Consider the following 72,089-nt stretch of genomic DNA (forward strand, 5'->3'; position numbering starts at 1 on the left):
AAAGCTATGGCAGCGTAAGAGCTATTAGGAGCATTTTTAATTGTTTGCTGTTGTTTATGAAGTTTGACGGCTTCACGCAGTGAACACTTATTTATAGTTTTAACTTTTACGATTTCTTTCTTCGCGCGCCAGTCGTTTCTTTCTCGTGCTAACCGGCGCCAACCATTGGACACACAAACTGAAGCCAAGTCCTTCTCCACCTGATCTTTCCGTCGCAGAGGAGGCCTTTCTCTGCTACCACCAGCTAGAACCGCATCGAATACTTTCAAAGCCGGAGCGCTTGTATCCATTCGGACGACAAGACCAAGCCAACGTAGCCGCTGGATCTTTATCATTATCACTCAAAGCGACGCTTCATCGGATGTTGTCATCGTCCACGCTTCTGCGCCATACGTTAGGACGGGCATGCTGAGAGCCTTGTAGAGTGTTAGTTTTGTTCGTCGAGAGAGGACTTTACTGCTCATTTGCCTACTTAGTCCAAAGTAGCACTTGTTGGCAAGAGAGATTCTGTGTTGGATTTCAAGGCTGACATTGGTATCGGATTTAATGCTGGTTTCTAAATATACGAAGTCCTTTACAACCTCAAATTATAACTGTCAACAGTGATGTGGGTGCCGATACGCGAGTGCGCCGACTGTTTGTTTGAAGACAGGAGGTACTTCGTTTTGTCCTCGTTCACCACCAGACTCATTCGCTTTGCCTCTTGATCCAGTTTGGAGGAAGCAGAACTAACAGCGCGGTTGTTAAGGCCAATGATGTCAATATCATCGGCATACGCTCTTGTAAATATTTGTAAAATATTGTACCTGAGTAATTAAGTTCTGCGTCTCGTACGATGCTCTCCAACATCAAGTTAAAGAAGTCACACGACAGCGAGTCACCCTGTCTGAAACCTCGTTTGGTATCACACGGCTCGGAGAGGTCCTTCCCAATTCTGACGGCGCTGCTGGTGTTGAGCAACGTCATCTTACATAGCCGTATTAGTTTTGTGGGAACACCAAATTCAGACATCGCGGCATACAGGTAACTCCTTTTCGTACTGTCGAATGCAGCTTTGAAATCGACGAAAATATGGTGTGTGTCGATTCTCCTTTCATGGGTCTTTTCCAAGATTTGACGTATTGTGAATATTTGGTCGATGGTAGACTTTCCAGGTCTGAAGCCATACTGATAAGGTCCAATCAGTTGGTTGCCGGTGGGCTTCAGCCTTTCACACAATACGCTCGCTAGAATCTTATAGGCGATATTTAGAAGACTAATTGGCATAGATTGCAAGATCGCCCTTCTTATGGATTGGGCAGAGCACACTTAAATTCCAATCGGCAGGCATGCTTTCATCCGACCATATTTTGCATAGGAGCTGAATGCTTGAATAGCTCAGCCTTCAGTCCGTCGGCGCCCGCGACTTTATTGTTCTTTAGCCGCGTTATCGTTATTCTCACTTCGTCATGGTCGGGTAGCGGAACATCAATTCATCGTCAACGATTGGCGTTTCGGGATCTTCACATGCTCTGTGACATGCGCAGCTATCACTGTTTAACAGGTTCGAGAAGTGTTCCCTCCATAATTTAAGATTGCTCTGGATGTCAGTCATCAGTTCGCCGTCTTTGTTTTTACAGGAAAACGCCCCGGTCTTAAAACCTTCTGTCAGCCGCCGAACTTTCTGGTAGAATTTTCGGGCGTTGTTCCTAGCACGATTTATATGTCGTGGCGGGGGCAGCGCTCATAGGAACGTTCCAAGCGCTCATAGAAGGAATCTTTGGTCGCATCGTCCTTCTCTTTCGTCGGGGCGTGGGCGTTAATTAGCGAGATGGTAAAACATCGCGCTTTGATGCGGATTATTGTGAGAAACTCGTCCACCGGAGTGAACGACAGTACTTGGCGACGAAGTCTCTTTCCCCACAACAAATCCGACACCAAATTTGCGCTCCTTTACATGGCATCTGTAGTAGTCGTCGCAAGGTCCTATGGTTTTCTTGCCTTGCCCCGTCCGTCGCATCTCTTGGATGGCAGTGATGCCAGCCTTTCCTCTCACGAGGACATCAACCAGCCTGGCAGAGGTACCTTCCCCATTAAGGGACCGTTCAAACTTTACTGAACAGATATGTCAACACAGATTGCCATTCTCAGCTATCAGACCCTAGTTATCGATATCGATAGTTCTCATGCAACTAAAAAAGCAGCCGATGTATACTAGCTAACCCCGCAAACGTTGTTTCTATTGAATATGATAAATTTTAAGTGTGCTTGAATGTTCTAACGATCGATAAAAGACCCAGACAAATCGAGGTGAAATATAAATCGAAAATAAAAATATTAAATTTGGGACTGAATGCCAGCTGTTGTTCTATGTCGACGACAATAAGCACCACTTATTCGCCATTGAGGATAGATTCCACGTGCAAATCGAGCAAATACGTAAAGCTTTGACAGTGTTTTGCTTTGCATCGTTGGGAAATGGTCTTCCCCAGCACGAGTATGGTGACGGCTCATTCTTCGGCTGATACGATAAAAATTAAATAAAACAAATAAAAAATAAAAATTCATTTCCTCAGTTCAATGTATTTCGTCAATTTAACTGACATATTGTGCTTCAAAAATTTTATAACTGAGATCTTCCAACTCATTAAAAAATTGTTTACCCAGAGGATAGAGCAGGATCTGCGGGATTGTCTCTTACTCTTCCTCATCTAGACAACTTCTACAAAAGTCATGTGTTTGCACATCCATCCTTTGGGCGTGTCTACCTATTATGCAGTGTCCCGTTATGACTGAGATCAATGTGATAGGACAATGTTTATTTTGACTTAGCAGAGATTCTGTGCGTTAAGTATGTAGAGTCGGCCACAGTTAACGGGCGATTTTGCTGGTGGCTTCATTACGTCATCTTTCGTTTGCTTTCCTGACAATTTCTTCAAGGATGAGTAGCTTAGATGCTTGTAAGGGTGTCCCTATGTACTCATCAGTCAATTTGGTGCCGAGTCTCGCTAGTTCATCGGCTCTACCCTCAATGTCGCGATGGCCAGGAACCCATGTTACCTTCAGGTGAAATGACTCAGCCATCTCGTTAAGAGATGTGCGGCAATTCATGGCTACCTTGGAGGTTGTCGATTGTTTTGTGAAGGATTTTATCGCCGCTTGGCTATCAGTGAAAATGTAGATATCATTTCCGCATATCGCATCACACTGTATCAGTGTCGCGGCTTTTATTATTGAAATCAGTTCTGCCTGAAAAACACTACAGTAGTCGGGGAGCCGAAAACTGAAGGAGATGCCCAGATGTTCGGAACATACACCTCCAAAATCTAACCCGCAAACGGACTGTATAAAAACAATACTTATACAATCAACCAAACCAACGAAGTATATTTAGAAAAACTTTGTTCTATACATTTCTATATGTTTACAAAAAAGTTGTAGATCTCTGCTATCTAAAACGAAAAGAAAGCGAAATTCAAATCTCAAATACTGCAAGGCAACAATTTCATAAAGGCGAGAGCACTCAAATACAGTACTTTTCCAGTACTTCCACTTCGATTCCTTATGCCACATTCTTGCAACAGAGTTGAATTTACGGTAGGCGAGTTTCAAAAATTAAATGGTACAATTGGTAAGTATTATGTGTGAAATATGTTTAACTGGAACAGGTATTATCATATATGTAGGTATACATGTACCTATATATATATTTGAATATGCCTAGCATGAACAATCCCTAATCCGAGGACGAGAGCACTTCACTAAGCGGAAAGATTAGAATCGTTTCTAGCAGAGCCGTTGGAGGTAATTGATTTATTGCCAGGTCGAATGGATGTGCCCCGACTCACAGCCTAACCGCTGTTGTCTTTAACAATCCCACAATCCGTTAACTAGGAAGGGTCCACGTATAGGTCGTTTGAAAAATGTTCCTTTATATAACTAGGCGGGTTAGTCCATCAGGCCCTGGATGCATTTCAATTAAGCGCGCCAGAGGCCACTTGCTAGGTGGAAATCTCTCGTCACACAACAAAACTAGGTTATCATTGATTCAAGTTGTGGCCCCTTCGAACGACTTTGTAGTCGGCTGAGATATTCCGAAGGCCAGCGACTCCAAAAGTATTGTTTTGAGCGTTCAACCATACGCTTACCAACTTATTCCAGAAGTAGGGAAATCAAGTAAGTTCTCATTAAGAATCTTATGAGTTTGTTCTCCAGTTTGTTCTCCATTTGAAAAAATGCTCTGGTGTAATTGCGTCGCAGTTTTCCGCATTTTCATTAACCGGGCAAAGAGAATGCGAATTAGGGCAGACTTTTATTTGAGATAAAAGTGTTGTCAATGAAATTCTAAGTGCGGTCTTGCAAAACACACTTAAGGTAAAATTTAGTGGATTTTACACCAGCTTCCCATGAACCACCGAAGTGTGGAGAGGCTGGTGGAATAAAATTGCAAGTTGTGTCTTCGCTAAAAAGTTATTCTTTGAGGTCTTCCGGTATTGATGCTGAGTAGCACTGAAGCATGATGCGTAGCAGACTGTAGGCAGCAGCGGAGTTTGTCCCATAATCTGAGTATATCTGCGTACATTTTCCTCTACGTGAAACGAAGCGCCGAAAAGCTACGATTAAAGGCTTGGTGGTGTCTTCGTGAAGAGTTGCCTGATCTCCCATCGGGCGCGTCCCAGGTGGTGGATAGGGAAGTTCTGGCATCACAATACATAGTGGCCTTCACAGTTGGGTTAGGTTCCAACATTCGTGTGATGACTCAAAGTTGGCATAGAATCAGGGGGCCATCCGTAAACCAAACTGGCTATGGAAGAGTCCCGAACAATAATTGAAAAAGGTAATGGAAAACGAAAGATTAACTACTCCAGGTGGAACCCACACAAGTGGCAATCCCCCACTTCGCCGGCAGGGGCATGCATTCTGGAGGCCCCGACTATTACCCAAGTCTCTCAGTTCTATGAGTGAGAGTGCATCCAGGAGGAGACGGGGATTGCTATTGCAATCTCCTCTTCTGCAGAGACTGCAAAATGTTTTCCAGTTTCGGAGGGCCTGAGTTGTGAGGCTACTTCGGTGGCGGCACGACCCCCCAAAGAAGCCGGGAAATCGAATTGCGTGTCAAGGAGGGAAAGAAGAAAGTGGCGGGCAGGGCTCCAGCGGGAAAAATCCTCATGCGGTTCTGTTGGCCCTTCTGCGTCCGTGTCTTCCAAAAGGCCTCGATCGGTGGAAGTGAAACTCTCAGAAGCCACCGAGTAGGATAGGCACTGGCAATCTCATATTGTCTCGCTCTCGACGTAAGCGGAGGAAGACGGTGGCTGACGGCAGCACACCCACCTCCCTGTCCTGAAGCTGATGCTGATATCCGCGCCACATCCTCAAAGATATGAGCGTGATCTCGGCGCCAGTCAATCTGGCGGGCGATGGTTCTGATGAGCAACGGCGGCGGTATCCAATATCCGAAATCCGACAACAAATCCAACTCAGCTGTCTGCCAGGCTAAAATTTCGTTAGTGGAGAATGGCGAGCTGGACCTTCGCCCGAGCACATCCAAGGGTGTTGCCAAGCCATCCTATAGGGAGAAGGCTGCTGGCCCATGATCTGTGGCTGTGATCGGAAAACTGGGGCCTGACCAACAGCTGACTGATGCAGAAATTAAATACTGCAAAGGCCGGCTGATGCGTTGGGTTGTTGCCTCCGGTCCTGAAGCCAACGTGAAGGGCTATGAGACAAAGGACGGCACCATAACGGTGCCGTGCGCGTTTCTGACCAACTTCGAGTGGATCAGGACCGCTGTCAATAACGAACGCTTCGCGGTCTACAGCGAGGGGACCGTGTCCTGCAGGCTGGATTCCGGATCCCGATCTGTCTACAGCAGCTGTTGTTGTTGTTGTAGCAGCCTAAACATTCCCCATACATATATGGGGAATGCTGCTGAAGTGACAGTCCGTGGCCGGATATAAATCCGAGTCGTTCCGTAACGTAAAACCGACTGTTGTGTTTGGTTGTTGTTGTTGTAGCAGCATAAACATTCCCCATACTTACCATACATACGGGGAATGCTGCTGGAGTGACAGTCCTTGGCCATACATAAGTCAGGGTCGTTTCGGTAACGTGGAGACGTCTACGCGGATGCCCTGTCCTGTCTGTGTGCCGAGAATCCGGGCATCAACACGAGGCTTTGGTGAATCCTCTCGCACATCAAGGGTAGCAACCGGGAAAGAAAGGAAGGGGCTTCTCTTGTGGTACGATTGAATGAGACCATTGTTGATGTCATGGGCTCTCGGTACAGGAACCGTCTGAGTCTCTTCTTTAGGACTGTCACCTTCTATGTTCCTCTATTCCTAATGAGTGGCTTAGGCTGTGGTGCCTGTAGTAACCGTCCCCTGACGGTGACACAGATTAACTCACAGAATTCCAAAGCCGCTACTACACTCTTCATTAGACACTCTACCTCATATAACAAGAGTGCAAGGGCCCTGGGTCTTTAAGGGCCACCTCCGTGGCTTTAGCGCGTTGAAAGGGGCACGGTATTATACGACAGGAGTTCGAGGAGACCTAGGACCGGTCTTATAGTATCATCCCATCTCACTGTGACGGATCTTGAGCAACTCTATTGCCAAGACCTAGTAGCTGCTGAAGTGTGTTATAAGGGTAGAAGCGGATGGTTGAGATTTGAGATTGCATCTGCTTATTTTCCTTACGATGCCCTGGAACAGCCACCAGATGGGAAGGCCATCAGTCTCGTAAGGTTCTGTGAGGGGCGCAGTCTGGGCCTCGTTCTCTGCAGCGATGCTAATGCCCAGCATACAATCTGAGGCAGCAGCAAATGCAATGAGCGGGGCTCCCGGCTGCTCCAGTTTATCGCTCCCTCTTGCCCAAAAATACACAACAAGCGCAGACGGCCTACGTTTGTTACTGCTAGATTGTGATTTGATCTCACCCTATTAAATTCAAAATTTGGGTAGTCAATCAGGAACTGGAGAGTCCTTGCCGAAGATTCATGCTCGGACCACAGGTATATTGAGTTTCAGTGTGGCGAGGAGGCACAAATGGCATTGCCCTCTAGAAACCCCAGAAAAACAGACTGGGCGTGACTGGTGCGTTGCCAGATCTGTGGAGAATGAACCCGCTATTGGATTTGCCATCAAATCTTTTGGCGGCTACAGGTCCCCCGGTCCAGATGGCATTTATCCTGCCATGCTGAAGGAAGGCATAGAGTCAGTGACAGCCGCCCTGAAGAAAATCTGTACTGCGTGCCTCGCACTGATTTATATACCACGTTCGTCGAGGATGGGAGGGTCGCTTTTATGCCTAAGTTTGGGAGAGATGACTATACTAGCACCAAAAGCTTTAGAATTATCAGCACGACCTCTTTCATGCTGAAAAGTCCGGAATGGCTAGAGGAGTTGCATATGCGTCAGAAGTCACTGAAGGTTAACCCACTCTCTCCATTTCAGAATGCCTATAAAAGCGTATAATCCTGCGAGTCGGCACTGCAAAATCTTGTTGCTAGGATAGAGCAAGCAATCGACAGAAGGGATCTTTTTTGGTATATAGAGGGAGCCTTTGATAATGCCACTTTCGACGGTATGTACAGCTCTGCCAGCAGACATGGAGTAGATAGGGTTCTGGTGAATTGGATTCGTTCAATGCTAGCCCAAATAATCGTCACGGTGGGGGCGGAGGAGGATCTGCTAGTGTCGCTCGGGGTTAATAGAGGCTGCCCCATTGCTCTGGGGCATGGTGATCGATCCTCTACTTACCACTTTAAATGGTGCTGGAGTCAACACACAAGCATATGCGGATGACGTTGCATGTTTGATAACAGGCTCTTCGCTTATGAACATATGTAGAAAAGTGCAGAAAACTCTGGATATGATTGACACTTGGTGCTGTGCTAATGGGCTATAGGCAAACCCCACCAAAACTGGTATTGTCCTCTTTACCAAAAAGAGGAAGCTTGGTGGACTCGTTCTGCCTAAACTACACGGAGTCACCATCCAGCTATCCAAAGAAATCAAAGCAAAGCACTGACAGCTTTCTAGCAGTGCAAAGGTGTATTTGGGAAAACGTGGGGTCTTTCTCCTAGCAAGGTCTAATGGATCAACTCGGCTATGATAAGACATGTTATCACCTATGCATCAGTGGTCTGGATGAGTAGACTCTCATTCGTGCGAGTCAGGAGGACATTATCGAGACTACAACTCACTGTGACCATCTGTCGCACCAGAGCTTGTCCGACTACTTCAAGCCCGGAATTGGATGCTCTGATTGGTCTACCACCACTTGATGCTTTCATCCAAGAAGAAGCGTTGAAGGCCATCTGCAACCAAATCAGGGGTAGTCGATTCCTGTAAATCCAGGCTAAACTATGTCGGTGGACATAATATCCTGAGGCCAACTTCTTAGGCCCAGAGCCCGTTCTGCCAGTCCCTTCTGCAGCCATCAATGCCAGATGGGTTACTTCAATCCACAAGCCAGCTTGCCAGGCTGAGAGAGGCTGCAGATGGACAAAACTGATGTTACCTGTCTTGTCTGACCGACTGTTGCAGCTGCTCCTGTCACTAAGCAGAGGGGGCAGTAGGAGGCTGGTTGGACTGATGAAGGGCCACTTTCTATAGACGAAGCTAACGCCTTTTAGTTTTGGGGGATTAAAGCTTGGTATCTTGGTTTTCTTAGTTAACAGTATCAGTTCAGTTTTGCTCGGGTTTACTCTTAAACCACAGTCTGTGGCTGAGATGTTGAGTAATACCAGAGCTCCTTCCCTAATCTCACTGACTGTGGTTGGAAACATTCCTGAAACCATGAGCACTATGTCGTCCGCGTACGCCACTACTTTAATTCCCTTTCGGTTGAATTTGGTAAGGCTGTTATTGACAACTAATAGCAGAGGGGATAATACCCCTCCCTGAGGGGTTCCCCTGTTGACAGAGCGTTTTTCCGTGCTGCTGCCTACCTCACCGATGATTATTCTAGTTTTAAGCATGTTCTCTATACATCCTATGTCTGTGCCTAACATATTAAGAACCTGAATTATGGATCTTGTGTTAACATTGTGAAACGCCCGCTCTATGTCGAGAAAATAGACTAGTGAGTATTCTTTCTATTCTATGCTCCTCTCAAGCGTACTTAAAACCTCATGAAGAGCTGTCTCTGTGGATTTTCCTTTGAGGTAGGCATGTTGGAATGATGAAACCGTTGTGTTTGTAATCTTATCTCATTATATTCATTCAACAATCATTCGAGAGTTTTGAGAATAAGGGGGTCTGAAATATTTTGCTGTATCATGACCGCGTCTACCAGCTTTGGGAAAAAAATCACCTTAATCCTCCTCCAGCTTTTTGGAATATGCCCTAGCATAAGGCTTTTTTGAAAAAGACCTCCAGCCAGGGAATTCGCGAGTGTTTCACGGCATGCCAGGGAATATCCCATCTGGACCGGCTGCTTTGTATGGTTCAAAGTTTTTCATCGCCCATAGAATTCTATCTAGGGATACGATGGGGATTGATTGTATTGTATGACAGGTTGGATGTTTGAACACTGTTACTATTATTCTCAATATATTCTGTGTTACCTGGGAAATTTGTATATATAAGATATTCTAGTATATCGGCCGAAGATTTTGTCCAGTCTTCGTTATCTTTCCTCAAGAAGGAAGGACAGGACTGTTCTTTGGATAAAAACTTACATAGTCTAGCCGTATTTTTGGTTGATTCGATCGAACTACAAAAATCTTTCCAATCCCATGTCTGAGCCTCTTTGATTGCTTTATTGTGTACTTGTGTTTGTAGAAGATGTTGAAGATTTCTCCTGTCATTTTTCTGAGTTGACTTAAATATTCATACCACCTGTTTTACCATATGTGGCGGGACAGGAGGCTTCAAGCCCTTTTGTCAACGAAGCTTCGAAAGCTCTTACTTTCTCATCTAAGTCTTTACTTCACGTTATGGTTTATTTATATGATGAAGTTTAGACTGGGTTACTCTACGGAATGTGTGCCAGTTTGCTCTTCTAGGGTTTCTATATGGGTTCGGTTTCTCAAGCTTCAGATTTATATCGAAAAGAATCGAACTGTGGTCCGAAAGGGATTTCTTGTCGGATACCCTCCAATTTGTGACTATTTGGGAGTTATTGTTTGTGCATAAGGTAACCACTAAGACCCCTTCCCAGACTGGAAAATTTACCGACCTCAGAAAAGTGAAGGTTGGGGTGGTCCCTACATTATAAATGTCGAGGTTAGTATTTAATAACAATTCAAAAAATGAGTCACCTCTTTCATTTGTCTCCGAACTGCCCCAGAACTCGTTTCTGGCGTTTGCGTCGCAGCCCATCAATAGTTTGTCCGTGTTGTTTAGTGCTGATAGGAACCGAGCCACTTCTTCTAGTGGCGCCGGTTTATCATGTGGCATGTATACTGATGCCAGGTATATTGCCGATTTCTGCCACTCCACCTTCCCCACAGTAAAATCAGGAGAACTTAAATGAGAACACAAAAAAGCGTTTAAGTGTTTTTTAGTGACTATGCATGATCGGGGCTTACCGTCTGATTTAGAGTAGAATATGTTGATATTGCGGTTGGCTTGCAACCCTTTAACTAACCACAAGATCTACTCAGATGCCTTCGGAGATGGGGTAGATTTAAAGAAAATGGAAAGGAAATCCAAGTGTAGTACAATGGACTTAATTGTGTCTGAGTGCTCCACTTGCTAGTTGTCCCGACAAAAAAAAATAAAATAAAAGGCTGGGTGGATAAACTTGTGACAGGCTCCAAGTGTACTGCTTTTGATACCATACACAGGAATATGTAAATCAACCCTTTTGATGTTTTAGCACTACGTCAATTGGGTCAGAAAAATCGACGCCGCTAAGCAGGAATATTTGCGCCAGAGTCAATCAAATAGCTGGAAGTTGTCACATGAGTTGTTCTGCCACTTTCGCGAGTTGTATCTTTCCTCCTACACGTAGAAATCTTTCTCCAGGGTTCAGTTTCTTGATCGGTCTGTAGCTCATGTGCTTGCCACAATTGCTTTATTTCGTCATGATATTCGTAGCGTTGTCATGATATTATAGGCTTTCACCTGGTGGTCTTCTTTCTATAACCAATACCGTTTTTAAGTAGCCACGCAGGGCCATGCCACAAGAAAGGATGCATGGATAGATTGTCTAGTAGTATGACTTTCGATGCACAATCTGTGGGGTTGTCTAATATAGAGATATATCGTCACTGGCTGACGTTTGTAAGACGCTGAACCTGTGCTACGCGGTTTGTTACAAACACTGTCCAACGAATCGACACAGCTCTAAACCACATTCAAATAGATAATATTGGGTAGTCGAAAAAGTTTTTCGTATTTCTAATCAAACTTCAACTCATTTGTTTTATATTTATAATGAACCAAATATGTACCATTTTGGTCGACCACATTTTGCCATTTTTCTTCTAGAGACGTTATTCCATCAGTGTAAAACTTTTGTGGTTTTTCCACGAAAAACTGCGACAAGTAATTTTCACAGGCTTCTCTTGTCATCAGTTATTGGCAGTAAAATATAGAATCAATCGTTCGAGCAGGCTGGAGCAGTTCATAGTGGATGATTCTTTCCAATCCCACCAAACACACAACATAACATTTCGAGGCGTCAATCCTGGCTTTGCGACCATTTGTTGAGCTTCACCACCCTTGCACCATGATCTTTTTCGCACATTATTGTCGTATTTGATCCACTTTTCGTCTCCTTTTACCATTCGCTTCAGAAATGGTTCGATTTCATTTCGTTTCAGCAAAGAATCGCAGCCTTTTTAAATGGTTCAAAACCGTTTGATGATGAATATTTAGTGCCTTGACGATGTCATGGCAGCTTATGTGACGGTCCCATAATTTCATCGAATTTTTCAACGATAGGTCGACCGGAGCGAGGTGCATCTTTCACATCGAAATTTCCAGAACGGAAGCGAGCGAACCATTGTTGGGCTACACGAACTGATACAGCATCGTCTTCGTAAACTTCACAAATTTCATTGGTGGCTTGCGCGGCATTCTTCCCTTTTTTATACAAAAATTTCAAAATATAGCGAATTTCTTCATTATTTTCACTAATTTTTGAACAGCTATAACTTTTTTTCAACTTCTCCGAATTTAATTTTTTTTGGTTAAATGAAGCTTAAAATGTCACCTTTCTAACACCATATGATATGACACGATGTGATTGGTAGCACTGGAGATAGATGACTCTAACGACATCTATTGTTAAAATACGAAAAGACTTTTTCGACTACCCAATATTTTCAAAAGACCTTTGCAAAGATTTCTTACTTTATATACCAGTTGGGCAAGTAAATGAAATACGCAGAGCTCTAGCTCTTACGGGAGCCAACCATGTCTTACTCTGGAGCAGTTCTACTACTATATCTCCGTGTTCCATAATTGTTCTCGAATAAACCATGGCTGCATAAGCAACTTCCGGTGCATCACCAAAACCATTTCAACAGTATGGCCTTGATTTTGGGGTGCTTATAACCCTACCAATTTTAATATTTTCTAAACAAGCAAGCGTGTTGCGTTACTCGAGAAACATCTTTTGAAACATGATTTAGTTATTATGGTTTTTGGGGCTAATCATCCAAGAGGGTAAAATAAATTTGAGGTATCGGGAAAGAAACAATGAACGAAAAATAATAACCCACTGGATGCCATTGTAATACTAAAGCTTTAATGAAATCTGCATCACTAAGTTATACTGCAGTAGAAAATTCTTTAATTTCTTCAGGGATTGACCGAAGAAAATCAGCGAAGTTTTTCATTTTTCAACTTACCGGGCGGGCATGTTAGTAGTGTCTCCGGTGTGAATCGTAAGCTCTCGTAGGCGCTTTCGTGTCGTGATAATTCGGCTACGGGTATCGAGCTCTGATGGCAAATTTGCCAAAACTTAATTTTCAAAATAATTCAAACAAAAGCAGCTGAGAGCTGCAAAGAGTGTTTTAAAATGAAAATTAATTTTACATCCATTAAAGCTACTTAAGGCATAAACACAATGCCGTCGCAAAACAAATGGGTGCCAAATCACTATAACCAGGCAGTTCTTAATCAGTACTTAAAAATAAAGCGAAAGTGAACGGACGAATTTCACAAAGCTCTTAGTAATTGATACGAAAGGGCACCAATATAAACGTTTTATTTATTTACTTAACTCTTGCGCAGTAAATAAACACATTTAAAGCTAATAATAAAAATTAAAGCTAATAATAAAATAAAATAAGGCGAGAGCATCAAGCACCAAATCACACCAAAGATAACAGTTGCCTTAACGCGCCAAAAGAACTTAGATTTTGCTCTCCGGCACCTGATAGAGATATCACTACTCTTTCCCTCCTCTGGAGTGCCCAGTGCGCGTCAACATCAACTCCACTTCCTCCCCACATATCAAAAACATCAACCGGTACATCCTCTGCCACTTTGTCAACACCACCAAGCCACCAGTTCGCTCGCTCCACTCTCCCGCTCAGAACGACATCAACAACCAGCCCAACAACAGCAGAAAACACAGCAGCTACAACATTAGTATGTTCTTTGTCCCATTTGATCTGTTCTTCGACAGCAACTTCAAAAACTTTCACAACATAGACATTCCCGCAAGTACAAAATATCAACACCATTACCATCAAAGAATCAAATAAGCAAGAAAACCTGAAACAACTAAAACGAACAGATGAACAGTAACAAAAAACATAAAAACCAAACTCGAAATACTATACAAAAAACTTTAAAGGGTACTGGCTGGACAAGTCAAATTCAAACAACCATTTTGAGTTGCTGCCTTGAGTAAGTAATACCTGTAGTAGAGTCACAATCACTAAATTTTTGGCAAGCAGGCATATCGATGCGGTCGGCCGGGTGCTTTTCAGGGGAAGGGCGAACCGTTGCCATAAGTTCTAGAGGTGAGAAACGATGTCTTTGCTCGTATACACAAACATACGAGTAAATCGACACGAAGAAAATGTCGATTTTTCTTTCCTGAGAACTGAGAAAGCGTACGTTAATCGTATATATATATATATATATATATATATATATGAATATATGTCTACATGTATGTATGTATGTACAAATGGAATATAATAGCATAAATATTGTTTTTTAGTATCTTTGATGCTTTGGCAATATTTCAAATTTAATGTATAATTACTATTTATGCAGGTATTTTTGAAGTGAAAACTTCTTTAGAATCGTTGGGAGTGATTTGAGAAAAAGTGAAACAAAAAAAGCGACACTCTTGGCTACGAACATTACATATAAACGTAGCGACGAACTAAATAACTTTTAGGCCAGCGCCGACAGCATGGCGCGATAGCCGAGCGGCTAGCAATGTGAGCTTCTGATCCAAAATTCTTGGTTCGAATCACAAGAAAAAAAATTTTTTTATACAGTTATTTTATTTTATTTTATGATATGTTTATGAGGAGCTTTTTTTCATGGCAGAAATACACTCGGTGTTTTGCCATTGCCTGCTGAGGGGTGAGCGCTATTAGAAAAATAGTTTTCCTTAATTTTGGTGTTTTCACCAAGATTCGAACTGACGTTCTCTCTATGAATTCTGAATAGTAGTCACGCACCAATCCATTCGGCTACGGCGTTTGTTTAATTTTACTGATGCAAAAATGAGGAAAAATATATGAATACAGTTTGCTTACTGTTTACACATTTTCCAAAGGTGACGGAGAACAAAAAAAAAGTCGATTTTCAAACAAATACGAGTGCATATGTGTAATTGTGTTAGAGTTTCGGTCACGCCCCAGCAAAACCTGCGTGCATATGTGTTTGTAACATTCAAAATAATGTAATTGTGTTAGAGTTTCGGTCACGCAGGTTTTGCTGGGGACGCTCATAATAGCAACCGCGTGTGTATTTTTATATTCGTAAATATTTTCATTTTTAAATATTTACCGCAATTATGCCGAAAAATTATACAGAAAAGTGTCGTGAGTATCGACAGAAAAAAAAATCAATAAATAGCATCACGGAATTCATTCACGAAAATTTAATAAAGTATACACCAGAAGTATCGCGGATACTTAGAAAAGATTACAATAAAGTTCCAATGATTTTAAGTGGCGATTTTAACGTAAATTTTGCATTGGACACAGCGGTTCCTTTAATTGACGTTCTCAATACAACATTCAATTTAAAAATGTGTAACAATCGCACTGAATCGACAACACGATCAAAAACAACCATTGACGCGGTATTTCAAAGATATGTTGACAACATCGAAACCAAAGCATTTGTATCATATTTTATCTATCATAAGCCACTCGTATCATTTGTTGAAATTGAAAACATTGAGGATGAATAATAATAAAATGAAGAAAATAAAATATGAACTTTATAGCAATATTATAATGAACATATAATTATCCCGCTCCTAATGCTGCTTTCGTCTTATTCTCTCTCAGTTTGTTTTACGGAAGGTTTCACTTCTATCGCGTCTAACCGTTAGACTGGCATTTTTTGAAGTGAAAACTTCTTTAGAATCGTTGGGAGTGATTTGAGAAAAAGTGAAACGAAAAAGCGACTCTCTTGGCTACGAAGCGTTATATTATATGTTAATATAAACGTAGCGACGAACTAAATAACTTTTATTTTTTCTTGTGATTCGAACCAAGGATTTTGGATCGGAAGCTCACATTGCTAGTCGCTCGGCTACCGCGCCATGCTGTCGACGCTGGCCTAAAAGTTATTTAGTTACGAAGCGTTATATTATATGTTGATATAAACGTAGCGACGAACTAAAAACTTTTAGGCCAGCGCCGACAGCATGGCGCGATAGCCGAGCGGCTAGCAATGTGAGCTTCCGATCCAAAATTCTTGGTTCGAATCACAAGAAAAAAAAAATTTTTTTTTTTTGAAATTTGCATTGTAGGACATTTCTGATTATTTATTGAAAACAGGTTTTTGGCTTTTCTATTTTTGGTTTAGATACTGAAAGTCAGTTTAAGTGAATCGGTATAAATATTTCGTACATTAATTTTTGTGAGCGTGTAATTCTCAAAAGGTTTATTAGAAAATGTATTGACAAGGTAATATAGTTTGTTGGTTGTGTATGGTTATCGCTTCTCGGCCTTATGGCTAAGATCAAAGTGTATCAGCTTAACATCTGATAGATCCTCCATCGGAGTACAACTAATGTTAAGCTGATTTTAATATATCTAGCGAACCGTCACTCTCGAAAAGAGTGCGGGAATTTTTTATGTATCACCCCGGGGGGGAAATGTCCCCCCGAGGAAAACGGTCTTGGGAAGAGACATAAATTTTTATATGAATACAAGTAGACGAAAATGGAAGAAATTTGTAAGTCTGTTTTTTCGGTCCGTTTGGGTATTTTTTTTGACAACATCGAAACCAAAGCATTTGTATCATATTTTAGCTATCATAAGCCACTCGTATCATTTGTTGAAATTGAAAACATTGAGGATGAATAATAATAAAATGAAGAAAATAAAATATGAACTTTATAGCAATATTATAATGAACCTATAATTATCCCGCCCCTAATGCTGCTTTCGTCCCATTCTCTCTCAGTTTGTTTTACGGAAGGTTTCACTTCTATCGCGTCTAACCGTTAGACTGGTATTTTTTTTTTTTTATTTATTTTTATTCACGTTTTTTTGTCATATGAAATATTTTATAGTATTTTCTTTTACTCTGCCATATTTTATTTTTTATCTTAATATTTATATGTCTCATATATAAAATAAATATTACATATTTTACATCTTAATGCATCTGAAAAACCTATGATCAAACGAACTGATATACATATTTGCACATGTCACCGTGTATACGTATGTTTTTTTTTTCGAGGAGGAAGCATCGAAAGCCTAACCCCGTCAGTGTGGGACTTTAACCCAAACTAAACCTCCTACCGTCAAAGTACCGATCCCCCTGGTACAACCGTTAAGTATTCGTCGGGAGGCGGTTTGAGCACTAAACTCAACGTCCGTTATTGTCCTGATGCAATACGTCGAAAGTAGCATCTTTTTTTTACCACCCACTGTTTAGGTCATCTGATGAGAGAGCCACCCCTGTCATAACAGTACTCCCCCACCCACCATGTCTCTTTCCATACCACAGAAAGGTAAGTTTCTATGTCTGGTATCGTCAGTTTACCTGCATCCAAATAAATTTATCTAGAAAGTGGTCCACCAGCACAACCGTAAGTTACTAAATCTACTACTACAGGAAAAGTTACTACATCTACTACTATGGAATTTCAGCGATATAGTGCTATGCTTTCGCTTTTTCGCCTTCTCTCCATTTGTCTCAAATCATTGAGTACGAACGCTGACAATTGTTTATACAATCCCATACTTCTTTAGATTGTAGCATGTGTGGAACAACATTGTCCGGTGTTATTGGTTCTGCTATTAGGTCCTCCAACAACTCTCGTTCTTTATTATATCTTTGGCAGTGAAAGAAAATATGCTCCGCATTTTCATTAGCCTTGGCACAAAATGAGCATATAACTCCATCATCATGGCCATACTTGTGGAGGTATTCTCTAAAACAATCATGTCCTGTCAGGAGCTGCGTCATATAAAAGTCGACATTACCGTGTTTTCTATCGACCCATGCCTGCACATCACTAATGAGTCGGTGTATCCATCTCCCTTTGGTTGTTATATTCCAGCGTCTTTGCCATTTAGATAGACTCTCGTATCTGATTTCTTTGCGCTCCTCAGCTATTAACGACCTGCCAAGGCTTCGGCTCTTGTCATATATTCTCTTACTTTCCAGAGCCATTATATTATATCTGGGAGAATTATGCCAGAAATTACCCCGATAGCTTCATGAAATACAGTGCGAAAAGCCTTTGCGACTCTAATAGCGCTCAGTCGAAACAGTGATTTTTTACTCATGCCGTATGTTTCGTATTCGCTTGTCCCCACACAGGTGCAGCATACATTATAATGGATTGGGTAAATTTTGCCAGTAGTAGCCTTCTGTTCTGGCTTGGCCCGCCTATGTTAGCGATTATTCGAGACAGCGCCGTGTTTACCCGTGCTGCTTTCTCACAAGCTTTTCAATGTGCACTTTTAAGTTTAAGCGTGCATTAATCATGACTCCCAAGTATTTCAGGTATGGTTGGGTGTTGATGTTATGCCCGTCTATGCTTAGTGTGATGTTCTCAATTTTTTTTCTACTTGCGATCAAAACTGCTTCAGTTTTTCGGCCCGCAAGCTGTAGGTTTGACGATGTAAGCCAGTTTTTTAGTTTGTGAACTGTCGCACTACATATAGTCTTGATTTGATGAAGCTCTTTTGCAACTATTGCTAATGTCATCCGCGTATCCGATTAATTCGACTGCTTTTGGTATAGGGATGCGGAGGATTCCATCGTAGAGCACATTCCACAATAGAGGGCCCAGCACAGGCCTTGAGGGACTCCCCCAGTTACCCTATATTGCTTAACTCCTTCGTCTGTATCATAGAGAAGTATTATATCTGACAGGTAGCTTTTTATCAAACGCAATAGATATGGTGGCGTGTCCAGGTTCCCTAAAGCTTGCATAATGTGGGACCAGCATGCAGAGTTGAAAGCATTTTCTACGTCCAACGTTATGACGGCGCAATACTCCTTGGTATCATGCATCCATCTTGTTCCTTCAGTGGCATTTTCCGCTATTGATGTAAGTTTTTTTATTGCATCAATTGTCGAGCGCCCCCTGCGGAAACCATATTGGTTGTCGGACAAGCCTACTTTTTCAATAAGGTGCTGCTCCAAACGATCAGCAATAAGCCGTTCTAAAATTTTGACCATCGTATCAATCATACAGAGGGGTCGATACGAGCTTGGTTGACCCGGCGTCTAATTAGGTTTCGGCAAAAGGACAAGTCGTTGCTGTTTCCAAATTTTTGGGAAGACACCATCTCGAAAACACTTTTGATACGTCTCCGTGAAGAGTTTTGTATCTTCTTTCAGTGTGAGTTTAAGAGCTCCGTTAGGTATTCCATCTAGTCCTGGAGCTTTAGCGTTTCCGTAACAGTAGGTATATCTGTAATAAATGATGCGTCTGCTGGTAGTCGGTATTCTTGCTCATCTTCTTGTCTTAGGAAAAGGGTTTCCACAACCTTTTTTAAGATAACAGGACAAGTCGGCGCTTTTCCGTTGCAACCACTTATCTTAGACATCACGAACTTATACGTTCCTCCCCACGGATTTTCATCAGCTTTGGCACACAGTTCTTTGAAGCAGGAAGCCTTGCTTTTTTTAATCGCATTTTTGAGGCCCTTGCGTTTTACTTTGAAAATTTCCCGCAGCCTTTCTTTTACACTTGTTCCTCTGCTTTTTTGGTATTGACGTCTAGCTTTGTGGCAAGCGCCTCTGAGTTCAGCTAGATCACTGTTCCACCAGTATGTCGGTTTCCGTACGTAAGTTTGTGTGTTCCTGTTTTCGATCTTCCACCCTTTTTTCTGGGCTTTTTTAGCAGGCTTGTTCTTTCCTTTACTTGGTTTCGGATTCATTATTTCGATCATTATGGCCAAGTGGTCGCTGTGGGTAGGTAGGTAGGTAGGTAGGGTGGTTGTCGTAAGACACACTTAGACCTTCGGCAGGTCCATTGTGATACCACTGGAGCTTATCCTTACTCTACGTGTTCCTTTTCAAACCATCCGGTGGCTTTAAAAAACGAGCAGAGCTTCGTTAGTTTTAGATGGGCTATATCCGCTACATCGGTTAGAAATGCTGTATCGAGGGTGCGCATCCTTCTCCTAGCTAGGCTTTCACACTCACATAAAAGGTGTCTGACTGTTTCTTCTTCTTCTGTATTTAGACAGCTTCTACAGAAATCGAAGTAAGGTAGTCCTAACCTTCTAGCGTGGCTGCCTATTAAGGGGGGAAGCTGGTCTAGAGCGCAAAAAATGGGCATATTTTATGAATTTATTTTGACTCAACAAAGGAATCAATCGAAAATCTGTGAAATAGGTTTAATAATATAGCTTTCATGGTACAAATACAAAATTTTTCGTCTGAATTAATTTCAAAATGGCCGCTGTCCAGCAGTTCTCCTAAGGCGCTTTTTTTTCTAGTGGGTCCATTGCCGAAGACGTAAACTCCTTAATTTTTGTCCTGGATCAAAAAATAAAATTTTTTTAGTTCTATATAACAACAGAAAGAGACGTACGTAGGATTTTTTCGATATTTTGTTTCTTCGCGAAATGGTGCACGTTTGAACAAAAAGTTACAATTTTCACTATAAAGAACGACATAAAATTGTTGATTAAAAAAAAACTATGTAATGTAAATAAAAAATCCTACGTACGTCTCCGGAGAAAGGTATTTCGAATGTATTGTCAAAATTTCGTAAGAATCGGTGAAGATTTGTTCGAGTTATGTCTTCGGCCAGTTTAAAAAAAGTGATTTCGAGAAAAACGCGTTTAAAGTTGTAAGTATTGTAAAATCATACCTGCGAGGCACTGCCGTCGAATGAAAAATTTGGGCATTTAGACATTTTTGCTGGCATCCCTCATTTGGTATATTATTTCTAAGACCCTAAAGCACCTTTTAAGACAAAAAAAAATTTTTCGATTTTTTCAAAATTCTAGACCAGCTTCCCCCCTTAAACAATGACCTGTTAATACACCTATCATTTTTCTTATAGATTCCCTGTTGAATCTTAGCAAGATCTTCGATCGACCGCTGTTCCAGTTCGGCCATGTCTGTCTGCTTAGTTCACATGTTTTGAGGTTTTGCCAGATTGTATTTACCTTTTTGATGGTTTCCCTGTCTATAAGTAATTTACAAGTGGCTATAGGCATGGGTATCAGCGCCTTATCCGGTTCGAGATCGAGCGTTGTACCGGCTCTTGCAAGTTCATCCGCCTTACAATTTCCTGGAATGTTCCTGGCCTGGTACCCAGATAAGGTGCACCTTGTAGCACTTAGATACGTCATCTAGTAGTTTAAAACATTCTAGAGCTGTTTTTGACGAGTGCGTTTTTGATTCCAGCGCTTTTATTGCTGCTTGACTGTCCGAGTAAATGAAGACTTCCTTTGTGGATAATACTCTCGTTTTTATTTCTTTAAGCCCCTCTTTTATGGCAGTGACTTCCGCCTGAAATACACTGCAATGATCAGGTAAGTGAAATGATTGGCATACTCCGAGTTTGTCGGAGTAGACCCCTCCTCCTACTTTGTTATCCAGTTTTGAGCCATCTGTGTAGATGTTTAAGTCTTTTATCTTAACAATGAGCCCGTTATCCCATTCCTCTTTGGAAGGAAATACTGTGTCAAAGGATTTATTAAAATTGATGTCCTTGGTCCTACAGAAATCCGTTGTGTTGGGAATACAGGGGAATTGTTCTAAAATTGAGGAGTGTCCTCTTTGGTTCGTTCTGAGTAGGCCGATTTCTCTTAGTCTGAGAGTTGCTTTGGCAGCTGTTTGCTTACCGTACTGCTCTATTGGTAAAATGTTAAGCATAATATTTAGTGCATCTGTGGGTGTGGTTCTGAGGGCCCCGCAGATGCAAAGACTGGCCATTCTTTGTACGTGTGCCATGGTTCTTTTAATGTACAATTTATCTAAAGCTGGCCACCATACTAATATGCCGTATGTTAGGATAGGTCTGACAATTGCCGTGTAAAGCCAGTATACGATAGATGGGGAGAGACCCCAACTTAGTCCTATCAGCTGTTTACAAGAGTATAGTGCTATTGTCGCCCTTTTTACTCTATCTTCGACATTTGCCTTCCATGTTAGCTTTCGGTCTAGTATTAGACCTAAGTAGCGGGCCTCATCACTAAATGACAGTGCCGTTCCACCTAGAGTCGGAGGAGTTATATTTGGCATTTTGTGTTTCCTGGTAAATAGGATGAGTTCAGTTTTATTGGGGTTGACGCTTAGCCCATTTGCTTTTGACCAGTTTTCAACCATATTTAGTAAATCCTGCATGACTTCTATGAGTGTATTGGGGAATTTCCCCCTTACTACCATTGCAACATCGTCCGCATATGCTACTGAGTAAAGCCATGCCAAGTGATCCTCGAAAATTTCACTAAGTCAGGGATTTTAGGGCAAGATGTCTCGTTATGTAGTCAAAGTCATGTTAGCGCTATTCTATAAATATTTCGCGCAAATTCCAATTTTAGCAATTGTTATTAACAATCAAAGTTTTAAGCAAGATTAAATTGAAAAATTAATTACTCCAAAACTACAATAGATAATGACGTGAAATTTTGCATACCATTCAAGTATTGTCTGTACTATTTGTCAATTGTTAATAACTTTTTTTATTGTGACAAATAGATAAATAAATAATAACTTTTTGTAATCAGTTGCATTTTTTCATGTTTTCTTCACGCTGTTAAACAATCGGACTTACGCATGATTGTGCGAAAAACGCTTACCTTCAATAATCTGAAAAAAGAATTTTGTACTTTTACTCCATTTCCGAGATATTGACTGTTTTGTAACTTAATGCGCTCGACGGTGGCATTGCTGCCATCGGCTGATCGGTCGCGCGGCGGCTTGAGGGACCGCGCAAACTGAAGCAGCGTGCACGTTTGAACATGCTCGCACAGGATTTATTGCCTATTGACTGAATTCGCCACTGCTTTGTGTCAGTTCGATTGACCCGATTTACATCTGGAAGGGAGACACTGGAAATTCTCTTTTGAAGTTTCATTCGCGTTCACACGGGCAAAAATGTTTCCGCGACATTTTGACATTTAACACTTTAGCATCGTCTGGTTCGGATGTATTCTAGCACGCGCTTACATGTAAAGCAGAGAGCGTTCGACAACAGTTTCTTAAATATATGAATGAAAAATGCAATCTGGAAAAAATTAAATTAAAAATACTTCATATGTAAATAATTAACTTAAAATTAACTTGAGTAACTAGAAATGCGAGGAAAATTAGAATTCAACATAAACATGCCCCATAATATATTTTAAATTATACCTACTTTACTAGCAAAAATAATCGTACATTTCCCAAGCAGTGTTCGGATGTTTGTCATCTTTGTTATCTTCCGTTTGCTTGAAAACCAACACATAACTCAGAACCTTCTCCCACAAAAGAAGAAAACGAATGAAGCAACTATAAAAAATTGGAAAGATTGGAAATACGAATAAGAAGAGCAAAGCGTGTCGCCGAGTACGGGAGACAAAATCCCTTCTCTCTTCCCCGACCGTCCTTCGCCCCCGAACAAAATGTTTCCCTTCCAGATGTCTCCAGATGACTGGTGACAAAGCATATTTGCATATTTCAATATTATTATAAATATGGTTCGACCGAGCGAATGCTGTAATCCGTTTATGAAAAAAGGCCATAATTGTGTCCGACGCAATTTATTTTTGGTGACATCTAAGTGGAATGATAAATTTGAAAAATATATTGGTGAATATGTTTGTAAAATGTGTCGCAAAGAATTATATTAGGGTGCGAAAACCACTATGATCGCACTAGGTGAACATTGTCAGAATACGAGGTGAGCTGTAATATTTATTCAATATTCTTCGAGTAATTATTTAAGTACACGGTGCAACACTGAAAATACACCTGACAAATTACACACTGTAGGTTGTTTATATGGTCGAATAATGCATAAAAATATTTTTGTTATTTTTGTTGTACCCTCCAATTTTTATTTATTTATAAAAAACCGTTTTTTTCAGACTTTGCGCGGTAATCTACGGATATCTCGGTCATTTTTCCACCGATTTTCAATATTTTATATGTTTTGAAAATGATATTGTCAGACCTTTCAAATGATGTACAACAAGTAATTACTCAAACTAGTTAGTTCTTATTTTTATTTGATTAAACCTGGAGAAAGTGTTTTTTTATCATTTTTTTAACTTTAACAATTTTTTATTGCATAATTTTACTAAAAAATTAAAGATGTTTGTTAATATTCTTTGAGTGCATTTATTAACGAAGAAATTAATGTATTACTTTCAATAATCGGACAAAAATTGCGTAAACTATGCTAGTTTTCCGTAAATAGAAAAAAATGTCTGGAATATCTATCCATTTGTGGAACCATAGTTTTTGTCTTTAGATGCTTTCCATTTAAATTCAACCGGGCTATTCGGGTCATGTTCTTCGATTTCGATGTAACTTAAATATGTTGCTCTCTGGTCAAAATAATGAGACACGTATTTTTTTGTTCGCCCGAAAAAATTTTTTTTCAAGAGTTATCGGCAATTTTGTTTTTCGCCTCAAACTCGATTTTTTTTAATTATATAAGAAAAATTTTTTTTTAAATGCCCATAACTTAGTCAAAAATGAACCGATTTTAATAATTTTGGGTTCAAAATGATCGTAATTACATACACAAGCGACTTCATGTAGAAACAATTGCAAAAAAGTAGTTAAAATTTTTTTATTTAGCAAAAAAGAAAAAAAATTGAAATTTTTTCGAAATTCAATATTTCAAAAAGTGTATTTTTTTTTTTTTTATAACTTTTTCCAAATCAAAAGGACATCTCAAACTTTAATTGAGCTGCATGCCTAGTAGCTAAAATGAGTTGTTTTTGAGTAATGAATTTTTGAGTAAACACCCTGTTTCGCAGTTTTTGTTTTTTGCAAAAGAAAAAATTTTCAACTACTTTTTGCAACTATTTCTCCATGAAATCGCTTATGTAAGTAATTACGATTATTTTGAACCCAGAATCATTCAAATCGGCTTATTTTTGACTAAGCTATGAGCAATTAAAAAAAAATTTCTTATATAGATTCTTTCCATTTCAATTCAAAAGGGCTTTTCGGGACATGTTCTTCGATTTCGATGTAACTCAAATATGTTGCTCTCTGGTCAAAATAATGAGACACATATTTTTTTTTTCGCCCAAAAAAATTTTTTTCTAGCTTTATCGGCAATTTTGTTTTTCGGCTCAAAATCGATTTTTTTAATAATATAAGATTTTTTTTTTTTTAAATGCTCATAACTTAGTCAAAAATGAACCGATTTTAATAATTTTGGGTTCAAAATGATCGTCATTACTTACACGAGCGATTTCATATAGAAATAGTTGCAAAAAAGTAGTTGAAAATTTTTTATTTTGCGAAAAACAAAAAGTGCGAAACAGGGTGTTTACTCAAAAATTCATTACTCAAAAACAACTCATTTTAGCTACTAGGCATGCAGCTCAATTAAAGTTTGAGATGTCCTTTTGATTTGGAAAAAGTTATAAAAAAAAAAAAATACACTTTTTGAAATATTGAATTTCGAAAAAATTTCAATTTTTTTTCTTTTTTGCTAAATAAAAAAATTTTAACTACTTTTTTGCAATTGTTTCTACATGAAGTCGCTTGTGTATGTAATTACGATCATTTTGAACCCAAAATTATTAAAATCGGTTCATTTTTGACTAAGTTATGGGCATTTAAAAAAAAAATTTTCTTATATAATTAAAAAAAATCGAGTTTGAGGCGAAAAACAAAATTGCCGATAACTCTTGAAAAAAAATTTTTTCGGGCGAACAAAAAAATACGTGTCTCATTATTTTGACCAGAGAGCAACATATTTAAGTTACATCGAAATCGAAGAACATGACCCGAATAGCCCGGTTGAATTTAAATGGAAAGCATCTTTAGTGATTATTTACTTGGAAAAATCACTGCATTCTAATGAATAATCGCCAATTTTTCGATTGATGTTCCGTGTTAAAGCATTGAAACAATTTTTCAACATCTTTACAATAAGCAAGGTTTTGTCATCGCCATCAATTTCAAAATTGTTATTGAAAATAGTCCGCTCAGAGTTTTTCCTTGTTAATGCTATTTTGAAATCATTTTCTACAAGATTCCATTGTTTTAATCGTGATGCCAAAACCTGAGCATGTCTGTATGAGAGTTCTAGATCACGTACTAAATCGTTCATATCTGAATTCGAAACAAAATGCCGCTATTTTGATTCTAATGCAGCTGTGATAAAAGGTTCATCACTATGTGAACTATTAGATGAACTGTTATCACCGCTTCTTGAATCATCTACTTTTTTACTTCAGTTAGCTTGTTTTCATTTTCTCTTAAAGATGGTTTCGTAGCAGTTAGCACTTCGGGATACTTTATACTGTTACGTGTTTTGAAGCGCTGACCTTGGAGGTTGGTTTGGCAAAAGTAGCAGTCTTCTGGTCTGTGAATGACTTGATGATGCCAAACCATTGGGCTCGAAAATGGCAAACGATCTTGAAAACACTGACTAGATTTCCACTTTTTTTAGTGATATGGAGCACGTGGAACATATATATTCTGGTTCATACCAGCGACTTTCACTATAATTGCGCTCAAAGTGAAGATTGTATGCTTCAACCACGATAGTATTTGTTTTTAATTTACGGTGATGTTGTTTATCAACAAATAAATAATCATTAATTATCCAAGTAAATAATCATTAAAGACAAAAACTATGGTTCCACAAATGGATAGATATTCAAGGCATTTTTTTCTATTTACGGAAAACTAGCATAGTTTACGCAATTTTTGTCCGATTATTGAAAGTAATACATTAATTTCTTCGTTAATAAATGCACTCAAAGAATATTAACAAACATCTTTAATTTTTTAGTAAAATTATGCAATAAAAAATTGTTAAAGTTAAAAAAATGATAAAAAAACACTTTCTCCAGGTTTAATCAAATAAAAATCAGAACTAAATAGTTTGAATAATTACTTGTTGTACATCATTTGAAAGGTCTGACAATATCATTTTCAAAACATATAAAATATTGAAAATCGGTGGAAAAATGACCGAGATATCCGTAGATTACCGCGCAAAGTCTGAAAAAACGGTTTTTTATAAATAAATAAGAATTGGAGGGTACAACAAAAATAACAAAAATATTTTTATGCATTATTCGACCATATAAACAACCTACAGTGTGTAATATGTCAGGTGTATTTCGTTTTTTTTTTTTTTTGTAGCACTGTGGTATTATCGCTTACATCATCACATTGGAAATTAATATGTCACATACTGTAAATAAACTATTGTAGTCTGCTGTTGCAAACAAGATTTGAATTTCGATTGAAAATTATTTCTTTTCAGAGTGAATGGATGTTTGCTTGTATAATGTGCAATTTCAATTTTTAATGTGAAAGTTAATAAAACATTTAAAATTACTGACTCCGCTAGAGTAAATCGCCACGTTTCTTTTTTCAGTCCTACTCAAAGTGCAGAAAATGAGATGTCGGATAGCTCTATAGATTCTTTTGACGATTCGGAGGATGAAAATTTCGAAATAAAGAACATTGATCATTCTTTGAAATTCGATAAAGTGAACCAAATTCTGCAAGACCTAGGCGAATCACCAATTAAAAAAAAGGTATTCTGATTTATGCGATAAGGAACTCAAAGAAATTGTTGCAATTGTTGTTCATTATTTCCGGAAAAGGAACAGAAAATGCAGAATTAAAAAATCAGAAAAAACAGAAAATCGATACTCAGCTTTTGTGAAAAATATTAAAGACGCTTTGCTTGAAAAGAACAGTGTTGACGACGGCAGTGTGACGCGGCTAAATTCCCTTTTAGCAAGCCCTGGTGCAGTACAAAAGACTCCGTTCGTTTAAATTTTAGAAAGGCTGAAAACTTTATTTAACATCAATAAGTTTACAATTAATAAGTGAAAATATTGTATGTGTCTTACAATTGTTTTTATGCGCGTCCATGCGCTTTCGTCAACGGCTAGAATTGAAAAGAAAGCTTGCTTCTCTTTGACAGTTAAGCTTGCTTCTCTTCGCCAGCTGTTGATTGGCGAGTGAGAAAACAGAGAGGTGAAAAATGCGAAACGGGTTGCCAAAGTAACCTTTCGCAACACCCCCCTTCGTAAATCTTATGCGGTTTTATGCATAACGTTTACCCCACGTTTTTCAACCTCGACGTCCAATTTCGCCAACTTTACTATCGGTCGTGTACATAATCCATTTACTGTATTGACTACTGCGCTACGAGCTTGGCCATCTTTACCAAAATTCATATCTATTACTACTCCTTTCGGCCACGAATTTCTCTTGGAGTTTTCGTCTACGATGACCACCACGTCGTTCAATTTGATTGGGTTTGCTGGTGGCTGATACCACTTTGCACGTCTGGTAAGACAGGGGAGGTACTCCTTAACCCAGCCTCTCCAAAATTGGTCAGCCAACTGGCTAGAAATTTTAAAGTTTTGCCGTAGAGCCGATCCAGAGTTGGTATTATCTGTTAGTTCTCGAATACCACTAGAGTGTCCCGTCAGAAAGTGGTTTGGCGTAAGAGCTTCATCTTCGGCTGAATCAAGCGGCACGTACGTCAGTGGCCTTGAATTTAAAATGTTTTCGATGTCGGCTAGAACGGCTCTTAACACCTCCTCTCGCATACCGGAATCAGGTAGAATGTCCATTAGAATCGATTTCGTAGAACGTATCATGCGCTCCCATGACCCTCCCATATGTGGTGAAGCGGGGGGAATAAAAATCCATTCAATTGCAGGGTATTTCCTTTCTATATCATCCGACGATATTCTTTCAATTTCTTTTACTAGAAGTACACTAGCACCGCGAAAATTGGTGCCGTTGTCCGATATAATTCGCTTCGGTACTCCACGGCGACTCACAAATTGTTTAAAAATCAGCAAAAACGACTCGGTAGATAAAGTAGGTGAGATTTCAATGTGAACTGCGCGGGTGGTAAGGCATGTGAATAAAGCACCCCACCGCTTTTCACGCCTGCGGCCAATTACAACGTCCATTGGTCCGAAATAGTCAACCCCTGTAAAGGTGAATGGCCTGGTAAAAGGTGACACACGTTCCATTGGCAGATCTCCCATTTGAGGAGGTTGTGGAGAAGCCCTACGGTTCCGGCAGGTTTGACATTTTGCAGCGCATTCTTTTACCAGCGTTCTTAAGGCGGAGATGCAGAACCTTTGCCTCATCTCGTTGACGACGATCTCGTTGTGATGGTGGTGAAATTTCCTGTGATAGAAGTCGACGAGTAGTCGCGTTACGTCGTGCTTGCGTGGCAGGATTATTGGACGCTTGACATTAATGGCAACACCCTCAGCAGCATCAATTCTACCTTTTACTCGCAGCAGACCAATCTGGTCTAAGTATGGGGAGAACTTGAAAAGAAAAGATTTTCGATTAATTTCCTCACCATTACGCAGACGACAAATCTCTTCATGGAACACCTCGCTTTGACAATTAAGCATAATTGCAAGCTCTGCTGTCTCTATGTTGTCTGGGTTGAGTAGCTTTTGAAGAAACTGAGAACGTGGCTTTCCCTTCGTAACCAGTCGTAGAAAACGTAAAACAAATCGATGCGCACTGCGAAGCTTCTCCCATGTACTAAATCTTTTTACATCCGGGGTTATTTCTGCGTTCGTACCCAATGAGTTGTTAGCAAAATCCATATGCTGTAGAACCCCAACTGTCTCTTCGTCATCATCTGGAAATTGTATAATTGGCCAGCTTGACTCTCGTTCTAGTAGGAATTTAGGTCCACTGAACCAGCGTTGGTTGTCGTCGAATTCTCGGTTGTTGCTCCATTTAGTGCCTTCGTCCGCAATATTCTCACCAGATGGCAGCCACCTCCATTCCCTAATAGCAGAACTCTCGAGGATCTCTCCGATTCTCAGCGCCACGAATTGATGGTATTTTCTTGTGCTCGATCGCAGCCAAAAAAAAACACATTTTTGGAGTCTGTCCAGAATACTCTGCGATTTACTGTAATGGACAGTTCATAGCTAAGAACATTTGCCAGCCTAAGTCCCAAAACAGCAGCTAACAGCTCCAGCCTGGGTATGGAAGTGAGCTTCAATGGCGCAACGCGAGTTTTCGAAGCCAAAAGTGAACAAGATATTTGCGAACCTACTTCTGACCGGATGTAGGCCACCGCAGCGTAGGCTTTTATGCTTGCATCTACAAAAATGTGCAACTGATTATTTTGGTTTTCGCTGGCGAGTGAAAGGCAACGGGGAATTTTAATGCCGTTGATCGCAGGAATGCGTTTTACCCAACGAAACCAGTTGCACCGTTCTTCTTCTTTAATCGGTTCATCCCAACCTACTCCGGAGCGCCAGACATCTTGTAAAATAATTTTTGCCTGTACAATGACAAAACCGAGCAAACCCATAGGATCGAAAATCGTCATTATTGTGCGCAAAATTTGTCGCTTCGACACGATCGTATTTTCATTAAAAACTTCCTTTGGAAAATTTTCAATATATGTTAACTCATCCGAAACTGGCAGCCACCACATCCCTAGTACCTTCTCTATAACGGCTTCTGGCTCTTCAAAACATTTGGCGGCTGGAACGTCGTCAGCATCTAATGAAAATAGTACGTGTTTGGAATTAGATTTCCAGTTTCTCATTTGGAATCCGCCCTCCTGATGAACCCAACGAACTTTAGTTGCTAAACGAGCCAATTCATTTTCAGAGTCTGCACTCTGAAGCCAATCGTCAACAAATGTGTTACTAACGATGGCCCGTTCGGCGTCGGGATGAAGATCAGCAAATCGGTGAGCGTTACGATTTTTTATGTAGTTCGCCAAGGAAGGCGAGCACGAAGCGCCGAATGTCATAACCCTCATCACGTAGATATCATAGTCGCGAGACGAGCCATCGTTTCGCCAAAGAAATTTTTGCGCCACTTGATCTTCTTTTATAATTTTAATCTGGTGGAACATTTCGCGTATATCTCCACAAACTGCGAAACGTCGTTCGCGAAATCGGAGCAGTACCCCCAGTAGAGACTTAAGTAGATCGGGCCCTTTCAGCAACATATCATTGAGCCCGACACCCTTTACCCTTGCTGCAGCATCCCAAACCAATCGAGTTTTCTTTTTATTGGCATTTAGAACAGTAAATATAGGGAGATACCAAGACCTAGCGCTATATTTTATTTCGTTTTTGTTCAACTTACGTACGTACCCTTTTTTCTCATAATCATGTATTTTGTTTATAAGAAATTGACGAATTGACGAATCATGCTTCATTTTACTTTCTAAGCACGAGAGTCGCCGGATTGCCATAGGCAGCGAATCGGGAAGCTCGACAGCTTCGTGCTTCCAAAGTAACCCGGTTTCCCATCTCTTTTCAGCGGAGATAAAGCGCGTGGTCTTTTCCATGTTTTGAAGAGCGCGTTCATCATCTTTAGATATCAACGGCTTAATTGGTGCATATGATCCGATGGCATCAATAGAAAAATATGTTTTCAGTTGCTGGTCCATACGATTGTCTCTGGTTGTATCACATTCGCAGGTACGCAATATTCTCGGTTGTTCAGCGCAGTTAGTTTTATCGCGCCCATATACACTCCATCCTAGTCGGCACTTTGCGGCAATAAGGTTGGATCCCCTGTCTTCTCTTATTTCGATAGGGATTCCTATTTTAGCGTTGTCCAAACCTATCAATATTCGCGCCCTTGCTTTATTATACGGTCGAATCGGCAGACCCTTAATGTGTGCGTGCTTACTAATCGTAGAGCTGAACAGTGACTGCTGAGGAAGTAGTAGATTAGCAACGGTTCGAACGTTTCGAAGCCTGTATTTTTGAGAGGGTAATGTAATCGGTGAAACATGAAGATTGACAAATTTGGAATTTGCCTCATTTTGAGTAATTTCTCCCGTCCAACGCAAGCATAACGATTCAACTGGCCCATCTAAATCAAGCTCGTTCGCCAATTGAGACTCAATTAGCGTACAGGAGGCTCCTTCGTCGATAAGGGCGAACGTACGTATTGATTTGGTACCGCTATGTAAAATAACCTCCACATACCTGAAAAGCGGTCTTTGCGTTTCTTTATCAGCTGCTGTGCCCAACTCGTGGTATAATGTTGCTTGTTGTTGTTTACCAATCGCCAACGAAGTTCCATTGTGAAGCAGTGGATGGTGAGCCATTCTACAATCATCTACGCCACAGCACCTTTTCGAATTACATCGACGAATGAAATGACTTTTGAAGCAGCGTAAACAGAGTTTATTTTCCCGTACAAATTTCCGTCTGTCACTTTGCGATAGGGCACGAAACTCATAGCAATCGGACAGCGTATGGCTCGCACCGCATTTCAGGCAATTCATCGACTTTTTACTCTGCTCGTTATTTTTCGCAACCACATCGTGAATCATTATTCTGCCCTTTAGTGATTCGCGATTTCCCTTTTTTGCTTCGACGTTGCTATTACACGATGCTATCGCCGATATCTGGATGGAAGTGACCTGGCTAGCGCACATGGCTAGACCGAAAAGCCAATCATCGAATGCAGCAATGTCAGCGCGTCTCAGGGACATACATTGCTGGCCCCAACTCAACCTTTGGTTACATGGTAGTTTAGCTACCAGCTCGTTTAATAGCACTGGATCATTTAGATAATCGTTTAGACCTACCGACTGCATTGTAGCGCGATAATTTTGTACCGCTAATGAAAATGTTACTAAGGTTTCTAATTTGTCTGGCTTTACAGATGGTTCCTCCCTTAACCTACGCAGCATTACTTGGTGAATTACGTCTGGTCTACCATACAACATGCGGAGTGTATTAATGGCCAATCCAACCGTAGACGGCACCATAAGCCTACCACGAACTGCCTCTAATGCTTGGCCCTTCAAGCATTTCTGCAACCTAATAAGGTTTTCTTGGTCCGTGAATCCGCACCGTATGGTAGACTGCTCGTAGTTAGTAATAAATACGGGCCAGTCTTCAGGCCTACCTGTAAAGGTTGGCAGATCTTTCGAAAGCACTTGACGACTAGCTATATGTGCCGCAGTCAAATTTAGGTCGGCTGTCGTAGAGTAACTATACGGATTAGTAACGGTCGGATACCCTCCATAAGGCATATTTAAGTTAGGGTTAACATTTGGGTGTGAAAATCCTGAAGCAACCGATGTTGGCAAACTGTGAAAATTGTGCATTGATGTATATGCAGATAAGGGTTGAGACGAAGATATAGCCGAGACTGTATTGCTGTTTGAGGTTAAGTTGGGCAGCATGGTCGTCATGCCGTTCGTAGTCGAAGTATACGGAAATGTCATCGCGTTAGCAAGGTTAGGGACGACATTGAACGCGGTCGATGGAATGTGTGTTCCCGTTATACCTGCAGTTTGGTTGCATTGCAGTTCTATAGGTTGTGGAACGCCACATGCGTATGGCTGTGCTGTACTGTAGAAGTGTGTAGTCCTAATCCCGGAGGTGCCTGAAGTGCAGAGGGGTGCAAATGGTGCAGTTTGACGAACAGGTGTAGATGCGTGTCGATCTGGCGCGGTGTCGGCAGTAGGCGTTTCGGTGCCAATTGTCACAGCATGGCCAGTTTTGTCAGCCTCATCTAATAATCCCTCGACTGCGCTTATTGTATCAGCATCCGCGTTTCCCCTTGGCGATGCAGCTTTAGAAACATCCTCCATTTTTACAGCTTATTAAACGAAAATCTCTTTAAAGCCAATTTTTTCAGAATGTTGACGACGGCAGTGTGACGCGGCTAAATTCCCTTTTAGCAAGCCCTGGTGCAGTACAAAAGACTCCGTTCGTTTAAATTTTAGAAAGGCTGAAAACTTTATTTAACATCAATAAGTTTACAATTAATAAGTGAAAATATTGTATGTGTCTTACAATTGTTTTTATGCGCGTCCATGCGCTTTCGTCAACGGCTAGAATTGAAAAGAAAGCTTGCTTCTCTTTGACAGTTAAGCTTGCTTCTATTCGCCAGCTGTTGATTGGCGAGTGAAAAAACAGAGAGGTGAAAAATGCGAAACAGGTTGCCAAAGTAACCTTTCGCAACAAACAGTATCAACCATAAAACAATCGATTTTGATTTTTGCTCTCGACTTGAGCATGATGCTCATGAAGGAGCTGTAGCGATAAAAAATACGCGGCAATATCACCATTTTCAACCTACAATTGGAAAAAAAGTTCAAAATCGAATTTTTTTAAAAGACGATTCTTTGTTTGAAAATACTATCAGCAAATAAAAGTAAGAAAAGTAAATACAACTGTCATATTATGGTAAAAATGTAGTATAGTTGGAATCTTTCGGACTTCTAATACAATATAATTATTTTAAAGAAATTAGTTGTACGCTGCTTCAGTTTGCGCGGTCCCTCAAGCCGCCGCGCGACCGATCAGCCGATGGCAGCAATGTCACCGTCGAGCGCATTAAGTTACAAAACAGTCAATATCTCGGAAATGGAGTAAAAGTACAAAATTCTTTTTTCAGATTATTGAAGGTAAGCGTTTTTCGCACAATCATGCGTAAGTCCGATTGTTTAACAGCGTGAAGAAAACATGAAAAAATGCAACTGATTACAAAAAGTTATTATTTATTTATCTATTTATCACAATAAAAAAAGTTATTAACAATTGAAAAATAGTACAGACAATACTTGAATGGTATGCAAAATTTCACGTCATTATCTATTGTAGTTTTGGAGTAATTAATTTTTCAATTTAATCTTGCTTAAAACTTTGATTGTTAATAACAATTGCTAAAATTGGAATTTGCGCGAAATATTTATAGAATAGCGTTAACATGACTTTGACTACACAACGAGACATCTTGCCCTAAAATCCCTGACTTAGTGAAATTTTCGAGGATCACTTGACATGGCTTTACTCTACTACGTGTTGTCCTCTCTCCTCTAGGCTCTTTAGCAATGAGTTTAGTGCCAGCACCCATAGGAGAGGGGACAGCACACCGCCTTGAGGTGTTCCTCTGCTAACTTTTTTCTTGATCTCTGAGGCCCCTAGGGTTGCGATCACAAATCTGCTCAAGAGCATGTTTTTGATGAACTCAACCAGAGCGCCAGAGATCCCGAAATCCGTCAGTGCCTTTATTATGGTATCCGGTAGGATGTTGTTGAATGCGCCCTCGATATCTAGGAAGGCTACCAGTGTGAATTCTTTATTATACATTGACTTCTCGATTTCTGTAACAGTACGCATGTTGTGAGATGCTGAGCTTATTAGGGCTGATGTTAGCCCTAATATGCTCTTCTAAAATTCTTTCTAATGTTTTTAGCAGAAAGGAGGATAGGCTTATTGGCCTGAAATCCTTAGGTGTCGTGTGTGAACTTTTTCCCGCTTTAGGGATAAAGACCACTTTTACCTCTTCCCATGTTGATGGGACACTTTTCAGTTTCAGAGCGGCCTTAAATATGACCGTCAACCACTCCATGATGTAGTTGAGTGAATGTTGTATTTGGGCCGGGAATAATCCATCTGGGCCCGGTGATTTAAATGGTTTGAACGTGTTCACTGCCCGGTTTCAGTGATTATTTCTTCAATGTCAGAGTTTGGTCTTTCTGTACCATTGTTGATTAACACGTTAGATGATTCGTAGTTGGGAAAGTGTGTGTCCACTAGCAACTTCAGAGTTTCGTCACTCGAAGTAGTCCAACTCCTGTCCGGTTTTTGGAGGTATCCGGTGGGATTGTGTTTTCTTGAGAGGATTTTGCGCAGTCTGGAAGCCTCTGTGGTTCCTTCGATTTCTCCACAGAACGTTCTCCAACCAGACCTTTTCGCTTTTCTAACTTCTTTTTTGTAAATTTTTAGTTTACTGTAGTAGCAGTCCCAGTCTTTACTCTCTCGTGTCGCTTTCGCTCTATTAAACTGCCTTCTGCTGTCGTTTCTTAGTGTAGACAGGTCTTCTGACCACCAGGGCGGCTTTTTCTTCCCCTTATACCTAATTAAAGGGCAAGCCTTGTTTAGCGCAGCTCTACAGACCTCCGTAAGGGTTTGTACGTGTTCGTTCAATGATTCTCTGTCTTCAATAGTAATATTTTGGGAATTTGGAAGTCTTTCCTTAAGTTCCCGTTTATATATATGCCAGTTGGTCTTTTTCAAGTTCCTGTTGGCGGGTGGAGCCCGTGGGTTGTTTCTCCCAAATTTTATTTCTATGTAGCGATGATCGGAGTAAGAGTGTTCATTCAGAACCCTCCACTGCGTCATCTTTCCGTAGAGGGTTTGATATGCTAGCGTAATATCAAGAACTTCTTGTCTATTGCGCGTAATAAATGTAGGTTCGTTGCCTTTGTTACACACTAAAAGCTTACTACATATAATATAATTAAAGAGAGACTCACCTCGTTCGTTTGTATTCGAGCTCCCCTATATGGTATGGTGGGCATTGGCATCACCTCCTAGTACTAGTTTGCGGTTGTGAGCTTTGCAGTCTTCCACAAGGCTTCTTATTAGCGGCGACAGCAGTGGACCTGTGTCGTCTCCGGCAAAATAGAACGAGGTTAGCCAGGTGTTGCTTCCGCTCACTTCCCAGCTAACCGTCGTAGTATCTGCGTTACTGAAATTTTGAATCATAAATATATTAAGATGAACTTTTGCCATTATGCATGCTCTTTTAGTACCTTCACCATTGGTCTTGTATACTTTATACCCTGATGTCCTCAGACCGCAGATTTCGCCATTCCGAACCCAGGGTTCCTGGATGAGGACTACATCCGGCTGATCTTCTGCCAGACGATCCAGGAGGGCAAGGCAGGCTTCTTTACCTGAGTGTAGGTTTATCTGTAGAAGATGCATCAGCTGTTAACGTTATGTCTGGGTCTTCTTTGCTTTCGCATAAAAGTTCCCTTTCAGAATACTTACGCTGTTTTACGGAATACTTACCCTCCCGTTCGAAGTACAACCTCCCTAAGCCCATTTCTGAGCCTGAAGAGGCGTATTCTTCTTCGGTGGGCTGGTCGTCTTCGCTCATTGGCTCGGTTTCGCTCATGGGTTCCAGCTCCCTCATGGGTTTTTCGCTTTCCTTCGTGGCGAGGAACTCAATTGCATCCGTGTCGGTTTTATAAATGTGGAGCTTCACCTTTACAAAACCGTATCTCAGTTGCCCGTCGCATTTCGCTAACGGTTCAATTGAGTTCTCTGTGAGGAGCAGGGGAGCCTGCATGGTGGCGTGCTTCTGCTCTTTCGATTCATCCGCGCTGTTTTGGTTGGTAATAGTTTTGACGTACCTCCACTCCTGCGTTGGGATATCCGGATTGCAGACCCGGATGAGCTTCATAATCTCTACCGGGTCTTCGACGGTTGAAGGTAACCAAACCCTTGCTCGCGGCCTGGACGGAATATCCTTCCTGTTCACGACCACTAGCTCGGCATTTGGGTACACTTCTCCGACTTTGGAGATAGCCTCTTTGTACAGCTGAACCGATCTCTCATCGTCGCACGCTATTATTTTTATCTGGCCTTGGTGCCAGCCTAAGTCTTCGCACGCAGGCGGGGGGCCGGGGTTCTCCAGAATAACCTTCAGTGCCACTTTCGTTAGCTCGGCCTCGATCCATTTTCATTGGGCCCAGGGGATCATACCTTCAGGATGGTTCTCGTCCAGGACCCCTATGATAAAGCGGTCTTTTACAACCTCCGCAAATTATCTTCTGGGCTGTGGGTATAAATGTCGCAAATCTGCCATTTTGTCCTTAAAGCTAGAGATCTGCTTATAAAAGCTATGCCAATAACGGAGCCACGACCATTCTTTTCGAAAGAGTTATTTCTTCCAGTATTTAAAACACAACGTCAAGTAAGGAGAAGGCTTTGAGCAGTGCTTTCCCTCGTTGGTTTGTACGCTTACTTCCCCATTCTAAGTCCCATGCATTGAAGTCTCCAGCTATTAAGTTTGGCGTTGTTGTCAAGGCTTCTCTGACCAGTTCGGCAAGAATCTTTTCAAATGCAGCTGAGGTACGCTCGGCGGTATATAACAGCTATATATATGTACACCAGAAATTTGTGCCCTAGTGTAGCTGGTTTTGTCTGCAAGTTGCCCCTCTTGGATAGTCTTATCTCCTAGTACCCATATGGCTGCCTTCCTTGTTGCATCCGAAACCCACGTTCCCGCGTCTGGCTTGTTGTATTGTTGACATATTACCGCCACGTCTGCGTCCTGTTCGTACATCGTTTGCATTAGAAGATCTTGCGCTTCCCTGCAGTGATTTAAATTTATCTGGATCACTCTCATTTTCTTTTTGTTTTGCATGCTGTCTGGTAAATTGGGCAATTTTTGCTACCCATTTGGTGCTTGAAGTTAAAACTTCCGGCTTTATTGCACACAATACAAAAAGGTTCCCTTTCACAGGTTTTTGCGAAGTGACCTTTCCTACCACATTTCATACAGCACTCACTACTGTCTTCAAAATTTGTACATTTAGTTGAAGTATGTCCATATTCTAGGCATCTATAACACTTCGTAAGGCTCAGTTTTTCTCGAATTCTGCAGACAACCCATCCAACCTTAATTTTTTCTGCGCTCAATAAGTAGCCTGTTTCTAGCGCTGGAAGGCTTATAGCGGCTGTTTGGGTACCTGCATATGCCGGTCTTAAATTTTTAATTGAGCCTTCGCTGAAGTTACTTAGTTCCTTGACTTGTGAGCGGATGACATCGACTATATAATCCTTCGTAGTTATTTCGTCTAGGTCCCGTATTTCTAGTGACTGCTCGTGTGTTAGCGCTTTTATTTCCGCCTGATCTCCCAGTAACTTAGCAATGCCTTCTTTGTATTCTCGGGCACGCCCTGTCTGTGCCCTTATAAGTTGCAGCAATATCTCCCCTCTGGCTGTCTTTCTGATTCATGTCACTTTTTCACCAAGCTGCTGGAGACCATCATCTTTTTTGACCGCCCTCAATATGTCGCTATATGACATGTTGCCAGTTTTTGTGATAACTATGGTATCAGGTCTCGGAGTGGGATTCATCTTCTTCTTGTTTTTGTTTTTGCTCTTTCTTGACCTTCCCCCAGTTCTCCACTCTTGGAGTTTCCACTCTCGCAGTTTTAGTTGGGCTCTTATCTTTGTCGCAGGGCGTAATAACGTCAGCTTTTCTGGCCAGTTCTTGTGATATTCCGCTGCTTTTTGGGGGCGTTTTTCACCGTGTAGAGTTATCCTCACGTGGCCTCTTTGGTGTTGCTTCGACCATTTTTCTGGTCATCAGATTCTGGCTAGCTTTCTTTCTTAGCTCTGCATTTTCCACTTTAGCACATGCGCGCAGCTTCGTAATAGTGCTAAGAAGGTCCTGCATACTATTATTTATGGAGCGCTGAGGATGTCGCATCAATTCAGAGAGTTTGTTAATGCTCTCTCCTAGTTTATAAAGGTAGTCTCGTTCGGCTTGGGCAGGTGTCACTACAGGTCTATTTTCGTTTAACGCGGGTGGAGATGACTTTGATCTTACATCACGCACCATAGGTGGTGTCTTCTCTGGGGTTCGTGCGAGCTTTGATGCCCGTTGAAAGGGATTTATAGCTGGGCTATCTATTTTCCTTGTAGTATTATCTGATACGTTAGCCAAGTGCACCACCATCGTATCATTGCAGTCGTTGGATATCGACAGCCGGGAGACTGTTTGCTCACTCCTCAAAACCGCCGGCACTGGGCTTTTTACACCCTGCACCGTAACTTTAACATCTTTTCTACTTCCATCCATGTTTTATTATTCAGGGACCCTACCCATATCATTTTAGACCTACTGACAGGTGCTTATTCAGCCGCTCCTAATATAGAGGCAGACGCTGCCTAAGAAGCCGCTCAATTTGAGTCAGACGCTTTGGGATTTTATTTCTGGGCGACACTTATTTCTGGGCGGTATCGACTCGTATCACAGAGATTTCACCGAGAAGAATAGCCTTTTCAACTGTGCCCTCCATTTCTGCCGCTTTTGGTCGGGGACTGCTTATTTAGTATTCGCAGCTAACTTACATATCTATACGTCGTTCAGCTATCCGCCACCTTGCTGACCCCCACAGTAGCCTAAGCTCAGCCCCATACATACGTGTATACGTATGCGTATTTGTACATTTGCAGATGGTGTACATTGATGTTGACTATACAAATTAATTAATATAATAAAAGAAAATACACGATACATGAGCTGGTCCGTGGTCTACACGGGTTGTATTTAAATATTTATTATTTTCAATAGAAATCCCTAGTGTTTTCCTCCTGCAACCGCGTGGAGGTAGAGTTGTGTCTTTGGGAATTGGCTGTCATTTCATGCGATTGTATTATATGATACTATTTTATATTATATTACAATATATTGTATTATATTATTCTATATAAGATTTTGAATTCCCTACGAAAAAATATATGTATGTCAAACGTAATGGTTTAAATGAAATATGCGCTTGTTTGAAGGAAAACAGTAAACTCGTACAAAAGCATAACGTAAAACTATTAGAGAAGCAATCGATGCTATTAATACATATTCATACATACATATGTATGTACATAAGTATGCATGCGCCTTGAAATAACTTTGATCCTCGACAGACGCAGTTCAATGAAGAAACTACATAAATTGTTACGGGCTTAATATTTATGTTTTCAAAATGTCATATTTTAATATGAACAATCAGAGCCATTTAAACATCTTACATTTTGAATAGACTATTAAGATGCAATGCAAATCAATAAGGGCATAAGATAATGTTTACGTAAATTCACTTTGAGATGAACGTCCGTTATTACCTAACTAAGATACAAACAAAAATTATCATTGGAATTACTTGAATTTTAATAATAATGGAAAAGAGCAACAAGTGAGATCACTTGCATATTATTGTGTATCTATGTATCTGCATACATACGTAAAAGTAAGTAATAAGTAAGTAAGTAAGTAAGTAAGTGAAAGCCAAAAATGTGACATTCATTATCCGAATAGGAGACAAATATTCTTATCTAATGAAAATGAAAGGGGTTCCATCTCTGCATTTCTGCGGAAAAGGGGTTAAGCCCGGCAAAAGTGTATCAGGAGGATGTCTTACAAGGCGTGGTGGAGCAGTTGAGCAGTACTCTCTTCAATGGAGAGTGTTGGATCTTCCAGCCCCTAAGGAAAAAACCACCCAGCAGTGGCTATAAAACAATATTCCTGGATTCATAGCCCTAGAAGATTGGCCGTCTGGAACTCCATATCTGAATCCATTGAACTACAGTTTGTAGTCAGAATTGGAGAACATGGCCTGTCAAAGACCTCAGAGATATTTGGAGAGTCTCAAACAATCTGTGGCTCAAGCACCGACGACAATATCCATCGAAACCATGCGTGCTGCAATAGCTGAATAGCCTAATCGTTCGAATGATTGTGTAAAAGCAAATGATGACCATTTCGAATGGAAATTAAAACTTTTTTTCTTTAATATTCACAAGAATAAATAAAACTCATTTCATTAAAGAAAGTATTATAATTTCGTATCTATAACGGAATTAACTTGTGACAGAACTTATGGCAGGACTGAATATATTTGATTAATTTTGTTCGCGCCCCTCCTTCATAATTCATTGTCGCCGCACCTATGTATGTATACTTCCAATTGTCCTTACAGCTATCGAATTTACATTCACGCTCTTTCATCACTGCAGTTGTTGTTGTCGTCGCTAACGTCGCTATTGTCTTCGTTGGAGCTCCCGTTTACTTACTTCCACTATCTTCGTACCTTCCTGTATGCATTGTTTTTGCCCAATACCTAAAAGCATTAGCATAAGTTTGTCGATTTTTTTTTGCTTATTGTATTTTTACCTGCTATTAAAGAAAATCATACGATATATGACCTTCACATTGTAATAGATGAAATAGCAGGAATAGCGTCTTGGCATGCTTAATTTAGTAATAAAATCACTCTATTGTCAGAGCTCACTAAATAAACGTGAAATTTTTAAGCGCTTGTTTTTTTTTAATATTTAAAATCGTGAAAAAGGCTTCACGATTCCCCATGGTCCTTCGAGCCGGATCTTGACGGTTAGATTTCGGCATTTAATAATTTTAAGCGTGTTTTCTTGCTTCGAATAAAATTTGTATAATAGATCCTGAGAATATCCTAGTAGATGGGTGCGCCACGCAGCACCGGCCAATGTGAGTGAATCAAAACGAGAAGCAGCTTGAGTAAAAATTCATCAGCGTGAAAATCTCTCTCTTATTTGAATAGAATAGAGTAAAGAAATATGCTGCACAGTCACGTGCTTTCTTTATTAATAGAAATTCAATACTGCCCTACATTTAGTATACTTAGGGCTATTTATAATACTAGGATACGGCGACAGATTTGCAGTGGAAAACTGTTTATCAGTCCTTATCCATTGCTTATGTTATTTACTAATACTTATCTATTGTTAAGGTTGTTTATCAGTCCTTATGCATTGCTTATAATATTTACTAATACCTATCTATTGTTTGTTTGGGGAAAATTCCGTTTCGGTTGCTGCCTGATACGTTTGTATCGATAATGCATTCGCTGCATGTTATAACGTGTTATGTGGCGATATCAGGAGAGGCGTAGTAAACATTCCTTAACTCGTTCGTTGCACCTCGGCGTTATTGAAAGCGACGCTTTTTCGTCACAATCACAAGATCTCGGTGGCCAATTGTGATCACCTCTTCGAGAGATAACACGGTCCGGAAACTTTTCCCGTAAAAGATCAATGGTTTCGTTGCTTGTGTGGCACACAGCATGGTCTAGCTGAAAATAAACGTTGTCCAGATGAATACCAGCAAATTCCGGCCATACAAAATCGTTAATCATCTCTCGATAGTGCAATCCATTCATTCATAACACCTGTTATTGGAAAACCATTTACTTACATCGAAGCAAAAACCGCAATACTGGACCAATTAGAAGAACTGCACAGAGTTCAACCTCTTAGTTACATGAGCAGCACTGAATTGAATTTGAAGAGGTCGAGCCAAGGAGCACCAGGAGATTTGGTGGCTCCTAAAACACTCAGGCTAAAAAGCCCATTGTATTTAAAGCTCTGGAAAGGGGGTAGATAGTCAAGGAGGGAGGGAGAAAAGTATCAGAGAAAGAGATAGGAAAGAATAGAGACAGAGATAGAGATAGTTAGCCCTGTAAGAATTTTCCAGATTCTTTGGCGAATCTGTAAATATCCTCCAGTTTTAGAGAACGAATATCACTCATTCCCATGACATCGGAACCCAATACCCGTAGTCGCGCTCTAGCAAAGGCAGGACACTCACAGAGAAAGTGCTCAGTGCTATCCGCCTCCTCCAAGCAGGACAGGCATACCGGGTCCTCGATGATTCCAATGGTGGTCATATGTTGACCCTATGGGTTGTGTCCTGTAATGATGCCGACCATCAACCGAATGTCTTTCCTTCTAAGTTTTAGTAGAAAGTTTGACAGTTTTCTGTTCGGACTTGTCACAAAACACTTTGCAGTTCTGCAGCGTTCTAGACCGGACCATCGCTCTTTATGTAGATTGCCTACATAGTCGTTGATCCAATTCTTGATTCCTGCGGGACTGATTCCGATTATTGGCTCTGGCCCCTGTGGGGGCACCGCTGATCCACGGTTGGCCAATTCGTCGGCAATTTCGTTTCCTTGAACACCGGAGTGTCCTGGAACCCATATAAGTACAAGCCTGTTTTGTCTTGCGACAGAATTAAGCTTCTTCTTACATTCTTGAACAATCTTCGAGGTTTGCTTCGCGTTCTCCAGGGCCTTCAATGCAGCCTGACTGTCACTGAAGACTCCAATCTGTTTCCCGCTCCATCTCCTCTCGATTATCCATTCGGCTACTTTTAGGATGGCAAAAACTTCTGTTTGAAAAACAGTTGCCATTCCCCCCATAGCATAGTGATACTTATAACTATCGTTTAAGTACCATCCGGCTCCAGACCCTATTTCAGTCTTGGACCCATCGGTAAAGAAAATATCCGTCAAACCTCCCTGCATGCATTCTGGATTGCTCCATTGCTCACGCAATGGAAATCTGACATCAAATTTCCTTCCGAATGAAACTGTGGGTATCAGGTCATCTTTAGGTGCCAAAAACAGTGGATACTGCTCCGACAGCAACTTAAAGATTTCTCTGTGTCCCGTAGTTCCATCTTCGTGCCAGAAACCATATTTATGGAGTCTACACATTGCTTTTATTGCTTCCTGTTGTATCTTAAGATCCAGGGGGAGCAAATTAAGCATAGCATTTAGGGCATCACCAGAGGTTGTACTCATGGCACCCGTGATGCATAAACATACACTTCTTTGCAGCCTGTATAGTTCCCGGATTGTGGACTTAACCATGCTCCGTCGCCACCAGACCACAGAAGCGTAAGTGATGATTGGTCTGATAAGTGCCGCGTATATCCATAGGACCACAGCAGGTTTCAGACCCCAAGTTTTGCCAAAGGCTCTACGGCATTGCTGAAAAATCTTCAATGCACGATTCACCTTCAGTGAAACGTGTGTCTCCCAGGTCAGCTTCTTATCCAAGATTACTCCTAGATATTTAACTTCGTTGGAAAGACCAAGTGTCACACCTTTCAGTGTTGGAAGACTGAGTCCATCCAATTTCCGTTTTCTCGGAAAAAAGACTATGGTTGTTTTGTTCGGATTAACGGAAAGAACTTGTCTCATGCACCAGTCATCGATTTTGTCAAGAATCCTCTGCCTCCTTAAGAATTTATCCGATGTTAGTGCACAGACGTCGTCCGCATATGCTTGCACGTGAAAGCCGAGTTCCTGCATCTTCACTAATAGAGAGTCTACTACGAAGCACCACAGCAGCGGAGAAAGGACACCCCCTTGGGGACATCGTTGCTTGGCCCTGACTGTGATTTGTTCGTCACTGCTCCCACCAGCGGTTAACAGCCTCTCAGAGAGTATGGAATATATCCATTTTATAATGGCTTGATTAACTCCGTGTCGTTCGGCAGAAGAACATATCGAGCCGAAAGTGGCATTATCAAAAGCCCCCTCAATGTCCACGAACACGCCCATTGTGTATTCGTCAGCTTCCAGCCCAGCTTCAATCTTGCTAACAAGATCGTGTAAGGCTGATTCACATGATTTTCCACTCTGGTAAGCGTGTTGATTTCTACTAAGTGGACTTCTCGGCAATACCCCCACTCGAATATGTTTCTCCACCACTCGTTCCAGACTTTTCAACATGAACGATGTCAAACTGATTGGTCTAAAACTTTTTGCTAGAGAATAGTCATCTTTTCCTGGTTTTGGAATAAATACTACTCTTACGCGTCGCCATTGGGATGGTATATAACCAAATGCAAGACAGGCTGTGAAGATCCTTTTCAGGGCCTCAATCAGCCTGTCTCCTCCTTTTTTAAGCATTACTGGATATATTCCGTCAGGTCCAGGGGACTTAAAGTTCTCAAAGGAAGATATGGAAAACCTTATCGATTCCCTTGTCACTATCCGACTAGCAATATACCAGCTGTACCTAGAGGTTCCACCGTTGCCACCGTCATTGTTCATGCCACTCTCAGCTTTAGAGAGAGTTCTACTACCCGGAAAATGGGTTTCGAGTAGAGCATTAAACGTTTCCGATTTGGAAATGGTGTATGAACCATCAGGTTTTCGAATGGAATCCAGCCTTACTGAGCGGTCTAAATGAAGGACCTTACAAAGTCTCGCTGTTTCCCTCATTTCTTCGACGTTACTACAGAAATTTCTATAGGATTCAAGTTTGGCTTGCCGTACTTTTTTCTTATATTCTCTCTGTGTAAGTCGATGATTGGCCCAGTCCTCTTCTGTTTTGGTCTTCAAGGCCTTATTAAGAAGTTTCCTGGACCGTACACGAAGCTTCGACAGTTCAGAGTTCCACCAAGGAACTGCTTTCCCCTGTCTGCTTTGCCTGAGTGGACACAGTTCCTCAAAGCAATTGATTAAAGTACCTTCTAATTTCTTAGTAGCATCTTCAATAATTTCTGCTGATTTGAGTTTTTTCAGGTTTGGTAATCGCTCTGTTACAAGCTCACCATACCTGTCCCAGTCCACATTTCGAGGATTCCTACCGGAAGGTATTGATATTGTGTCAGTTCCCAGTCGGAATTCGATAAGACGATGATCAGAAAGAGAGTCCTCTTCCAAAACTCGCCATCGGTTGATTTGATTTCCAACTGACCTATTGGTAAGTGTTAAATCAATCACCTCTTGTCTCCTTCTGGTCACAAAAGTTGGTTTGTTACCAGTGTTTTGGATGACCAAATCGGATGACAGGATAAAATCCAGTAACTTGAGACCTCTGGGGTTGCATTTGCTGCTTCCCCACACAATGTTCTGTGAATTTGCATCACAGCCCACTATAAGCCCCAGATTATTGGATTCTGCGTACTTGACCACTTCTCTTAGCTCCCTCGAAGGAGGTGGCTGTAAAGAGTCGTAGGGTAGGTAGGCCGAAACTATGATAGCTTCGACACTGTTCCCACTTTTCAAGTACTTTATTTTTGCAGCAACGATATCTCCAGAGCATAGCTCTTTTAACATCGTGTGTTCGATCAACCTCGGCATGATAATACATGCTCGCGGTCTCACATGCCCTTCACAATGAAGTATTTGTCCCCACGACATAGCACTTAGACCACAGATACGCTTGTGACATACCCATGGTTCTTGTATAAGTATTATGTGTGGGTTTGTTTGCAGTTTTGCATGCCTACGGCACAAGAGAGCCGTAGACGCTTTGCTATGCTGCAGATTAATCTGTGTAAATATTACTTCAGTCATGAGACTGAGTATTTTTACGCTTTGTCCTCCACCTTATCCTGGACGCGGAACTGGATCCGCCCCAGATGTAGGTGAGGACGGCACCCGTACTTCGACTTAAGCACCTTGAGGGACCCAAGATCGATACCCAGTACCAGGTGGGAACCCGCCTCCGAAGTGGTAGCGGATTTCTGCCTGGTGCACGAGTATACTCTCCAGAGAGTCGTGTCAAGATCTTTATTTTGAACACGGATGCGTTTGAGGAGTTCTGCTGAATTACAGGAAGGACCCGGAATCCAGACACTCGCTCGTACCAGCCTTTCTTTGCTACTCTCAACAAGTACATATAAACTTGCTGTTTTCGCAGGCTGGAATCTTTGCTATAGCTTTTTCCAGCCATTCTCGGGAAAAAGCATTGGAACAGTGCACCTTTACGATGCCGTCCACCACGCTTTTCCCCTCGAACGTCGGCGCGTCTTTCGACTCACCGATAGCTTTCCAAAGGTAGCTGTCAAGATAGTCTTGTTGCCCTTTGGACAGTAGACCATCTTGTTTGTCGGTATGTATCTCCACCGTCATTGCCTTTGCTGCCATTCTCGCGAATGATTCGCCAGACGTTGACGGAAGAGTGTCATTCGACATTTGAGGTCCCTTAGCCTCTGCCTTGTCAGGCAAAGGTTTGTCTGCCTTGGATTTGGTCGAGGATGCAGGCATTTTCGAATTCCGTCTCTCGACTTTCCTCTTCTTTGCCTTTCTCCTCTTCCCGGTCGTTGGCACAGACCCCGTTTCGTTTCCGGAAGAGCGCAGCGCTACAGAGGAATCCTCTGTTCTGCCACGCTTTCCCGTTTCCGTTACAGGTGTCGAAGTTGACGGAGCTTGAGTCCTTGCCTTAGCTAGTGCTTCGGCTTGCCTCGCCTTCTGTCTCCTTCGTTTGATCTGCCTTGCGGTTAGACCAACACCTGCGTTCGAATCTCTAATAACTTCGGTCTTTTTACCGGTACTTACCTGATTCGCACCAGGTTTAACCGTTGTCAATGACTTACTCGGTACCAGAGATCCGTCTGAGTCTACTGAGAGATTGTCCGCCATCTCCACATCCTCCACAACTTGTTCAGTTGCTTCAGATCGTTTCGACGGCGGTGTATCGCTCACACTCGCTCGGCTCTCCATTGGCATAGCCAATGTGCCATGTTTCACCACTAGTAGTTTGCTTCCTCCGGAACCCTGGGTGTCAGTTCCGGTCATGGGGGAATGTGGGGTTCGGGCCTGCACATCCGATGCCCGAGCCGTCGATTGCTCGACGGGAGGATTTCCCAGAAGTGGGATACCTCGTGCAGAGAGATCCTTGTTAAGCCTCCACATTGTAAGGAAAATACATTTTATACCTCCTGCCAGGTTGTCGGTACGGTACTCTCCACATAGTACTTGGGTGGCCACCAATTCCGCCGTTCCGCGGTTGAGTGGATACCCAATTCCTATATGGAGCTGCCCTCTTAGTTCGTGGTAAGTTAATCTCCATAGAATGGGGTTAACTCGCCACTTAAGCCTCATCCCCGCGGCAAGGAGACCGACATGACCAGGTAGCACACATCGCATCAGTTTGCCAAAATTTCAGTTAAGGAAATTCAGCGCGGAGCAGTCGCAGTGGTTGGAATTCTACATTGTCCTTAACACCCTTGTGCACAACAATAAAGACTTGACAGAGGTTGAAAATTTTCAGTACCTCAGGCCGCACCGCACTTCAAGCAACTGGCCGTCCAACCATAGGTGTCAGCAATGTAACGTTAGTCACCATACACGGCTACACAGAAAGAATGAAAGCGATGCTATACCGAATATTCCTAACAACAACACCAGTGGTGCGGAAAGCGAGAATTGTAACCAAGTCACCATGAAAGCAGAGCAGATTTACGGCGATGCCATTCTTGATACAGCCCGTATTTACTTGTACAATTCATCGGGATCATCACTTATGGTTCCTGCACTTTTGGATTCAGGATCACAGCTGAATTTCATTACAGAACATATCCCGCAACATCTCCGTCTACCACGGACCAAACAAAGCATTGAAGTTACAGACATGGGTGCCACCACGACAAAAACACATCAACTTTGTTATGTAGCTATGAAGTCAATTCACACCGAATATACTTCAAGCTTGGAAGCTGCGATAATTCTTACAATTACATCAAATAAACCAAACAGCCGCATCATCTCCAAGGGGTTTCAAATTCCAAACAACATCAAGCTTGCTGACGAAAGATTTAGCGAACCAGGTGGTATCGACTGTCTGATCGGTGCCGGAATATTTTTCAATCTACTGCTTGTGCACCAGATTAAATATGACATCAGATATTTCATCCTTCAAGAGACGAAACTAGGGTGGATCGTTTCCGGAACAGCTCCGTCGGACTCATCGCATACTACAAATTCATCATCATCGCTCACATCGTTGCCCACACATGTATAAAGCGTTCATAGCTGTGTAAAACCAAATACCTTTAGACAATTTGGTGGATTTAAAGGCTATAACAATCCACACAAACTGCTTTCGGATAACGAATTGGCCTGTCAGCAGTTCTTCAAGTACACTACTACAAGGTGCTCGACAAGCGGAAGGTTCATCGTCCGCCCCCCATTCAAAGAAAAGCCAATCGCGTTAGGTCAGTCAAACGATATAGCGTTTCGAAAGTTAGTAGCACTTGAATAAAAATTCTCAAAGAAACCTTCTCTCTTAAAGAGCTATCGTGAGTTCATACACGAGTATGAGCATATGCAGCACATTAAGGTTATCGAAAACGTTAAACAGGGCCAAAATTTCTTTTTATGCGTCATGCCAAACTTCAAATGCGAAATCCGTGAATGACGTGCTTCGAATAGGCCCTACACTACCTTGCAACAAAATTCCTCCTGGAATCAGCTAAAACGGAGTCTAAAGAATATCCGATTGGCTCAGCCATTACACTCAAGGCCTTTTACGTTGATAATCTGATGAAGAATGTCTCTACTGCGAGCATGGTCATTGAAATCAAGCGGCAAGTCACGTCTTTGATTGAACGAGCTAGTTTTCCTCAGCTGCAGAAGATGGAATACTGTAATTGCTAAAAAAAACCATAAAGGAACCCCAAATAAAACTCCAAAACCTGACGAAAAACAAACAAACGAAACAGAGGAAATCGCAGGCGTAAGAGACCGCCCCGCAAAGACGCGATAGTTGTTAAAAGCATTGGCAATGTCCCATATGCAGACATTCTGAAACGTGTGAAAACAGAGCCATGTGTGCAGGAGCTCAATCAGAAAGTACATGGTGTTAAAAAAACTGAAAATGGAGACTTGCTACTGGTACCGAACGATCATCTGATCCAAACACCTTGAAGATCAAAGATGGAGTTAGAGCTGTCCTAGGAGGTGTAGTTGAAGTAAGGACACTACCTGAACTACGGCAAATCGAAATTCATGATCTCGACGAAAACACCACGAAAGAAGAAGTTCATGAAGCTATAACCAACCAATTTCAGGAACTGAAGGTGCCTTCGTTTGCAGTAGTTAATTTGCAAAAAGCTTATGGTGGGGCGCGAACGGCGACCCTAAAAGTTACACCAGAGACTGCTACTAAGCTTACAGCAGCAGCCAAAATACGGATCGGCCTAGTTATCTGTCGCGTTAGAAGCAAACTTGATCCGAAGGAATGCTTTAAGTGCATGGAATACGGGCATTACGATATGCGAGATGCAATAGCACGAACGACTTCACCAAGTCCTGCTTTAAATGCAGCAGTAAAGACCACCAGGTGAAGTGTTGTACCCAAATCGCAAATTGCATAATCTGCAAAGGGGGAAAAATAAGCGACACCTCACACGCGATGACTAGCAGCAAATGCCCTTTATATCAAAGAGCACTCAAGGAACTGCGACATAAATGAAGTTTCTCCAACTGAATTTGAATTACTGCGAAAAGGCACAAAGCCTGCTCGAACAATCCGTGTGACAGCCCAAAATATATATTGATATACTCAGCGAACCCTGTAAATACAGAAATGGCAACGATTGGGTCTCCGACACAACGGGCAAATCAGCTATCTGGAATTGTGGAATGAAGAGTTATCGGATGACGAACATAACTCTCGGCTTTGCATGACCTCGTGCTGAAAATATGTTTGTTTACAGCTGCTATCTTCCACCTAGCTTAACCCTGGCTGAAACCATACACGTCCTGGAAGATCTCGCACATGACATAAAAGATCATAACCGGTTATCGTAGCTGGTGACTTTACCACTTGCGCAGTGAATTGGGGATGCTCCCGAACCACCCCTAAAGGAAAAGCCCTTTTAGAAGCGCTCGCTATGCTTGAAATAGGGCTCATGAATTCAGGGAATCAGCAAACATTTCAAAGAGCTGGGAAAGGGTCGTTAATGGATCTTACATTTGTTAGTTCTAGCCTCATGATAGGCCTAAGTCACCTAATTCGTTCGAGATAGTGATGGTATATAAATACCACAGAGAGACCGTTTGGTTGGTTGATTGAGGTGCTGTCTGGGTGACACGCCCCAGACTCAATTAGCACCACTGTCGTTATTTAGTCAAACCATCTTGTAATGGCTATAAGTCTGCCTATTAAATTTTTGTTTTTCATTTTCTACCCAGTTCTTCATTGAGGATTTCCCCAGCATTCTTTGTCGTAGAGCACCCAGGCTTGGGCGCTCACACAGATAGTGAAGGACTGTTTCCCTAGAATCCTCTCGATTGCAGCTTTTACATATATCGTTATACGGCCACCCCATCTTCCTATCATGGTCTCCGATATGCCAATGGCCAGTTGTTGTTGACGTAATTCTAAAGATGTCTGTTCTTGGCTTTCGTAACAGCTCGTCAGTTCTCAACTTGTTGTACCCTGGCCACGTTTCCTTCGCTATTTTTTAGGCTTCGGTGTTGGTCCATTTGTCAACAGCTCGCTTGTGGTATTGCAAAAAGATCTCCCTTTTGTAAACGCTTCGGAGGCAAGTCATTTCTATCACTTTGGATACACCAGAGGAACAGGGGGCTTATCTTGCCAGTTCATCAGCTTTCTCATTTCCATCTATGTTTCTATGGCCAGGTACCCAGATGAGAGTGACATCTGTGTTGCAGCCTAAGTCATTTAATTCTTCTTTGCATTGTCTGACAATTTTTGAGTTGGTTGTTGGTGACTTTATAGCCAAGATGGCTGCCTGACTATCCGTAAAAATAGATGCTTCTGATAGTTATTGTGGATGAGATAGTTATTGTGGATGATTCCTGATTATCTTGGAAGCTACCTTCGTCCCGAGAAGCTCTGCTTGAAAGATGCTAGAGTTTTCTATTAAAGTGCAATAAGATTGCCCAGACTCAGCTTTAACTTCCTTTAGTACTTTTTTGTATTTTCCGTTCCAACACCGGCCATATAACATTCGTTAAAATCTGACCTTAATTTGTCCCTAAGCTTTCTCAATTCACCGTGTTCTTGACGACCCTGATCGGTGTGGATTTCTTGAAGGCCTTACTCAAGACCCCGTCCAACACACTTACCATCTTATCCAAATCGGCCGTCGAGTGTATCCCCTCTCCTTATAGTTTGCGATTCGAGATTTGTTATTCCAGTTGGTTTTTCTCGGATTTGTAAACATGGAGGGAGTGCAGGATTTGCCTTCGAGGTAGAATAGTATAAAACAGTGATCAGACATTGATATTCTATCTGATACCATCTAATTCTCCACGGACACGCTATTTTTCTCTGTGTACAAAGCGGAAGATGCATGACTTCCCCCATCCCTGAAATTTATCTGAGCTTGGGAAGATAAAAGTCGACTTGGAACCCGGTTTCTTCTATCTTTACTACGAATAAAGTTAAGAAGTGACTCACATCTGTCGTTTGTTTCGCTACTCTTCCATAGGATATGCCTCGCTTTGCGTCACACCGATAAGATAAATGGCTTGTTGGTTATGCTTAACTGTCTCTTTCAGTTGCTCCGGTGGTGCTTCTCTGTCGTGAGGCATGTATGACGAAATCAAAACGAGATTCTGGAACCCGGCTTCTTCTATCTTTACTACTGTAATTAGAACATAGGTAAGCATTTATACATTTCTTGATAAGAATGCATGATCTGGGATTACCTGGCTATTCTATAGAAAAGATTGTACGCATTATTGTTGAGACCCATGATTTCACCATGGTTTAGCCAGGGCTCTTTTATTAGACTAACGCCCTTGCTGAGAAAGATATCTTAACTACTGGTGGCTGCTTTTGAATGTTTGAGGTTAATCTGCACGAACCTCAGCATCGTTGTGGTTGACCGTGATATTCACGTCCATCAGCAGCTGACCCGCAAAGTCGTCCTCATCTTTGTCGTCTTCTTCTGGGTTCGCATCGCTTCTGAATGTCTTCATTTTAGCCATTCGGATGCCAAAGCAGATTTTGTTGCCCGCCTTGGACAGCTCTTCCAGTGATTCTTCACTGACGGCCAAAATGAGTGGACAAGAGGTTTTCTTGGATTTTTCTACTGCCATTCGTTGATAGCTGGTATTTTGCTATTCTGCAGCTTGATACACCGTTTCAAGCAGTTTTTCGGCTGGTTCGTCCGTCGGAAGCGAGGAAATCCAACGAAAATTTATACGCGCATTTGATTACCTTAGAACCCCTAAAGGTTTCCGATGAATCAAACTCTGGGTTAGGAATATTTGGGGTTGTCAAGTACATAGTTCATTACGATTTGAGATCGATGCATAGAATTTTGCTGTTCGGACTGCGGTGTTTTGGTATTGTCATCTATGACCGCTACCTGTAAATGGTCTCTTGCCACCTCGCTGAAGAGCTTAATGACTTTCGAAGCTTCGCCTTCTTACTCTCTTTTTGGGCTTCTTGGAATGGGCATTACCGTTTTCTTTCTGAGAAAGATTTTTTGTGTGCTTGGCTGCCTGCATTAGTAGTTAATGCTTAATGACTTTCGAAGCTTCGCCTTCTTACTCTCTTTTTGGGCTTCTTGGAATGGGCATTACCGTTTTCTTTCTGAGAAAGATTTTTTGTGTGCTTGGCTGCCTGCATTAGTAGTTAATGCGGGTATACGTTCCGAGAACTTCTTGTACTCTTCGATCACCGCCGCGTACCTCTGCTTGTCGATTTGGTCGCGTTCAGCCAGCACCGTACGGCTTCGGCGTTCTTGGCTATTCTGTCCAACATGTAGGCAGACTTCTGGTGCTATTGCGTCATGACCGTACCCATTGATTTCTTCTTTTTCTGGTGCCCTCTAGGTGCAACCGCGCCGGAGGCCGCCTTCAATGCTGCTTTGGAGATAGAGGCTACAACTACTTCAGGTGTACTGTTCTTAGTACTTTCCTACTCTCTAGTTGTAGTCGCTTTTGGCTATAAATCTGCTTGCAATTCAGGCGTGCTATGTCCTGAACGCTAGTTAAGAACTTTTGAGACTTGAGACCAAAAGTATGTTTTCGTCCCAGTCGAGGCAATATTTCCCGGAGTCCGGTATTTTAGTTCCCTTTTGTCCTTTGTCATAGCAGTGTCGTAATCTAATTTGGTTTCTTCTTTTTTTTTGTGTGTCTTTTTTGCCATTTATATTTGGTCCCACGAGTATGCTCGGAAGGGGCTGGTCACTTTCCGCAGAGCCGGCATGCGTAGAGAGGGCACTTAATACAACCAACCTTGCCCGGGCGACAGAGGGCCCCGTTTGCTACTGATTCTTTTGGCACTACCAGCCATGCAGCTCTCGGCACAGGTACCTCGACACCTTAGCTTAACGTGTACCAATCTTGGTCTGCCACCTCAGAGTTAACCTGTCCGACATGAATGACCCTGTCAGAAGGAAACGCTGTCCATTCTGTCGGCATAGCCTAACTCCTTATTGATGCAAGCAGCAAATGCAAAGGTGCTGACAGCAATCCATGGGGATTTTCATACCTGCTTGTGATGAGAAAAACAAAAGCTTTCAAACAATTGCCCCACCCCCAAATGCCCAGTTATACTGCACAACGTGGTCAAAACATTGTTCTACCAACAGGAAGGCATTGCAGTCAACGTTGCCAACTGTAAAGAAGACGATGAAAATCGGTGTTTGACCAACAGTGATGCAATTTTGTACATTTGCAAACAGTGCAAAAACAATTAGACGCACGGGCCCGATGCGATCCCGAATGAAGGCCTTAAGTTGGCAATCCAAAAGCATCCAGAGATATTTATGGATGTTTACAACTCTTGCCTAGAGGAATGCACATTCCCGAAAGAGTAAAACTGCAAAAACTACTGCTAATACGCAAAGAGTCGTTTCCTATGCTTACTGGACAGACTGTTTGTGAATCGCCTGGAAGCTGCCATGGATAGTGCCGGAGATCTTATCGCTGTTTCCGTAAAACACGCTGTACTAGCGCTCACAAAGCAATCGAAGTTTCTCGCTGGCGGAGATAAAGAGTATAGTTAGTCACAACGTTGGACGTAAAAAATGCGTTTAATACAGCTAATTGGGGCAAAATTCTAAATGCGCTAGACAATTTCCGAGTCCCAGTGCACATTTGGAAAACGGTTGCAACCTACTTCTCTAACAGAGTCCTGCAATATTAAGCCGACGAAGGAATCAAAAGGTATAGAGTAAGAGGAGAAGTCCCACAGGGATTAGTGCTAGGCCCACTTCTCTGGAATATAATGTACGATGAAGTCTTCCGTCTCAAACTACCTCCAGGATCCCAAATCATAGGATTTTCTGATGACATTGCAAACGTGGTCGTTGTTGAATTCCTTAACCAGGTCGAAGCAATCTGCAACCAAGCGGCCGAAACCCCAAAAGATTGGCTGCGCAATAGTGGTTTAAGCATTGCAAACCATAAAATGGAAGCAGTTCTTATCAGTAGCACGAAAATAGTTGAGACAGAAAATCTCACAGTAGATGACTCGAGTCTAAGCCGTACATCAAATATCTTGGATTATTGACCACAGGTTGAGCTTTAAGCAACACCTAACATACGCCAGCGATAAAGCAGCCAAGGTAGCTGCATTAACACGTATTGTGATGAATACGAGAGGCCCTAAGCAGGCTTCTAGGAAGCTACTTAGCAGTGTGGTATCGTCTATCCTGCATTATGCTGTACCCGCCTGTATACAGGTTATGTGCCCTCAGAGTGTGCTGTATTAGTCCTCTCAGGTATGCTACCGGTTAAGCTCACTGCAATCAAATTCGCCGAAATAAAAAATATCGAGCGGATCCAGCACAGCTCACCAAATGGATAAATCGAAAACATGTACAGATATATTATATTTTTACCTCACCCAAGTACTTAGTGGGCATGGATGCTTTAAAACTTATCTGCATAGATTTAAGCATGAAAACGACCCGTACTGAACCTTTTGAGCTGGACAGGTAAGATTTGAAGAAGACCTCCATAAAAAAAATAAAAACGAAACTTATCTATTTATAAGGATGAAAATTCGAAATGGTGAAGATTATGAAATTTGTTTAAATCTGAACCAGAAGACCTTGGAATTAAGCGACTGATAATTGATATATTTGTTTAATCTACACCTGGGGAACGTAGATAATATAGAATTCAATTATTATACTTTTTCGTCCTGCGAAATTACTGCTCATGGGCCGTTGAAAAAGTTCAATGGACCAAGTAATATTTTCGTAATGTATCGTATTTAATTCGAATTTCAAACCGTGTTGGTTGGACTCCGTGGTTATGCATAAGGATACGCAAATCATCGTGTCGAGTAATAAAGGCGACACAAAGATTAAACGCTCAATATAAATAGTGGGCAAAAACGATTGAATTTTGATAAAAATAGTATCTTAGTGAGCTATACTACGCTGAATCCTTGATATTTGGGATTGTTTTTTGGTTTTTCATAGCTTTTCTAATTTTAATTAATTCAGACGCACAGAAAAATGTATATATAAATATTCATAGGGCGCACATTTTTCCTTGACTCAAGACTGCTCCTATTTGAACCATTTCTCCAAGAATTGTAAATTGAAATAATTAAATTAAATATTGTCAAATAATCATAATTTTGTTGTAGAAAAAATAAATGAAAGACTAACGAACTATTAAGCAATTATTAAAAAGACCAATTTTTTTTTTTTTTTTTATTATTAGTATTTTCATTGCAACTAGTATAACATTACATATATATACTAACGAGCAATTTTTGTGGAGTTTTGTTACAACAAATAATTTAAGTTAATCCTCAGCAAAATACAATTCATACTTTTAACTGATTTTTATTTATTAATTAGTTTAAATCTAGAGGTTTTTTACGTTTGAGCCTTCGTTTCCATTGTGTATTATCGTTAAGAATCAAGGCTTCATTGTTAACATGCTTGCTTAGTCGCTCTGCGTGCGACTTAGCAAATTTCTTTATGGTTGCCGTAACCGAATCAATATTGAGGTCACGTTCTAGATCTTGCGTCCTAATGTACCATGGAGCACAAACTGCATGCTTGAGTGCCTTAGTCTGAAATCTTTGTATATGCGCTGTGTTACTATAGCTGGTGCAACCCCATAGCTGAATCCCATAGGTCCAGATAGGTTTGAGAATTTGTTTGTAAAGCAGTATCTTGTTGGGTGCGGATAACGCTGATTGCTTACCCATTAGCCAATGCATATTTTGGAATTTTAGGTCCAGTTCTTCTCTTTTCTTTTTCACGTACGCACTCCATCTAAGTTTCGTGTCGAGCGTCATACCTAGATACTTTGCTGTATTAGAGTATGGTACTTTAATGCTGTTTATGTATATTGGCAGGTAGTTGGTCTTTTTGTTTGTAAAGTTGATGTGTACAGACTTTGTTTCGTTCAGTTTAATGTGCCATTTAACTGTCCAATTGTATATTTTATTGATAGCAAGCTGCAGTTGTGTAGTAGACTCTATTTCTGTCTTTCCGACGGTTAATATTGCAGTATCATCAGCAAATGTTGCTATAAAACAATTTCTGCTGTTTGGCAGGTCGTGAGTGAAAAGTAGATAGAGAAGAGGTCCAAGCACACTTCCTTGCGGCACACCAGCTTTTATCTCTTTCAGTTCAGAGAACTCATCTTCGTACCTGACGCGAAAATAGCGCTCAGATAGGTAGGCTTTTAAGATATTAAAACATTTTGTTGGCAGTACATTCTTTATTTTCCACAGCAGGCCAGCATGACATACTTTATCGAAAGCTTTAGAGACATCGAGAAATACAGCCGAACAGACATTTTTTTCTTCAAATGTGTTCTCGATGATACGAGTTAATCTGTGAATTTGGTCAATAGTTGAGTGGCGCGCGCGAAATCCAAATTGGTGTGTTGGTATTATTTGTTTATTTTCTATGATATTGCTTAGGCGCTTTATCAAACATTTTTCCAACAGTTTTGACAAGATGGGTAACAGTGAAATTGGTCGATATGAAGCAACATCGTTTGGAGGCTTTCCTGGTTTTAGAATCATGATGACATCAGCTATTTTCCAATAGATTGGAAAATATTGCAGCTTAAAGCAAGCATTCATTATGTTTGTTAGCTTAGTAATAATGTTTCGTGGAACTTGTTTGAGGACTTCGGCAGTTATTAAATCAAACCCTGGAGATTTCTTCGACTTCAATTTTTTTATCTCGGCGCACACTTCATCTTCAGTTATGGGTACTATATCGCCATAATTATCATTGGCTATGCCATCATTATTTAGTATTGGTGATGTGTCGCTATTGGGTGTAAAGATTTTCGCTAGATAATCTGAAAATATGTTCGCCTTTTCTATGTTGGTTTTCGCCCATCCATTATTGCCTACTTTGATTGGTGGATTATGGTTAGCTGGCTGTTTAAGCTTTTTGGTGCATTTCCATAGTGAGTAGTTTGTGTCTCTTTTATTATTTAATTGCTGTGCGTAGTTTGTAAATGATTGATTTTTGTATTCTTTAATTTTATGGCTGAGATCTTTCGCTGCTTTGTTCAAAGCTGCTTTGTCAACAGGTGATCTTGTTTGATGCCACCTACGCCGCATTTTTCGCTTCTTTAGCACCATTTCTTTTATATCTTTTGTGTATTTGTGGCCAGCTGAAATTTTCACTAAAGGAGGTGTGCTCGACCAAGCAGAGTGTTGTATTTCTCTCGTCAGTTTTAAAACTTCGTCATCTATCTTTGTTGTTGATTCCATTGGAAACGTATTGTCTTCAGATTCTTCTAGCATTTTGCGAAAATAATCCCAGTCGGTAAATTGACTAGTTAATTTGAGAACTGGGTCACGTAACACTACCGTTTCGCTGAGAGTGAGATAGATTGGCGAGTGATCTGAATTCATGTCTAGCCCATTTTCAATATTAAGATAAGCACTGGAGACTTTTCTGGTGATGAAGAAATCGATAAGGTCCGGATTTTTTTGTGGATCAGATGGCCAATACGTTGGCATCCATGAAGATGCAGTGTTACAGTTTGTTTGTTGAAGCGCTTTGAAGAGCTCCCTTCCTTTAGTGGTTGTTAGCCTAGATCCCCAATGGATATGTTTAGCATTAAAATCACCGCCCATAATGAATTTTGTTTTATGACGCTCAATAAGATGGACATATTGATCGTATTTGATTTGGTGCCTTGGAGGACTATAAACAGCTGTCAATGCTAGATCACCTCCAGCATTAATTGTGATGGTGGTGGCTTGGAATTCATTGGTGCTGACTTTTTCTTGTTCGTAGTGTTTAATATTGCTTCTAATAATTACGGCACTTCCGCCTCGGGCACTGTTGCTTGGGTGAATAGTGTGGTAAGTTTCAAAGTTTTTGATCTTGAAAAAAGTTTGATTAGTGAAATGCGTCTCAGCAATTAAACAAATGTCGATTTTTTCTGAATTAAGAATCATTTCCAATTCTTGCCGGTGTTTTGGGAGACCGTTCGCGTTCCATAACATTATTTTTAAAAAATTAGGCATGTGTAATTGACTGATAAATTTTAAATTCAAGATTTTGCAACCTTTGCTCCAGTGATTTGTTAAATTCTTGTTGTTCTGTTAGTTTCTGCAATATTTTTGAAAGTATATTTTCTTCATGTGGAGTGACATTTTCGTTAGTTTTTGCCACTTGTGAATAGGTTGGTAGATTACTTGGTGCTGGAATTGGTATTGGTTTGTGCAATATTGATTTTGTACTAGCTTCATCTTTATTTTTCTCTCTTCCTTTAGTTTGGCTTTCAGCCTCAGTGTTATTTTTCCGCTGTCCGATTTTTTTGTCGCGAATTTTTTGTAGTTCTTTGGCTACTATGCAGCCTCTGTAGCTAGCAGGGTGTGCTTCTCCACAGTTGCAGCATTTTGGCAGCTGCTCCTTTGATTTTGTGCATTCGATTGTTTTGTGCTTCTGCGCACATTTGACACAGCGTGGCTGCTTGCCGCAATAATTTTGAGTGTGTCCGTAGGACTGACATGACTTACATTGAGGAATTAATGTTGTTTGTTTAATCGCTTCAATTTTGACAACCGCATGTAAGATTGTTTTTATTTCAAATATCTTTTTAATATCTTCAATTGATTCGAATGTGAGTAGAAACATATCTAGTGGCTCCTTTGTTTTCCATTTTAGCTTTTTAACTGCATTAGTGATTTTTAGGCCTTGTTTTTTAAGTTCTTGTATGATATCAGTAGGATCGCACGAATGATGAAGATTTTTTGCTATAACTTTTATTGGTCTTGTTTGCTTGTTTTCATAAGTGTACCAAGAGATATTTTGTGTTGATAGCGACTTTGTAGTCTTTCTATAATCATCTGGATCAAATGTATTTATTTTATAGATCTTATTGTTCAGGAGTTTAATAGAGAACGTATTGCTAGACCCGTTTTTTACTATGTTGAACAGTTTTTGGTACTCACATTCAGCTGTTACCATAATTGGTGGCGGACGTGGGACTTTTTTATCATCTTTTGGTGTTTTATTGTTGGCAATTACTGTATTCAAGTTTGAAGTTGAGCCTATTTGTTCAGGTGAATTGACAGCTTTTCGTTTTTTAGATGGACGCTTTTTTAAGATCCAGTCCGTCTCTCGATCTAGCTCTTCTTCATCGGTTTCGTATTGAGGTGGTGTTTTATTTTGCTGTGCACTGTTGGTTTTACTAGTGACTGCAGTTTGGGCTTTTAGTTTAGCGTTTTCTATTTTTAGCTGTTGCAGCTCATTTTTTAATTCAGCACAAATTTGTTGCATATTTTGTAGTTGTTTCGATAAATTTTTAATATCTTCTTTCTCTATATTTTCATGTTTTTTTAATAGATTTCCTCCTATAGATGGTGTATTAATAGTGGCTCGATTTTTGAACGAATTTCCACCGCCCGGTGGAGGTGTTCTTTGCAAATTCATTTTTATTTTTTATTTTTTTTTTTTTATTTTTTTTTAAATGGCAACCCTATTCGATTTGGCGTCGATAATGCAGGTAGTATTAAGATTTCTATGTCAGTGCATAGGTGGCGCGCCGCACAGTATTTAATTTTGATAAACAAATACAGCTGAGGGCCGCTCTCCTCTCTCTGCCGCAATTGTTTCAGTTTTTTTTTTTTTTTTTTTTTGTTTGTTTTTTTTTCTTTGTTTTGCTTACTTATCTATTTTTTTACTTATCAATTTGTTTGAAGTGATTTTGCTGATGACCAAGACGGGTATCCAATCGCTGGTACCTAGTCATTGTAACTTTTGGTTTAATTTAACACTATAAAATTGTTTAAATAGATAATTTATTTAGAGCACAAGTTCGACACGTCCACTCTCGGCAACTGTTGTTTATTGACATGTCCATGTCCATTTTTCCCAAGAATTTTAAACTAAATTTCCAAAGAACCAATATAACCGCGGCCGCCGTGGCCGAATGGGTTGGTGCGTGACTACCATTCGCAATTCACAGAGAGAACGTCGGTTCGAATCTCGGTGAAAGATTAAAAAAAAATTAAGAAAAACATTTTTCTAATAGCGGTCGCCCCTCGGCAGGCAATGGCAAACCTCCGAGTGTATTTCTGCCATGAAAAAGCTCCTCATAAGAATATTTGCCGTTCGGAGTTGGCTTAGAACTGTAGATCCCTCTATTTGTGGAACAACATCAAGACGCACACCACAAATAGGAGGAGGAGCTCGGCCAAACACCCAAAAAGGGTGTACGTGCAAATTATATATATATATATATATTATAACCACTATATTGTAAAGTAATCAAATATTTATTGTAAACAATTATTAAGAATAAATAAGAAAGTTTAAAGAAATAAAGTTTAGTTATCAGTTATGAACTCAACCAAACTAAAACTCAAGTGTTTTTTTATAAACAATCAGGTATAAACCTGTTTTTGGCGCAGTCAGTAGGATCGCGATGTAACTAGAATATCATATATGGTAGTTAGTTATATACGTTTTAACGTTTAATCGCGAAGTGTAATAAATAAACAAAACAGATCCTGCAAACAGGACTAAAAATTAAAAACTCCTGCATACAGGACAAATAAACAAAACAGATCCTGCAAACAGGACTAAAAATTAAAAAACTCCTGCTTACAGGATAAATAAATAAAACAGATCCTGCAAACAGGACTAGTAAAAAAAAAATCCTGCGGAAAAGGATTCAACAACAAAGAAAAAGACTGAAGACACCAAAGAAGAAAAAGAGAAAGAAGACATCAGCAACTCCAATAAGAATAAACTACAGAAGTTACCAGCAACAAAAAAGCCTGCGAAAAAGGATTCAACAACAAAAAAAAGGCACCAAAGAAGAAAAAGAGAATGAAGACATCAGCAACTACAATAAGAATAAACAACAGCAGTTACCAGCATCATTAGAGTAAGACAAATTTTTATTAATACATTATGAATCTTGAAAAAATCATCTGCTAAAAGATATATGTACATCAATTTTTTTCTTAAAAAAACAAATTTCTAAGTGACATAGTTTTATTTATTAAGAAACCATTTGAAAAAAATAACTTGCTTAGTGACATGGTTTTTTTGAATTTTAAAGAAACCATTTGCTAAACGATATAATTGCCAAGCGACATAATTTATCTATTTTCTTTTATGAAGCCTTTTGCTAAGTTTATCGTGAAATCATTTGCTAAGCAACATCATTTTTTTACACATGAGTGATAGTGATTCTTTGACGGAATATCCTTCGGATTATGAATACGACCCAAGAGACATTGACTACGGTTCTACGAACCTAAGAAGAGGAGGTTATACCTTATAGAATTTAGGTAAGCGTTAGAAATAGAAGAATTTTAAAAGAAAAATTAAGATGGTATTTTAGACGTAACTAAACATTTTTTTTGCCAAAGGAAAGAAAAACCATTAATAACAATGGTTGACCAACCACAAAACCAAGCGGTAATAGACCCCTTGAAATATCTGCAGAACTTACCTGAATTTTATGGAGACACCAACGACTTACAGACTTTTACTGCACTGGTGGACAGGATTCATCCACATCTAAGACCATATGGCCAACTTCTCTTCTCGGACACGATCAAATCAAGACTAAAGGGTAAAGCATGGCAGGCCATTGCAATAAATTGCCACGCCACAACCTGGTCAGAGGTAAAAAGTATTATCCAAAGTAATTTCGGCGATAGGCGATCATGTGACGAATTGTTTGACGAATTAAGAGGTACAACAAAATAAACTACGTAGACTTAGTAATAAGTTAGTAGTTATCTTAGGCGAAAAAGAAGCAACCAAGGTCAGTGCTACGAATAATATGCAGACCGCCTCAGCATTTTCAAAAATAAGATTCCAGAACCAATGAAAACTATTTTGTTCTGCAGAAATCCCACAGACCTGGAAAGAGCCATGGACATATTCTTCCAAGCAGCATACGCCCACATGGGGAGTGAAAATGCGCAGATAAATATAATAAACAATTTCACCCGATGCTAAGCAATGTTCAAAACAAGAATAATCCCCAAGGAAGAAACAATTTTTACAATTCTTACAACAGGAACAATTTTCAAAGTAGAAACAACTTTCCAAATATAAACAACTCCCAAAACAGAAACACTTTAAATTTCCAAAGTTTACACTATTCACAAAACAGAAATAATTTCCAAAATAGAAACAATTTAAACTTTCAAAATATAGACTACTTTTGTGAAATGGAAACAATTTCCAAAATATAAACAATTCCCAAAATAGAAATAATTTTGCTAATAGGCACAACTATCCAAATGGTAACAATTTCTCAAACAGAAATAACTTTCAAAATAGAAATTTGCCTGAACCCAAGGATGTCAATATGATACACGACAATAACAATCTCCCAAATACTTCAATAAACAATCCTCTAAATTTTCCTTTATCAGCCTCTACGTAGCACTACCATATATTATATAATATTCAAAAATTACCTTAGATTTATAATTGCTACAGGTGCCACGCATTCAATTGTTAACCCCGGAATATGTCATCCAAAATGGAAAATTAATTGCAATACATTGACTTTGAAAACATAACAAAATACAGTTTAATATTTTTTTTTTTTTTTTTGTCGGGACAACTAGCAAGTGCAGCACTCAGACATTAATTGAGTCCATTGTACTACACTTGGATTCCCTTTTAATTTTCTTTAAATCTACCCGATCTCCGAAGAAATCTGAGTAGATCTTGTGGTGCCAAGGAGCCAAGATGGTCGCTTCTTAACACATCAGTGCCAAAGACCTCAAACCTGATTCGGGCGAAGGCGGGTCAGTCACACAGGAAGTGATCCGCCGTCTCATCCTCCTCTTCACAAGCTGGGCAGAGTACACTGTCTGAGATGCCCAACCTTTCCATGTGCTTTGCCCACAGAAAGTGGCCCGTCATTAGTCCAACCAGCCGTCTGCACTCCCCTCTGCCTAATGACAGAAGGGTTTGCGACAGTCGATCGGACATGACAGGTAACATCAGTTTTGTCCATCTGCAGCCTCTCTCAGCCTGCCAAGCTCGCTTGTGGGTAGTAGTTACCCATTTGCTAACCGTGGCCGTGATGGCCGCAGAGGGGAGTGGCAAAGCGGGCTCTGGGCCAAAGAAGTTGGCTTCAGAGCCCATCTTAGCTAAGGAGTCAGAGGTCTCGTTACCCGCGATACCCACGTGTCCCGGGACCCATGTTAGCATCAGGCTGTTATGTCTGCCGACATAGTTCAGCCTGGATTTACAGGACTTCACTACCCCTGATGTGGTTTGAGGGCTGTCTAAGGCCATAAGCGCAGCTTGGCTGTCGCTGCAGACACATATAGATCTGCCTCTCCATCGTTTTTCCACAACAAAGTTCATCGCTTCTTGAACTGCATACACCTCCGCTTGAAACACAGATGCATGCATTCCAAGAGCAAAGTGCAGTTTTGTCCCGCTGGATTCCACGTAGACCCCAGAGCCGGAGCCATGCTCGGTCCTGGAGCCATCCGTAAAAATGCGAAAACAGTGTTTGCCGGGCTCATTTTCTGAGTCTCCCCACAACTGAGCCTCTGGTAGCACTACACTGTATCTCTTTTCAAGTACGACTCTTGATGGCATTGAGTCAAGGGGCATGGAGAGAATCGTTGGATCGATGTCCATACCTTCTCTGTGTTCCAATGCCGGACAAGGGCCGTACCAGTTCCCACTGTGTTTCAGTCTGCAGATGGCCTTCAGGGATGAAAGCATCAAGTGGTGGTAAACCAATCAGAGCATCTAGTGCCGGGCCTGAAGTAGTCGGAAAAGCTCCGGTGCAATAGATGGCCACAGTGCGTTGTAGTCTCGATAAGGTCCTCCTGACTCCCACTAGGGATAGTCTACTCATCCAGACCACTGATGCATAGGTGATAATGGGTCTTATCATAGCTGTGTAGATCCATAGGACCTTGCTAGGAGAGAGACCCCACGTTTTCCCAAAGACACCTTTGCACTGCCAGAAAGCTGTCAGCTGTGATTTCCATAGGAGCTTACTATCGAGGATTACTCCTAGATATTTAATTTCCTTGGATAGCTGGATTGTGACTCCTTTTAGCTTTGGCAGAACTATTCCGTCAAGCTTCCTCCTTCTGGTAAAGAGGACAATACCAGTCTTGGCAGGATTTGCCGACAGCCCGTTCGCACAGCACCAAGTGTCAATCCGATCCAGAGTTTTCTGCACTTTCCTGCAGATGTTCATAAGCGAAGAGCCTGTTACCAAACAAGCAACGTCGTCCGCATATGCTTGTTCGTAGACTCCCGAATCGTTTAAGGTGGTGAGTAGAGGATCGATTACCATGCACCAGAGCAACGGAGACAGCACACCGCCTTGGGGGCAGCCTCTGTTAACCCCAGATGACACCAGCAGATCTTCCTCTGCTCGCACCGAAACGATTCTTTGGGCCAGCATCGAACGAATCCAATTTACTAGCACCCGGTCTACGCCGTGCCTACTAGCAGAGTTACACATACTATCAAAAGTGGCATTATCAAACGCCCCCTCTATGTCTAAAAAGATACCCATAGCGTAGTCCCTCCTGTCGATGGCCAGCTCTATCCTAGCAACGAGGTTTTGCAGTGCCGACTCGCAGGATTTTCCACTCTGAGAGGCATGCTGAAATAGAGACAGAGGGTGAGCCTTCAGCGACTTCTGACGTATGCGCAGTTCCACTAGTCGTTCGAGACTTTTCAGCATGAAAGAGGTCATGCTGATTGGTCTAAAGCTTTTGGGGCTGGTGTAGTCGTCTTTTCCAACCTTTGGGATGAAAGCGACCCTCACCATCCTCCAAGAGCGTGGTATGTAAGCCAGTGCCAGGCATGCCGAGAAGATTTTCTTCAGGGCTGCTGTCACGAACTCTGCACCCTCCTTCAGCATGGCAGGAAATATGCCATCTGGTCCGGGCGACTTGTAGTCGCCAAAAGATTTGATGGCAAATCGAATGGCGGCCACATTCACCACAGATCTGGCAACGAACCAGTCATACCGAGAAGGTGTAGCAGCTCTGACAACTGCCTCTATCAATAAGGGCTGTTGCCGGCTGATGCTTATCTGATTACCAGGAAAGTGAGACTCCATCAGCAAGCTGAGTGTCTCACTTTTCCGCTCCGTGAAGGAGCCATCAGATTTCCTAAGTGACCCCAGCTTTGCCGTTGGGTCCCTTTTCAGGATCCTAACCAACTTCGCCGTGTCACTCAGAGATTCAATACCGCTGCAGAATTCCCTATATGAGGCTTTTTTCGATTCCCGAATAAGCCTCTTGTAGTTCTTCTGAACATCACGGTATCGCTCCCAGTCCTCTGCAAGGTTAGTCTTGAGGGCCCGGTTTAGAAGTTTTCTCGACTCACGCCTCAGCATTTGGAGCTCTTGGTTCCACCAAGGAACGGGAGTCCGGCTCGGGAGAGGTCGAGTTGGACAGGCTGACTCAAAACAGTCGGTTAGGGCAGCGTTGAGTTTCTCAACAGCCGCCTCAATGGCCTGTTCTTTTCGAAGTCTTTGTGGCGTCACGTCAAGGTCCCGCAACGCCTCCCTAAACTTCTGCCAGTCTGTTTTTTTTGGGTTTCTAGAGGGCAATGGCATTTGTGCCTCCTCGCCACACTGAAACTCAATGTACCTGTGGTCCGAGCACGAATCTTCGGCAAGGACTCTCCAGTTCTTGATTGACCACCCAAGTTTTGAGTTTGATAGGGTTAGATCAATCACCTCCTGTCTTCTAGACGTTACAAACGTTGGCTGTGAGCCCTTGTTTTGTATGTCTAGGCAGGAGGACGCGATAAATTCGAATAGTCGAGAGCCCCGTCCATTGCACTTGCTGCTGCCCCAGATTGTATGCTGGGCATTAGCATCGCAACATAGGATGAGGCCCAGATTGCGCCGCTCACAGAACCTCACGAGACTAGTGGCCTTCCCGGGTGGTGGCCCTTCCAGAGCATCGTAAGGAAAGTAAGCAGATGCAATCACAAACTTCGACCATCCGCGTCTACCTCTATAACACACCTCAGCCGCTACCAGGTCTTGGCAACAGAATTGCTCAAGACCCGTCACAGTGAGATGGGATGATACTATAAGACCGGTCCTAGGTCTGCTAGAACTCCTGTCATATAGTAACGTGGCCCCTTTCAGCGCACTTAAGCCACAGAGACGGCCCCTAAAGACCCAGGGCTCTTGCACTGCTGTTATGTGGGGTAATGTGTGCAGCTGGGAAAGCCTTCTACTTAGTAATGCAGTAGCGGCTTTGGAATGCTGCAAGTTAATTTGCGTCACCGTCAAGGGACGATAGCTACAGGAGTCGTCCGAGTCAATCATTTGGGAAAGACATGAAAGCTGGCCGTCCCAAGGAAGAGACTCAGACGGTTCCCATACCGTGAGCCCATGACATCAACACTGGCCTCGTCCACTCGCACCACAAGAGTAGCACCTTCCTTCCCGTCCCGGTTTTTACTCTTGGTGTGCGAGACGACTCGCCAAAGCCTCGTGTTGATGCCCGGATTCTGGGCACGTAGACAGGATAGGACATCCGCCGTAGACAGGTCTGGATCCGGAATCCAGCAGATGGCCTTCCTGAGGGGTACACTCTCCTCGCTGTAGACTGCGAAGCGAGTGGTCCCCATGGGGGGCACGTTATTGACCGCGGTCCTGATCCACTCGAAGTTGGCCAGAGACGCGCACGTCACCTTTATGGTGCCGTCCTTTGTCTCATAGCCCTTCGCGTTGGCTTCCGGACCGGAGGCAATAACCCGACGCATCAGCTGGCTTTTGCAGTATTTGATTTCTGCATCCGTCAGCTGATGGTCGGGCCCCAGTTTTCCAATCACAGCCACAGGTCGTGGGCCAGCAGCCTTCTCGCTATAGGATGGCTTGGCCGCACCCTTGGATGTGCTTGGGCGAAGGTCCAGCTCCCGATCCTCCACTGACGAAGATTTCGCCGGGCAGACAGCTGTGCTGGACTTTTTGTCGAGGCGCCGATAGAGACGTGGCTCAGCAGAACCTTTTCCCGCCACATTGACTGGCGCCAAGACCGCGCTCGTACCTTGGGGGGTCGTGGCTCGGTCATTGGCGGCAACCGCAGGGCAGGGAGGTGTGCTGCTTTCAGCCGCCGTCTTTCTCCGCTTGCCTCGAGAGCGAGACAACTTGGGAGTGCCTGTGCCCACCGAAGACTCGGTAGCTTCTGTGGGTGTCACTTCCGCTGACCGAGGTCGTTTGGAAGACACAGACACAGAAGGGCCGGCAGAGCCACATGAGGATTTCTCCCGCATGAGTTCTGCCCGCCGCTTTCTTCTCTTCCTCCTTGCCGCGCTCTTCGATTTCCCTGCTTCTTTGGGAGGTCGTGCAGCCACCGAAGAGACCTCACAACTCAGGCCCTCAGAAGCAGGGAAACGTTTTTCAGACTCTGAAGGAGAGGAGATTGCGATAGCAACCCCCGTCTCCTCCAGGATGCGCTCTCGCTCGTAGAGCTGAGAGACTTGGGTAATGGTTGGGGCCTCCAGAATCCATGCCCCTGCCGCCGAAGCGGGTGGATTGCCACTTGTGTGGATTCCACCTGGAGTAATAGATCCTTTGTTTTCCATTACCTTTTTTTGGTTTTTTTCGGGACTCCTCCCTAGCCAGTTTGGTTCGCGGATGGCACCCTGATTCTATGCCAACTTTGAGTCATCACACGAGTGTTGAACCCACCCCAACAGGGAAGGCCACTCTTGTGATGCCAGGGCTCCCTATCCACCACCTGGGACGCGCCCGATGGGAGATCAGGCAACTCCACACGGGACAGTTTAATATAATAATATAATTTATCAAGTTCCATTATTTGAAGAATTAGGATACCCCAAAATCTATATATATAAAAAGAAGTTACATTTCCTTGGTAATCTTATAACTCAAGAGCCGCCGAACCGATTGACACAAAAATTTTAGAGTTCTTTTCTATTTTTGAGGAGGTGGTTTGTGTGAAGTTTGATTGAAATCGGTGCAGCCGTTCCTGAGTTATGACATTTTATGCTTATGAGCGTTTCTGTTGTACTGTTGTGGTTGTTAGTGTATTATGTTAATATTAATTTGTTGTCGTTAGAATTCAGTTTTTGCAAACATATTTTATTGGTGATGAGAATCGTGAATTAGATCAGCGCTGTGCAATTTCGACGAATACGAGAAGATCAATCGTGAATGAATTGCAAACAATGTTCCATCAACACAATGAATTGGTGAAATTGTTCAAAGTGGCAGTCGATCTGATGCCCACCGATGGCCACAAAATCATAATAAAAGCCGATAAAACACCAATTGGGGAGCACGCCAGACGATTCAATGTACCAACGATTGATGAAATAGCCATTGTTGTGGTTGGTGAACAGTTTCGGCCACGAGATATTGTTTTGTATCGTAGAAATGAGCAATTACAACGTATTTCAGAACTCCATCGCTGTTATGATGCATTACAATACCCCATTTCGTTTTGGAGAGGGGACGATGGCTATCATATCAACATACCAATGATAAATCCAACAACTGGTACATACACATTTTATTTTTGTTTAAATATGATTTTTAAATAATTTTCATACGCTAATTAATTTTTGCATTGCAGGTCAAAAATCAACGAAAACCGTCAATAGAAATTGTGCGATGAATTTTTATTCGTATCGATTGATGATTCGCCCTCAAGAAAACAATTTTATTTTGCGATGCAATCATTTTTCGCATCAATATATCGTCGATATGTACGCCAAAATTTAAAGTGAGCGATTCAATTTCATCCGTCAAGTCATTTTGGACGAAAATATAATAAAAAATTGAATGCTCCAGGAGCACCTGGAAAAACATTTTTAACTTTATTTATTTTAGCATAATTTATTTAGCGTAAAAAATTGAAATGGAAATTAAAGAATCAAAGTTTAATTACAAGTTTTTATCGGCTCTTTCACCTTACCTGTATATAGGTGACCACCACAATCAAATTTTAAAAAGTACAGAAAAGGCTAGTGTGACATCTTTAGAAAGTATGTTGAATGAAAAAAATCAACTAATTAAACTGTTTAAACATTTTACGAGTTCTATAAAGAAAACTTAAAAAACACATTTTATGTATGGTGGTGCGAAGCCCACTGAGTAATGCTAGTAATATTATATATATTTAGTAGAATGTCAATTCCACGAAAAATACGATGAAATAATTGGTAATGATATTTTGCACAAATATAAAGCTATTGTAAATTTAAGAAATAATATTATACATTAATAATAAATAATAGGAAAGTTCCCCTTTTTTATGGTGAAAACCGTAGTAATTCCAATAATATGATAGAACACATCAATGACTGTACAATTGAACAAATTCGGACTTCACATATGAATTTAAAAGAAAAAACGGAAATATATAAAATCGTAAAAGGATATAAAAATATATTTTATCAGCCTAATTCTGATCTAACTTTTACACATGCATTACACAAAAAGTGGAGACTAGTGGTCCATTGTAGAAAGTTGAACGAAGTAACAATAGATGATCGATGTCCAATACCAAGCATAGAGGAAATCTTGGGTAAACTAGGCAAAAGTATGTACTTCCCGACTTTGGGTCTGGCAAAAGGATTCTATCAGATAGAAATCAGTGAAGAAGACATTCATTAGACCGCATTCTCAGTCAAAGGAGGACCTTACGGCTTTCTAAGAATGTAGTTATTAAAAGAATACATTGGGAAACTGACTTTTTAGGACATATAGTTACCCAGGAAGGTGTAAAACCAAACCCTTCAAAAATTGAGTGTGTTCTTAATTTCCGAATTCCTAATACCCAGAAACAAATCAAACAATTTCTCGGATTAACCGGTTATTATAGAAAATTCATTCGAGGCTATTCCCGTTTAGCAAAGCCAATAACACAGTGTCTGAAGAAAGACGCTAAAATTAACATTCCTGACCACTCATATTAACAAAGTTTTGAAACACTAAAAAGAATACTTACTAACGACCCAATATTAGTCTAGCCAGACTTTAAGCAAACATTTACCCTGAAGACAGATGCAAGTGCAGTAGCACTTGGAGCAGTGCTTTCACAGAGTAACGAACCAATATGTTACGCTAGCCGAACTTTGAATGAACAGGAACTAAATTATAGTACAATCAAAAAGGAACTACTTGTGATTGTATGGGCGACAAAATATTTTAGGCCTTATCTTTTTGGAAGAAAATTCATAATTGAGCCTAACCATAAACCATTAACTTGGCTTTTCTCCATCAAAGAGCCAAAATTCAAATTGGTTCGTTGGAGGCTGAAACTGTCTGCATTTGACTATACAATCAAATATAAAAAAGGATGTACAAAATGGCAATGCAGACGCATTATCAGATAATAATTAAGAAAATTAACTCAGGTTCTACAAAGATTAAAATAGTAAAAGTATATAAGAACACAAAGAAAATTTTTCGGTTCAACGAACTAGATCAAGCAACAATAATAACATTATTAAAAACACATTTTAATCCTAACCAAATAAACGCTATTATTATTGAAAACATACAATGAGCTTATCGGCAATAATGAAAAATTCAAAATAATAAGATGTCAAAGAGAGCTCAAAGATGCTGAAGGCGAAAGCAAACTGACCAATATTATAGGAAAAGAACACCTTGATAAACCACCAAAATACCTTTCCAAATAACAGAGACACCGAAAAGACCTAGAGAAATTATGCATCTTGACTTATTTTACACTCTTGAAAACAAACTATTCTTGACAATGATAGATAAATTTACCAAATATGCGTTAGATTTTCATATTAATGGCCGATGAACTGAAATTAAGGCCAGGG

The 72,089-nt window shown here is 41.2% G+C and overlaps 2 protein-coding genes and 1 pseudogene across 2 annotated transcripts; 1 reads left to right on the plus strand and 2 right to left on the minus strand.

Annotated features, from left to right (window-relative positions):
• Positions 1-16,077: 16,077 nt before the first annotated feature.
• On the plus strand, positions 16,078-16,190 carry LOC129251017 (U2 spliceosomal RNA; annotated as a pseudogene).
• Positions 16,191-27,805: 11,615 nt separating this feature from the next.
• On the minus strand, positions 27,806-29,158 carry LOC129249903 (uncharacterized). The gene has a single exon (XM_054889568.1). The coding sequence runs from the start codon at positions 29,156-29,158 to the stop codon at positions 27,806-27,808; it is 1,353 nt and encodes a 450-aa protein (XP_054745543.1).
• A 422-nt stretch (positions 29,159-29,580) lies between these two features.
• On the minus strand, positions 29,581-33,348 carry LOC129249904 (uncharacterized). Its single transcript, XM_054889569.1, has one exon. The coding sequence runs from the start codon at positions 33,346-33,348 to the stop codon at positions 29,581-29,583; it is 3,768 nt and encodes a 1,255-aa protein (XP_054745544.1).
• Positions 33,349-72,089: the final 38,741 nt, after the last annotated feature.

The sequence above is a fragment of the Anastrepha obliqua genome, chromosome 6 (assembly GCF_027943255.1).
Source record: "Anastrepha obliqua isolate idAnaObli1 chromosome 6, idAnaObli1_1.0, whole genome shotgun sequence".
In the NCBI taxonomy this organism is placed as follows: Eukaryota; Metazoa; Arthropoda; class Insecta; order Diptera; family Tephritidae; genus Anastrepha; species Anastrepha obliqua.

Bases quoted from the DNA above. Each gene is read 5' to 3' on its own strand.
- LOC129249903 (XM_054889568.1), bottom strand. From the start codon at position 29,158: ATGCTTAATTGTCAAAGCGAGGTGTTCCATGAAGAGATTTGTCGTCTG.
- LOC129249904 (XM_054889569.1), bottom strand. From the start codon at position 33,348: ATGGAGGATGTTTCTAAAGCTGCATCGCCAAGGGGAAACGCGGATGCT.